The sequence below is a fragment of the Benincasa hispida genome, chromosome 1, assembly GCF_027475165.1.
Source record: "Benincasa hispida cultivar pf3 chromosome 1, pf3_genome.v1.1, whole genome shotgun sequence".
In the NCBI taxonomy this organism is placed as follows: Eukaryota; Viridiplantae; Streptophyta; class Magnoliopsida; order Cucurbitales; family Cucurbitaceae; genus Benincasa; species Benincasa hispida.
In genome coordinates, this window is record NC_143478.1 from 68,401,480 (window position 1) to 68,473,568 (window position 72,089).

Here is a 72,089-nt window from a genome sequence, read left to right on the forward strand (position 1 = left end):
CACCAGGGTCTATTGCATGGATTCATCTCCTATGTTGAAAGTCATTTAGGTTATTTACTAGATTTAACTAACTCCCTTCCTACTTTTCCCAGGGTCTCATGTACTCTTTTTCCTAAGCTTGCTATGGGCTAGCCAAACCTACCCTAATTTTCTTCTTTTCTGATACCGATTAAATATCGACTCAATCTTTACACTCAACCTTCTCAAGTTTTACGTAAACCTCGCTCACCCGTTCTTTCTTAGGTTTTATATAAACCTTTGCTCTGATACCAACTTTGAAATTAGCCACATGTGAAATTAGCTATACGAAAACTTGGAGGGCAAGGCTAAGTTGCTAACTCATCCGGATATGTAGCTAACTAAGGGGAGTAGCTAACTCACTCTTAGTTAGCCATATGTGGCTAATTTTCAGGGTGGCTAACTAACTCACCTTGGAAAACCAAGATACCCCTTAGCTAGCCATATGTGGCTAATTTCAAAGTTGGTATCAAAGAAAAAGTTTACGTAAAACCTGGGAAAGAATGGGTGAGCGAGGTTTACATAAAAACTAGAAAGGTTGTGTGTAAAGAATGAGTCGATACCTAGTTGAAATCAGGAAATAAAAAAATTAGGGTAGCTTTGGCTAACCTATAGCAAAACAAACTTAGAAAAAATGGTATAAGAGACCCTGGGAAAAATAGGAAGAGAATTAGCTAAATTTAGTAAATAACCTAAATGACTTTCAATGTAGGAGATGAATCCATGCAATAGGCCCTGGTGGTGGCAGGAATCTAGAACGCATGAGGCTATCCGTAACGTTGACTTTAGGGGAAACCTTGAATTAAATGATCTTTACTTTACTGATGATTTGGGATACCAAATCGTTAATCCTGAATTGAGTTTATTGGAATCCACTATAGACCCTGCATGTCCGAAATGTGGGAAAAATCATAAAGGTCTATGCTTGATGGGGACTGATATTTGCTTTGGTTGTGGAAAACGCGGCCACATTAGGAAAAATTGCATTTAATTTCAAAGGAAAAATAAAGAGAGACAGGAATAGGTTCTGAGAGAGAACCAATTACAACTAGCAGCTTCTGTAAGTAGTAGAAATAAGAGGTTCATGCCAGAATTGACGTATGATAGGGAGACAAAGAGGACCAACATATCTGGAGGTTTTTCTAAGTCAATAGGATCTCTGCAAAATGTCAGGACTGACGTGCCACGGAGAATAATAATAGAATTTGATGGTAGATCTTTATATGGTTTTTGTGTTGAAGATTCCCACAAATTTTGCTTATTCTGCCAGCAACTCGGGCATGTTCAGGAGGAATGTCCTTGGAGAGACGAAAGACCTACCCATGGAGTGGCTTTTAGGAACCTAACCTTTAGAGACTAGAAATTGGATTAAGAAAGTAAACAAAAATGTGAATAGTGCTAAAATGTGAATATACCTAGTGTGTAAATAACCCGTACTATTAATAAATAAGAAGTTGCGTGACTAATATGTAAACTAGTAGAATGTATACTTAACATGTATATGGTTATTTGTAGACAATAATGCTGAGAAATGGGAAACGCCAAACTCAGCGCAACAATAGTAAGTCGGGGGAAGGAAGTGAGAGTGCATCAAGTCATCCCCAAGTAAGAGCTAAAAATGAGAAGCAAATGGATAGATTTTCTTACAGGCTACAAGAGAGCCTGAGAACCATACAACTCTATCTTTAAAAAAAGTATGGGACAGAGCGTTTGAGGTCATTAGGTGTTATAGTGTTTAAAGGAACAAAAGATCTTACGGATGCGAATGTATGAATCATCCAAGTCGAAAAATGTTTTAATGTGATGAGGTGCCCCGAGGATAAGAAGGTAAATCTTGAAACCTTCTTATTACAAAAACGTGCAGAAGGTTGGTGGAAAGTGTTGGTAAGTAGGAGATGAGGAAAAAGGGGAACTTAGTTGGGAAGAATTTTGGGAAGACTTCTATGAAAAATTTTATCCTCGGTCGTTTCGTGATGTGAAACGAGCTGAATTCCTACAGCTCATAGAGGGAGATATGACTGTAGTGGAGTATGAGTTAAAGTATATTGAACTTTCGAGGTATGCTTTAAGTATTATCGAGGATGAGAAGGAGCATTGTAAAATTTTTAAGACTGGACTGAAGAATAAAATCAGAACCCCCGTGACAGCAAGTGTTGCATGGGTAGAGTTTACAAAGTTGGTATCAGAGAAAAAGTTTATGTAAAACCTGGGAAATAACGGGTGAGTAAGGTTTGTAAAACCTAGGAAGGTTGAGTGTAAAGATTGAGTCGATACCTAGTCAGTATCAAGAAATAAGAAAATTATGGTATGCTTGGCTAGCCCATAGCAAGCTTATGGAAAAGGGTACAAGAGACCCTGGGAAAAGTAGGAAGAGAGTTAGCTAAATCTAGTAAATAACCTAAATGACTTTCAATGTAGGAGATTAATCCACGCAATAAACCCTCGTGGTGGCAAGAATCTAGAACAGGAGGCTATCCACAACATTGACTTTAGGGGAAACCTTGAATTAACTGATCCTTACTTTACTGAGTGATTTGGGATACCAAATCGTTAATCCTGAATTGAGTTTATTGGAATCCACTATAGACCCTAGATGTCCAAAATGTGGGAAAAACCATAAAGGTCCATGCTTGATGGGGACTGGTATTTTCTTTGGTTGTGGAAAACACGACCACATTAAGAAAAAATTGGGTTTATTTTCAAAGGAAAAACAAAAAGAGACAAGAATAGGTTCTGAGAGAGAACCAGTTACAACTAGCTGCATCTGTAAGCAGTGGAAATAAGAGGTTCGTGCCAGAATTGACGTATGACAGGGAGACAAAGAGGACCAACATATCTAGAGGTTTGTCTTGGTCAGTAGAATCTATACGAAATGCAGGGACTGACGTGCCACGGAGAATAATAACCCCGAAGATTATTAATTAAGAAGCTTGTAGGGGAATAAAAGAGGAGGAAAATGTCTTATATGTTGGAAAAGTGAACCTTACGGACTAAACTGCGAAGTGGAAGTATGGAGTGATAAAATTTGATTGAGTGATGGAACATACAAACACTTGTGTTGATGTGTAGTATGCAACCAAGGTCAATCGAGGTTAAATTGTGGTGCTTGGGAAGGTTCATGTTAGACGCATGGAGTAGTTGGCTAAACCATTTGAGGTTAAGTGTTTTGTTGGCCGAGCCTAGCTATGCTTTGAGGAAGATTTAGTCATGTGTTGAGTAAGCTTGGATATGCGTTGATAGGCTTACTATGTGTTGATGTGAATGTTGAAGAGTGAAGGGCATGTGGTGAAGCTTGCCAAGGTTGTTTTGAAGTTCGTTGGTCGTATAAGGAGGCAAAGAAGCCCATACGTTAAGACTATGCATTGGCTAGTTCCTTTGAAGCTACATAGGCGCATAAGGCAAGGTTGGTTAGGAATGCGATGGAGGTATACATTGATCTTTGTCCAAGGGGACGTATGCACTAAGAGGTGTGCGACCAATTAAGGTGTCTATGGAAATTGAGGTTAGTATGGGCCCATAGGAGGTGTGCGATGGCCAAGCCCTGCGGCCATGTGGGCTGTTGTATGCGTTGACAAGGAAAACTTGAAGGGCAAGATTGAGTTGTTAATTCATTCGGACATGTGGCTAACTAAGGGGTGTCTTGGATTTCATGCAAGTTGTGCTGGATGCATGAGAGAACATTCAAAGTAAAGCAATGCATTGGCTAAGGGAGAGGAAGACACTTCAGGGTCAATGTGGCAAGGGGTTGGCATTGGCATCACGAGAAGAGGGCACATTGACATGCAACCAAGCTGGAGGTGTCAAGCTAGGAAGAGTTTTGGGCGCCTATAAATAGGGCATGTTGGGACGATCAACTCTCACAATCCACACATGCCATTTGAGTGAAATTAGTGAGAATGTGCTAAGAAATGAGTGTAGTGAGAAGTCCCGGGCTGCCGTTTTAATTGGACTTCTGAAGAAGGAGGAAATTACATTTTCGTAAGGTGGCCCAACTGGTTGCATAGGTCTGTCGCCCAGCGCTTACACGCTCCCAGCAGCTCCATCGCCCAGCACTCCTGTGCATCCTCGCCAGCACGAGCGCTCGCGCACATCTGGCCAGATGCATATTCGGAAGAACGCACTACAACGCGCATGGACGCATCCCAATGCACGCCTGTGCGTGCCTCATCGTCCAGCCTTGCATGCGATCAGTCAGGTGCACGCCTAGACACCCAACACTACGCTATGAGAGAACTGCTGCCCATCTATGTGCATCCCTGCCCACCTGCACACATGGACATGCCTACCCTGCAGCTCAGTGCCCATTAGGGGTGTACATAGTCCGGGTTGGGCCGTATTGGAAGATTTTTGTGGACCAACCCAAAAATTCGAGTTGGCTAATAATGAACCTTATTAGTTCTTTTTTCGAGGGTTAACCCAACCCAACCCAACCCAAAATTTTTGGGTTGGGCTGAGTTGGGTCACTGGTTCTGTTTTTTTCTTTTAATTTAACTATTTTTTTAAACTTTTATATATATATTCGGGTCGGGTCGGGTTGACATGACCCTGAAATGGGGTAACCCGAGACCCAACCCAAATTTAATATTTTTTAACATTTTAAACCCAACCCAACCCAACCCAACCCTTGCGGTTTGGGTTGGGAAGTTCGGGCTGGTTGGGTTACTGGGTTTTTTGAACCCCTTAGTACCCATTAACTTGTCAAAATAACCTCAAAAGTGCTATTTTAGAGAAGTTAAGCCTATTTTTTGTTATTTTAACGGGTGTAAGTTGGTCATTCTAATTTTTAAGGTTATTTGAAAATAATTTGGAATTATTGCAGGAATTATAGACTAATTTAGAATTTCTTTGGAAAGAGGAGGAATTCAAAGAAACAAGGCAAGGAGTTGGTTAAGGAATTTCCTGAGGAACTAATAAGAAGGAACTATGAGTGGTTACTTTACTATTTTCGTATGTTGATTTCTATATATTTATGTGTGATTATATATATAGGTTATATTTGAAATAATGGCATGATCGGGAAATGTATTTTGTCTGGACCTTGATTATTGTTGTGTTTGTTTTCATATTGCTTGTGTAACTACATTGGAAACTGGACTTGTACATGGGATATTGTTAACATGCTTTGTGGATGCCTGGCTGGAATTGTCAGCGTATTTGGCTGGGATTGTTAGTGTGCCTAAGCATGTCTAGCCGAAATTATCGACATGTGCATATTCGGTGGGTTATAGGGTGTTGGGATTGTTTCCACATTATTCATTGTGGGTTATTCACGGAAATACATGATCATGCTGGAGATATATCTTGATGACAGGCTAGAGAGGTTACATTCTATTATGTGATACTTGTTTGATTATGGAATTATTTTCCCAAAATGAGTTTCTGAAAAATCGAACTTATTTTCTTATAAAAGCACCACTCACTGGGCTTATAACTCACGTTTTTTGTTTTTTGTGTTTTGTTTTCTTCCCCCCCCCCCCAAGGTAGTGGAAGCAGATCGTTCTGGGAAAAGCCATCTGAGGTCTGAACTGGTACTCTTTCACAGGGTGGGACTTAGATTATGTTAACTGAAAGTCATTAGGATAGTTAGGCTAAAATTGTAAAATAGTATGAAGCTCTATAATCATTCATAAAATATTAACTAGTTGGTAAAGTTGGGTAGTTGATATTACAAAAGGGTGGTGTTAACTGTCTTCATATCCTCTTCGGGTTTAGGTGAAAAGGCTCGGGAGGGGGTGTGACAAGTTGGTATTAGGAAATCTGTGTGACAATCACATCTCCTAGTTGCATAATCTCCCTAATGAGATGATACTTGCACGCTATATGCTTTCCACGTCTATGACTATGAGGCTCCTTGGAGTTTGCCACTGCATCACTATTATCATAATAAAGGGTGACGGGTAAAGTCATGTTTGAAACATCTTCCAAATCTGCCATAAAATTTATGAGCCACACAATTTCCCTAGCAACTTCACAAGCAGCTAGATATTTTGCCTCCATTGTGGAATCTGTTATGCATCCTTGCTTGATGCTTCGCCATATTATAGCTCCTCCATTCAGAATGAACACTAATCCAGATGTGGATTTCCTGGAATCCTTATCAATCTGAAAATCAGAGTTAGTGTATCTTGTAAGGATCAAATCCTTGGCACCATACACAAACATATGGTTTCCCGCTCTCCTGAGATACTTGAGAATGACTTTGACTGCTGTCTAGTGATCAAATCCTGGATTGGATTGCTATCTACTAGCCACCCTACTACATGGCAGATATTGGTCTTAGTACACAACATGGCATACATAAGACTACTTACTGCAGATGCATAAGGAATCAGTCTCATCTTCTCAATCTCTTGAGGTGTCTTAGGACATTGTTCCTTAGAAAGAACAATTCCATGCCTAAAAGGTAATAAACCTTTCTTGGAATTCTGCATCGAATACATGATAAGAATTTTGTTAATATACAATGTCTGAGACAAGATTAGTATTTTATTCTTACGATCCCTTATAATTTGGATCCCTAGAACATATTGAACTTCACCTAAATCTTTCATTTGGAATGGAACAGCTAACCATTCCTTAATTTTGGTCAGAAAATCTACATTATTCCCAATAAGTAGGACATCATCTACATGCAACATCAAGAAAGCTACTAAACCGTTAATGATCTTCTTGTAAACTTGAGTTCATCAACATTTTAATTAAAGTCATAAGTTTTGACCGCAATGTCAAACCTCATGTTCCAAGATCTAGATGCCCGTTTCAATCTATAGATGGACTGACTGAGATTGCAAACTTCTTTCTCTTGACCATGTACTTTGAATCCTTCTGGTTGAGTCAGTAGATTATCTCTTCAAAATTACCATTAAAAAAAAGGAAATCTTGACGTCCATTTGCCATATCTCATAGTCATAATATGTGGTAATAGACAAGAGAATTCGGATAGATTTTATCATAGCAACAGGAGAGAATGTTTCTTCATAGTCCACCCTTTCAACCTGGGTATAACCCTTTGTTACTAATCTAGCCTTGAAGGTTTGCACATTTCCATCTACACCTTTTTTCTTCTTGTAGATTCACTTAGAACCTATAGGTTTTACCCTATCAGATTGGTCTACAAGTTCCCAAAGAAAATTGAAGTCCATTTCTTGATTCATGACCCTAATCCATTCATCTTTGTCAACATCTTCTATTGCCTTCTTGTAAGACAACGGATCCTCAACATCATTATTAATGATATTTTGGACTTCTATTAAACCTACGTAGTGAATAGGTGGATTCACAATCCTCCCACTACATCGAAGCAATCTCAACTCTTGAGATGAATTAGATTGACTAGACGAACCGACATCAACAACTCTTGTTGATGTACTAGCCTCTTCATCAACTCTTGTTGAAGTTTCAGTAATATTTTCAAAATTTTTTCTTAAAACTATTTTGCTTCATGGTATCTGGTGCCTCATGTGGTCTTCCTTCAAGAATGTGGTGTTTGTCGATACAAAAACTTTATTTTCATTTAGATCAAAGAAATACCCACCTTTTGTTTTCTTGCGGTAGCCTACAAATAGGCATACTTTCCAACGAGGTTCCAACTTTTTGGGATTTATCATAAACACATGGGTTTGACATCCCCAAATTCTGAAGTGGCATAAACTATCTTTACAACCTCTCCACAACTCCAAAGATGTTTCAAAAATACTCTTTGATGGAACGTTGTTCAAAATGTAAACATCAATCTCCATTGTAGATCCCCATAACGAGTCAGGAAGTTAAGAATAACTCATAATAGACCAAACCATGTCCAATAGGGTTCTATTTCTCCTTTGCAATACACCATTCTGCTGAGGTCTACTAGGGGCTGAGAGTTGGGACGTTATTCCATGTTCTATCATACAATTTTGAATTCTTAAGCCCATATACTCTCCACCACGATCATATTGTAGTGTTTTTATCTTTTTACTTAACAAATTTTCAACCTCAGTCATATATTTCTTAAACTTTTCAAGTGCTTCAGACTTGTGATGCATTATGTATAGATACCTGTATCCTAAATAATCATCTATAAAAGAGATGAAATATTCATACTCTTCTCTTGCTTTTATATTTATCAGACCAGAGAGGTCTGGATGTATAAGTTCGAAGACTTCTTTGGCTGTATAACCTTTTCTAGTAAAAAGTCATTTTGTCATATTGCCTTCAAGGCATGACTCACATACAGGTAAAGAATTTTCTTATAAACTATTTAGAAGTCAAATTTCACCAATCTCTCAATCCTATTGAAATTAATGTGACCTAACCTTAGATGCCAAAGGTGGAAATTTTCTCTAGGAGAAATCCTTGGTCTCTTAGCAGTTATTGCCATTATGAACATTTCAGTATTTAAGATAACATTTGTAACTAATGGCCTTAGTACATATAAGTTACTTTCTTTTGAAGCAAATCCTATCTCCATTTCGTTTTTGAAAATAAACACTTTACTTCTAGAGAAGGAAAGAGAATAATTTTGCTCAATCAAACAAGAAACAAAGATTAAATTCCTTTTCATATCAGGAACTACGTATACGTCATCTAATAACATATATCGTTTCTTGTCCAAAAGTAACTTAAGCCTGTGTAGGCAATAGCTGAAACGACCTTACCAGTACTAATTCAAAGAGTCATCTCCCCAACTTCCAATTGTCTTCAGGAATTAAATCCCTGATAAGAAGAACATACAAGATTAGTAGCCCCTGAATTTACTATCCATTCAAAATCATTAATCTCTACTAAGCACGACTCCAGGACAAGTAAATCAGATTTACTGTCATTGGATCTCTTCCTATTCTGGAGAGTAGTTGGATCAACTTGAACACCCTTATTATGAACTCGAAGTTTTTCCTCCGAGGTCAAACCTATTTGGTTAACTTCGCTAAAGTTAGCAACTTTTGCTTCCTCTATTTGTCCCTTGACATTCAATACAGACCAAAGTTTAAGCAGAGAGCTGACATTACTGGTTTCGTCTATATCAACCTCATCCTGCTTGGATTGCAAGGACACTCGCTCAAATAACTCTTGTATTGATTGCATGATCTAAAGTGCAGTGACCATGCTCTCAAATATTTTGGCCAAAACATCAAGTATGCTAGCCAAAATGTGAACTCGAGCTCAAGATTGGCCTTCGTGCAGCTTTTGTATGCATCACGAGCATTTCATGTTGCATCAAGAGTTGGAACTGGAAGGCATTCCTCAGTCAAGACGAAGTTAAGGTTGTTAACTATAAACGTAGTTTTAATTGATCGATTCTTTCCAAGTTGTGTAATTGAATTCAGTCAATATTTCAACATTAAGAAGGTTCATTGAAGCACTAGTCATTTTTGCTGATACAAAACAAATTACTTATTTTAGACACTTATGCAAAAATTCATATTAATCCAACCAGTTTAGCAAAAACTAATAATGAACCTAACATTATTCCATTTTGCAATGATGTTTCAGTGATTTAGAACAAAAGCCACCGAAGGATGATCAGTCATCCCTTCCCTAAATTGAGACACTTCTCAACTAATAGTTATACTAGAATAACTCTTATTTCTATAATGATTAGTTAACATTTATTTGGTCAAGAAATCATTAACTTGCTTAACAATTTTTTTTTAAGTGTGACCCTTTATTTTAGACCCTAGAATTCCGTCCCAATGAGCCAATCAAAGGAAAAAATCGATTGGGGCAAAAACTAAAGCGATTCTATCCAGAAACCATTTCTAAAATTTTCCTTTGATGTTAACCTAATATAAAAACCATCCGAAGGGGGACACTCGCAGAGCGTCGAGGCCATGCAAGAAGGTCTCACGATACAAACCGATGAAGGAGATCGTAGGACATGTTGACACATATCCCTCTTTCAGTTATTATAAACACTCTTTCCATTCACCTTGATACTTACCCAATGCAAACACCATCTGAATGAGGATGCACTTTAATTATGTATTCACGGTTCCCTCGTTCCCATCGTCTCTCGATTAATGGTTAGGTCTTAATTCTACAATGGAGCCCTTAATAAAATAAAATTTGTTTCGAGTCAATCTTCTCTGTCTTTATTGTCTCGGGGCCTTTGGCTTTTTTATTAATGAACAGATTCATCTAATTAAGAATCCATCAGTCTTAATGCTTTATTATACTACCTTTCATGAGGTGACCCATAGACCTTACATATTACATATTGAAATCATATATCATTTAGATTCTTTTTCTCTCTTTCTTTCATCCTTCCATTTATCTGCATACTTTTATTGCTTCAAAATTCTTTTACGATGTGAACTTTTAGAGAGAACGTGAGTGGAAAAAATTGACATATTGTATGTATCTTTTTCTTCCCACTGAGTATTTTAACAAAAATGAGTTTATTAACTTAGTAAAAACCAGCTAATTAATTTTAACTAAGTCTTATACTCCACTTATTCATTGTATTGTATTTGATACGGTACATCCCATTTTTGTATTTGATACTTTATACTCTACTTATTCATTGTATTGTATTTAATACGATACATCCCACTCGGTTTAGGATAAGTGGGAGATTGTTGGAGTTAGTATCCTAAATTGAGTGTATCTTGTAGTTTGTAAAGACAAATGATATATCCAATAAAATAAGAGGTATTTTATTCATGTTTAGACTGCATTAATTCAATCCAATAAACTAAGATCCAAGGTTATTTTATGAAACTTAAACATATATGTAGAGACATATAGGTAGATCATGTTTAAGTAATAACCTAAATAGTCTGTAGTAGATGGATAAGGCTGGGTACCTTATCCTGGTGACACTATGAATATGGCATGCTTTATAGATGTTACAATTATTGTGAAGTGCTACAAATGATTTGATCCTGATAGTTCATATGGAGATATGTGAACGTAGATATTCTATATAAAAAGTTTGTATAAGACCGAACCGCAAAATGAATAGTCTCTCTATATAACACTGTTGCTAGAAAAGACTTACATTTGACTAGGATAACCATAAGTGACTTAACCTGAATCCTGAGTGAGTTGTGAACTACTTCTGTCTATGAGGGATATTCTTTGATTTGTATGGGTAAAAGTGGCTTGTTAGCCAACTCAACAAGCCTACCATTTTGGGGACTTATTCGAGTAGGGAGCTGGAAACACAACTACACAAGATAGAATTCACTCATTTCATGACTTTAGGGTAAGTAGATAAATGACTCCCTTAAGAGCTGATTCCGAGTCTTGAACATAGAGGCCTAAACCTCTCACGGGCTCGAGAGGTGTTAGTTTATAGTTGGACTATAAAATGTTTGTTCATTAGAAAGATTAGTGGTATTTAAGGAGTTAGATGTAACTACATAGGTAAAACGATATTTTGACCAAACTATAGTTATGAGCAATTTGTGAAGGGTCGACTCACTGTTGATTGGTTATATCCATTGACACAGAAATAAATCTACAGTGCGAAGAGTACAGCTATCGGTCTTTAGTGGAGTGACTAGTAGTTAATGAAAACTGATTAATTTAACTAAAGAATTTAATTAATTAATCTTATATCATTGAAGCTTCTAATCTATAGGTCTATAAGGTCCACTTATTAGCTCACTAGAGAATATATAAGTGGAATGGTTTGAGTTGTTCAAATCAATTGCATGAGAATAATATAATATGGTTAATTATAGATGTGATCTATAATTAAGAGAGAAAAAAATATTTGAATAAGATTAAAATATTAAATAGATGTATACATATAAATATGTGATAATTATATGTTGATTAATTTTATATTAAATATGATTTATTATAGTCATTTAGTTGATTAATTGATAGTTAATTAATTAATTTTTTAGAAGTAGAGATAAATAAACATGTGATGTTTATTTATTTATTATATATATTAAATTGGTTATTTAATTAATGGACTAATTAATTAAATAAAAGTTATTTAATTAAATTAAAACTAGAGCAGGACTAGGAAAGACTAGGAGAAAAGGGTCACCCCTCCTCTCTATAAATAAGTCTTCATGGCCCATCTTTGACACAGTTGAATTAGGAATTCTGAATTCTAGTCTCCTACTACTTCTCTCAAAATCTCTCTTTTTTTCTCTACTACTTCTTCTTCCTCTTCTAAGTCTTGGAGACCACACATCCAATTCTTGTGATCCTAGAGAATAATGAGTTTTCACTTATGGCGATGTCCCTTGATCATTGAAGAGACGTTCTGGAAAAGATGTGAAAGGAATCGTGAAGAATTTGGAAATATACAAAGATAAGTTTTAGCTCTTCCTTCTTTTCTACTCTTAAATGCATGCTAATCTTGATTGTTTATCCATTATGTTATTATTTTTATATCGTATTTTGTTTATGTAAAATCGAAAACAAAATTGGAAGGCGATCATATGCTTCTGCTTGGGATTAGATCCCTTCGACAACCAAACTTAGAGGGAACCTAAATACATTTGAGAGGGAGTCCCACATCTAGGGGGAGCCTAGATGATCAATGAGTTGAGCTCTACGTAAGTTGTTGTAGTAGGTGTATATTGCAAATAAGTACCGCATTGTAAACTGCTTAACTTTTTAATATTAGTAGATTATCTTTCCCGAATACATTGTCCAACAGACGTAGGTGGATCTCACCGAACTAGGTTACCAATTTCTGTGTCTTTTTAATTGCTTACTTCTTGGTATTTTGTTGTTACATTTGTCGTCAGTGCTTTCCTTTTAACATTTATGTTTGTGTGACGAGTCATCTCGACGCTTTTTCAGTTTTTTACTTGAATGTACAAGTCAATGAACAAAATACAATTATAACTATATCTAAAGTTGATGGTTTGATCCTCCACCCCACAAAATTACCATCCATGAAATATATATACTTTAGGTTGTAGGTGGATGCTGGTATCTCCTTGCAACCCAACGACTAATCTCGTGCCTCGAACAAAAATGCGAGAGACGAAAAACGTGCAAAATGGTATTGTCTTGCTCCATATCTGGCTACAAGGGGGCTGGCAATTTTGGAGCTTCCCATGGTAATAACTTGACAAAGATCAAGTCCTTATGCTTGGAGGTCAATGGACCCTTTAGCTATGGAATTTATGAGCCTATTCTTTTGGTATTCTCTAGCAACTCTCTAGCTGTTAGAATTCTTTATCCTGTCTTCTGGGGTTTATTGAACCTAAGGTAATTTTCAACCCCATGTAGCTTTTTTGCTCTCACAAGAATTTCATCAAACACAGTGTAAGCATTAGTAAACTATGGTGTTATATTATGTTCATACAGTTCCTTTGGCAATGAACTTGATCCCACATGTGATTTGGTCGAAGTGATATTCAGTAGCTGCATCACACTTGGGGGATTGATGCTGTTTGTTACCTTAATTGGAAATATACAGGTAATGCGTATTACTTGTTTGATTAAATGTCAATGAAATGTTATATAGATCGACTCAGAATTTGGTTAGAAAAAAAGGATCTTAGAGTGTGTCGGAATATATTACAAGAGTTTCTTTATAATGATATATTACAAGTACTTAAAAATGAAAGTCCATGCAAGAATTATATGCATGACCGGGCATTTTCTTTCTTTTCCCCTTATTGTAATGTAGATTTTCTTGCAAACTGTTATGGCAAGTAAGGAGAATATGCAAATACGGTTTCGAGATATGAAATGGTGGATGAAGAGGAGACAATTGCCAGTTCATTTGAGGGAAAGGGTTCGTAATTTTGAATATCAAAGGTGGGTAACCATGGGAGGGTTAGACGAGACCGAACTCATCAGGGGGTTGCCCGATGGCCTTCGTCGAGACATCAAACGTTACCTTTGTTTAGACCTTGTTAAGAAGGTATGTATTTTGTGGTATACTATTAAGAAGTTAATTTATATATATCTAATTATAATCGTTTATTGAGGTACCTTTCTTTCACATGCTCGATGATCTCATACTCGATAATATTTGTGATCGCGTTAAACCTCTCCTATATGCGGAAGGTGAAAAGGTAAAATCTTCCCTACACTTAGAAGTAGAGCTAAAAGAACATGTTTGGGAATGATTCTAAAATGGTTGAAATAATTTTTGTTCTTTTAAACATACACTGAGTTAGAATTTTGGACTTCCAAAGATTCAAATTTTAATATTTTTTTTTTGAATTTGATGAACAATTAGATAGTAAGGGAGGGAGACCCTGTACAAAAGATGGTGTTCATTATTGAAGGATGCGTGGAGCGTAGCCAGGGATGGCTAAGCAAAGGCTTTGTAGGCACCAGTTGGCTCAACTCCGGTGGGTTTTTCGGCGAGGAGCTACTGTCGTGGTGTCTCCGATTTCGACGCCATCCATATTTCGACAAGCTTCCATCCTCATTGGCAACATTTACATGCTTACAACCAGTCGAAGCATACGGCCTCGATGCACCCGATCTTAAGTACATTACCAAACACTTTCATTACATGTTTGCAAGTGAAAAGCTCAAGCAAACTATGCGTTATTACTCTTCAAATTGGCGAACATGGGGAGCTGTGATCATTCAGTTTTCATGGCGTCGTCATCGGATACGAACTCGAGGTTACACGGCACAAAACCGAACCACGGTAGACAATCGATTAAGGCAGTATGCTGCAGTTTTCTTGTCGCTGAAGCCAAACGATCATCTCGAGTAGAGGCTAGGTGCAATCCATATTTCAAGTGAGACAGCAAACTAGCTTCAAACTAAATTTTTCTTTGATAAATATTAAACTTAAGACAAATATCTCTAAGTAAAAGAAAGAAATCAATAGAAAGTATATAATCGGTTAAGTTCTTCGAATAATATAGTTGCTTGTACTTTTATCAAAATGAAATGTAAACTAGCTAGAACACGGCCAGACTGAATCCTAAATTACATTTATATATAAAGGTTCAATACTATTACTATAGGGTAATATGGCATATCTAGAATATATTATGGTATGAGATTGCTAATATTGTTGAAATATAAACTTGATTTTGAGTTAGAAGTTTTGGGCCTAGTTCCAAAACAAAAGTCCAATTTCTAGAAGTATTAAGTATTGGGATATTAGGCTAACGAGAGAAATAACAGATGTTAACTTTTCATTTGAAAAAAATAATAAACCAAACTTTTCTTTTGTAAAAATGGCAAAATGAATTAAACTAATAATAAATTTGAAATTGAAAAAGTTCAAAGTACCTTAAGCATGCAAATGAGAGATGTTACAAACCCTTATTAAGAAAAATCCTTAATTACATTTCAGTTAAAGTCATCCAAAATTAACAACCTACCTTTTGAAAGGGTTGAGAAATGTAAAACTCCAAATTCATTTTCTCCAAAAGTAGAAACTCTTTTTTACATCAGTCATTTCTAACCTTGAACGACGTGAGAAACGACAATACATGATGATAACAATATAATCGGCAAGCCGATGTTTTAGAGACCATTGTCGGAAGCAGCATCAATCGATGAAATTTGAGAGGGAGAGAGAGATGGTGTGCAACTTACATATAATGGCTAGCGGTTGTCGTTGATGGCAAGCGGTGGTCATCGGTGGGTAGCAATTGACGAAGGCTGCTTGTAGGTTAGACTATATGGGTCTCACATGAAGAAGGAAAAGATGAGGTTTGTGCTCTAGGTGGTTTGCGTGAAGGAGAAGATGAGAGGGGAGAAGGGGGCGGTGAAGTGCTTTTAGGCTAAAATAACTTGTTTTTTTAAACACACACGAACACCTTAAGGTAAATTTGACTTTGACTTAGTCAAAGTCAAAGTTTTATTCATCCCTTTCTTGAATTCAAATCTTTCAATAAATTTCTCAAAACAAAATCAAAGCGAAATTAAAAAGTCGAATTTAGGAAAAGTAATATAATATGAGATTTAAAAATTCAAATCAACATTTGGAGATTGAAGATATTTTAAATACAAATTTAAAGAATTTTCAAATTAAGAACTAAGATTTATGCCAATATATTCATGTGGAAAGAGGAAGTTAATTCACGTTCCATATCTAAATGGAAATAAATAGAGCTCAAGTTGTGAATTTGTTGAATTAATCATAGTGTAATTCACGGAGTTGTTGAATTAATAATGGTGCAAATAAAGGAGCTATTTAGGAAATTCCTAGGAAAATTAAATACATCTTTGTCCTCCAAAATCTTAACAATGTTAGAATTGTTGCAACCATCACGATACATAGTTAAACGAAAAATACTATATTCAGAAGTAGAAAAAAGCTTAAGTTGATCAAATCGATAAAATGATTAAAAGATATTTTTGTAGTGACAAAAATTTCAATGGTCCAAAATTCATGATAGTTGTTTCTTTCATCTCACATATCGTTGAACAAAACCCTTATTAGTTGATTAGCCATAGCAATGGGAGAGATTAAGAACAATGAAAAGAACTAAGAGACAGTTAATTGAGAGTTGACTATGGTCATTTTGTAGTTTGATTTAATTTTAATGAGATATTGTTGATAAGGACAAGTAATTATGAACTAAACACTATGTTTCATGTTTAAAATGAAATTATAATAAATATAATGATGAAGCAAAATTTAAAAATAATAAGTTTGGTTAGAAACGAGATAGATCTACCTTCTTGTTTAGAACGATATTCTATTAAGGATAATGACAAAAACAATTTATAAATTGTTTAAAAGAAAATTATAATAAAGATATAGATAAAAACAATCTTAAAATCATATGATTTAGTTAGCATTAACAGAAAAGAGATTTATGAAAAGTAATATAATATGAGATTTCAAAATTCAAATCAAATTTTAAAGATAGAAGATTCTTTTGATATGAATTTGGAAGATTTTCAAATCAAAAATCGAAATTGATGCCAAAATATCTCCATTGAAGGAGAGAATCTATCCACATTAAATTTCTGAAAGCAAAACAAAATAACCAGAATTGTGTATTTGAGGAATTAATTATAGTATAATTAATAAAGCTATTAGATTAATTATAGTGTAATTAGAGGAGTTGTTAAGAGCACTTTTGGGTTAACGAAATATGAATACATGTGCATCTCATGCATTTTGCTATAATTCAAAATAATTTTGCCTTTTGTTATTTTTCCAGTAAAAATGTACTTAGTGAAAATGTGATGGGTCTGTAGTAGAGAGGTTAGGCAAACCTAAAAGGTTTCTTTGGAAAAATATCACCTACCTCTCTCTCTTGCTCTCACGTTTACAGAGAAAAGTTCTCTAATACAAAAAGTTCTTCCCTTCCTTTGATTTTCAATTGGATCTCACCATTCAGCTTGTTCCAAAGAAAATAGCAAAGAAGACCGGTGGTCGTGTCTCTTCTTTGACTGTGCTATTTTTCAAGACCGAGAGAAGATACATAGAAGAAGTTCTTCAAAGATAATTGTTACTCTTCTCCTTTTAATTATGTTCTTACAACATGCTTAACCTCATAGTTGTATATTGTTTTCTAAAACTTTCCTGTAACAAAATTGGGCAAAAATGATTAAACGCTTCTGTTTCAAGATTCTATCCATTCAATGGCATGGTCTCATTTCAAGTTCCAATGATCAATAAGAGCAACTACGATAATTAGAGTATCAAGATGAAGGCTCGCCTTGGCTCACAAGATGTGTGGGAGATCGTAGAGAAATAATACGTCAAACTGAGAAAACCAGATAATGATGGTGGTCTTTCTCAAGTATATAGGGACAGTTGTAGAGATAAAAGAAAGAGAGACAAGAAGGCTATCTGTCTAATCTATCAAGGATTAGATGACGATGCTTTTCAGAATATTTTGGAAACAAAGACGTGGAAAAAACATGGGAGAAGCTTCAAACACATACAAGGGAGAAAATCTCGTAAGGAAGGTATGTCTTCAAACTCTAAGAGCTGAGTTGGAAAATTTGCATATGAAAGAAGAGGAAGCCACCTCAGACTATTTGTCTAAAGTTTTAACTATCACCAATCAACTTAAGAGAAATGATAAAATGATTGGTGACGTGGAGAAAATATTAAGATCATTAGATTCAAAGTTTGAACATATTAATATTATTGCCATAATTTAAGAAACAAACGACTTGGAGATCATGACCCTTGAGCAACTCATGGGTTCATTACAAGCATATGAAGAAAAGAAAAAGAAAGAAAGAATAATTGACCAATTGCTCTAGTTGCAGGTTGATTCGACTAGTGGAGGAGTTAGTCCCAATAATAGAAGTGAACAAGGATGAAAACATGATGAACATCGATGATGAGGAAGTGGTCATGGACAAGGACAAGAATGTAGTTGGAGGTCCAATGAAGACGACAACAACAATAATAACAACTCCTAAAAAAAATTTGGAACGTCAACAAAAGGTCATGGACAATAGAAGGTCGTGGACAAGACAATTCAAGATCAAGGTACGATAAATCAAATATTAAATGTTACAATTGTGAGAAGTTTTATTGTTATGCATTCGAATGTAGAGCTCCTTGCAATAAAAGAGTTGAAGAGAAGGCAAACGACATTAAAGAAAATTTAAAATTTGGTATCTTGTTGATGACTTGCACGGATAATGAATGAAGCAAAGATAATAGATGGTACATGGATAATGAGACAAGCAACCATAAGTGTGTAAAAAGAAGCATGTTCGTGGAACTCAATGAATCGAGGAGCGTCAATGTAGCCTTTGGAGATGAATCCATGGTAAAAGTAGAAGGAAGAGGTAACATTCTCATTCAATTCAAGAATGGTGAACACAAACTTATGTCACATGTTTATTATGTGCCATATATGAAGAGTAATATTTTAAGTCTAGGCCAACTCTTAGAGAAATGATGTCACAATGTGCCTCATAATTTGTTATAAAGATGCATCTTGGTAACATCTTCAACTTTAGAGGGGGGGAGAAGAAGGATTAGAGTTACTCTCCAAGAAGATCATGGTGAGAGGATTATCTTCCATAAACTACTCGAATCACGTGTGTGAAGAATGTCTACTTAGAAAATAGTCCACGAAAAGCTTCCCAAAGGAGTTGAACTTGAAAGCTTAAAACCCTCTATAACTCATATATACAAATATTGTGGACCGATCAATCCAAGCTCACTTAATAAAAGTAACTATTTCCTTCTCTTCATTAATAATTTTTTTTTAAGAAAACATGGGTATATTTCTTGAAGCACAAATCAGAAGTGTTCAAGAATTTTAAGTAGTTCAAATATCTTGTTGAGAAAGAAAGTGGCTTGGTGATTAAGACCATGAGATCTGATTGTAGAGAAGAATTCACATCAAATGAATTATGAAAGTATTGTGAAGACAATGGAATTTATCAACCCTTGATTGTGCCAAGATCCCATCAACAAAATGGAGTGGCAGAAAGAAAGAATATAATAATTTTGAGCATGGATAGAAGTATGCTAAGACGTAAGAAACTACCAAAAGATTTTTTGGTAGAAGCAATAACGTGGGTAGTCTACCTATCCAATCAATCTCCAATAATTGCGTAGGTGGGAAAATGTCACAAGAAGCATGGAGTAGAAGGAAACTTGAGATTATTTCCCATCTTAAAGTCTTTGAAAGCATTGCTCATGTGCATATACCACATGAAAGAGAAGTAAGTTGGATGATAAAAGTGAGAAGCACATCTTCATCCGTTTTGACTCAAATACAAAACGTTACAAGCTCTACCATCTAGATACAGGAAAGACAATGTTGAACCGATGTAGTATTTGATGAAGAAGAAGAATGAAATTAGGGATGACATGATGAAGGCTAAAACTTCTTGTTGTAATTCGAAGAAACGGACATTGTGCAAACAAAAGCAGAGTGAACAAGAAAGAAGTCTTCTATGCCACCAACATCACTAAATACAAGTTCTCAAGAAGACAAAACTCAAGTGCAAGTGTTCAATGCTTCAGAAGCTTATAAGAACTTTATGAGATAACTGAAAATCAAGATAATCTTAATAATTTTTTTTGTCGTTTTGCTGTTTGTGAGCCCATAAACTTCAAGAAGTTGTGGAGAATCTAAATTAGAAAAGCACTATGGATGAAAAGAATAATGTGATCAAGAATAATAACACATTGAAGCTAGTTTCACTTCCAAAAAGACATAAGGCGATTTGTATGAAATGAGTTTACAAAGCCAAGAAGAATTCAAGAGGAGAAGTTGAAAGATACATGGCAACACTAGTGGCAAAAGGTTATTGTCAAAGATTCGACAATGACTATAAAGAGATATTTTCTCCTGTTGCTCGACTTGAACTGTTAGATTAATAAGTTCATTAGCAGCTCAAAACAATTGGAGAATTTATCAAATGAATGTGAAATTTGCTTTCCTCAATAGAGTCGTAGAGGAAGCAGTCTATGTAGAGCAACCTCAAGACTATAAAGTTAAGGAAAAAGAAGAGAAGAGTCCTGAGGCTAAATAACACACTCTATGGGTTGAAGTAAGCTCCAAAATCCTGGAATGATCGAATAGACAAATATCTACATAAAATAATTTCATCAAATGTTCATATGAGCATGCACTTTACATTAAAGTCCAAAATAATGATGTATTGATCTTGTACTTGTATGTAGAGGACTTGATCTTTATAGGTAGTAATTCGAGCATGTTCAACCATAAAGAAGAGATGACTAACGAGTTTGAGATGATGAGATCAGGCCCATGTCTTACTCTTAGCATTGAAGTAAAATAAGAAGATAAAGGTATTTCTATCATACAGAAAGAATATGTTAAGGAAGTGATCAAGAAGTTGAAGATGGATGATTCTAGTCCAATCAACACACCTATGGAATGTGGATTCAAACTATAACGTTGCGAGAAAGGAGAAAGACTGGATCCAACACTCTTTAAAAACTTGGTCGAATGTTTGTGGTATTTAACATGCAAAAGACCTAACATTCTCTATGCAGTTGGAGTTATCAGCTACTTCAAGAGAAAACCAACAACTATGCATTTGAAGGCAGAAAAGAGAATTTTTCGGTACATCAAAGGTACGATTATGAAGGGAATTGAATCCCGGTGGAAGCATGTGGTCGCATTCATTGATTTCTTGAACGAGAAAAGTTTAAGCACCATACCTTTGCCAACTCACAATTGCAACAAAAATCTTCTCCTCAAACTGGTAGTCTTCTCCTTAAAGTCTTCTTTTTCCATAGATCCTCGCTATGACTCTAGCAAGGAATCGACTGAACCGCTTTTGAAAGATGAGAGGGAATAGGAAAGAATAATTTTTAGTGAACCATTCTCTAAAACTTGGGAGAATTTTCTTGGGAGAGAAATCTCTGCAAAATGAATGTAGAGATTATGTTGTAGAGAGTAAGAGTGTAGAAGTCAGTTCCATGAGAACTCCATAGGGCTTTATTTACAAATCTCTATTGGGTTAGGATCAAACATTATCAATCATGTATAAAAAATAAAAGTTAAATATCATTGATATATAGTATATTTAATTTATTGATAAGTTATACCAATAATAAAGTAACATCATGTCTAATAGAGTAAAGTAACATCAACCCATTTTAACATTACAAAGTAATAACTAAATTGAAAAAAAAAACTTAAATTAAGAGAAATAAGAAAAAATATCGAGGAAAATTAATCTAACATAGAAATCCCAAATCATCAAATACTTTCAAGACCCATAAATAGGATTCCCAAATCATCAAACACTTTTCAACATCCAACTCTTTTTTCCCAAAAGATTAAAAATTAAAAATATAAAATATAAATCATAAATCACAACTCTATCCATTGTGAGTTCATAAAAATAAAAACAGAATTCATAATTCATAAAAATTAAAACAGAAATCATAGTTCGTAAAAATTAAACAAATCTACATCTCATCTATGAAAACAAAGAGATATGAAAAATTCAAAAGGAATAGGGAGATTACCGGAGTAATTTGTGTTAGAAGATGGTGAAGCATTTGACGAAGAGAGGTAGATCGAAGAGTACTTGGAAGACGGCATAGCTGGCAGACGATTTTTTATGACGGAGCAGTGCTAACGGATGTCGTTCGACAGGAAGACGGTGAGGCGGCGCTGTTGGAAGATGGTGATGTTCGATGGGGAGAGGCGTTCGACAGAGCAGCTAACAGATGCCAGACGATCTTCAACGACGGATGACGCTCACCTACCTATTTTCTTCGATGAACGACACTTCAACGAACGAAAAAACACTTCAATGGATCGCGCTTCCTCTTCTCTTCAATGGATGAGTAGTGGGCTAGGGTTAGAAGATTAGAAGAAGATTGATCGAATTGGGGATTTTTTAAATGAACTCCCAACGCAACAACATATATCGTCGGGAGTTATAAAGGAAATGTCGACAAATAAAATAGTTCGTCAAGAGTTATGTAAGAACTCCTGGCGATTATGTCTGTCCGGAGTTCCCACATAAGGTGTTGGGAGTTCTTACCAATTTCTGATGCTCTCACTTACGTAGTTGGAAGAGATCTTATCTCTCGACGATCAATCTCCCGATGGTCGTTTTAGATATTAGGAGAGTCTCTTTTTCTTGTAGTGCATGACTAACATGATTAATGGTACACTTTATTGGTTGGAGCTTTGAAACGAGAGAGTTTGTTTATGCTTTTTTGTGTGAAAACGAGGAAGAAGGGGAGATGGAGAAAGAAGAAGAGAAGAAAGGAGATGAAGGAAGAATTAAATGGAAAAAAAATCCAATTGTTGGGGACTGAAAGTGGACAGTGGTGGCTGATGTATATCTGATAATCCAAGGCTAGCACAATAAATGTCACACTTCAGCATTGAAGATCCTACAACAAGGAAGTTCGATTTTTTATTATTAAAATTGAGAATGGGGAACAAAGGAGAAATTCAAGGGTAGGGGAGAGGAAGAAAGTGAAATGTATGAATGAGGGAAAAGGAAAACAATAAATAAGTCACCGATAGTTGACGGTCAAGAGCGAACAACTGACAGTTATAAGCATTTTGTCGGTAACAACATCGCAGCCAGCCAATCGACAGAAGTCGCTAACGATAGCAGAAAATTGTCGATGATTACCAACAGCCAATTGCTAGAAATAGCAGCAATTGCGACATTCAGAGTAGTCAATCCCCAATGATTGTGACAATTAGGACGATTAGCATGTGGTAGTTGGCTTCCAATGATCATGGTTGTCAATCAGTGAGAGTAGCTGGTAATGGTGGCTGATGACGATCCTTAACGATGATCACGATAGTTGGTCGTTGACGGTTGCCGATGATGATTATGGTGGTCCCCCAATGACATTCATATAGATTGGCTAGTGACAATTGTTAATGGTCATCGACGACTATTATAAGAGGTAGAAGATTAAACCCTATTTCCAAACCCATGAGTTTTGTTCATTATTCTCAGGAATTTGATTCCATGTGACCAAACATGGTTTTGCCTTCAAAAGCTAAGCCCCCTAATTTTAAACCCATGAGCCAACAACCTCGCTGGAGGAAGGCTTGCCGGAGTTGGTCGCGATGGTCGCCGAAGGTGGTATCCAAAGGTTGGTCGACGTGCTTCCTAGATTCAATTATAAATTAAAAAAAAAAATGAGGAGGTGGGTAACCCATGAGTTTGAATAGTGTTCACTATTCTAACCCATGAGAAAAATATTTATATATATAATACTTTGGATTATATATAGAGTTGTTTTCAAATATAAGAAAATGAACACAAATATTTACAAATATAGCAAAATTTCACTATTTATTTATGGTAGACCGCGATAGACTACTATTTGTGTCATGCAGATAGTAGTCTATCGCGGTCTATCACGGTCTATCACAAATAGACTGTGATATTTTGCTATTATTTGTAAATATTTGTGTTCATATATGATATTGATGCTCTGCATTTATTTGTAATTAATTCCAAAAATTGTTATTATTTGTAATCATATTTGTAAAAATACTCAAATATTGAGTATTACAATATTTGTAATACTCATTTATATTGATGCTCTGCATTTATTTTTTCATTTATTTGTAATCATCTTGTTATTATTTTTAATTACTTCTAAAAATTGTTTGCTATTATTTTTTCGCAGATAGACTGTGATATTATAGCATTTAAAGGAACTCAATTTTATGTGCATAAGAGGTAAATAATCGAGAATGGACCAAGATGATTAGCATAGATCTTAAGCATTTTAGACTACCTCATAACAAGGGGAACCTTTCTAGTCTTTTTTTTTTTTTAAAAAAAAAAAACTCAAATTGGGGCTGTTAAAATTTGTCAAATTTTGGTACAATCATCCAAGCATTCCTTGAAAACAACTAGAAAATGAAATTAAGTAGACTTAAAATCAAGTTGAACTGAAATATTTGTCTGGATAATCATTTATAATAGTGGGATTGAGCTTTAGTGTAGTGATTCCTGAAAATACATCAACTAAATTGGTTAACCAATCATGATCCCATCTTGATCAATTTCACATTTATCAAGGTCTTACTTCGAATCTCCAGACGGCTTTCTTCAACCGCCTCTATTCCAACAACTAGAGATAATCAAAGTTCAGGTTGTTCAATCAGTCATTCCCTGTATCAGATGAAATTCCTTAACTTCAGAAAGAGAATGGCTTTCTTGAAATTTGGTCGGTTGGTTGGTACCGGTTTGATTTGAGTTCCTTTGTATGTCAGGCTTCCCTTCCCGATTGTTCTGTCATGTTCAATCCGTTGTTCTTCTATCCAATCAAATATCCTGGTTGAGCTGACTTGGCTGGTATGTTTTCGATTTTCTATTCACTCATGATCTGGCCTGATATTCATTCTCATTCAATCACGGCGGGGGAGCAAGTCAAAATATAAAAACTCACATTGGGTTTAGGGATAAGCAGACTCGAACTGATGACTTCCGCCACATCAAGGCGACACTCTACTTCTCCGTCTTTTTTGTGGAATGGAGAAATGGGGCTTGACTTTAGGCCCAGCTGACCTTGAAAAACTCAAGAAGTAGTTCGACTGAATCTCCAAGTGGGACCCCTTGTTCGATCAACTCTATTCATAGCTTAATAAAGAACATTAGAAGCAAAAATTTAGCGCTGACCAGTATTTTATTGGCTTAGAAAACACCAAATAAACTAACTTATCTAACAAAATTGAAGCAGATTTGCAATTCATGAACCCTACCTTTCCAGTCTACTTATGTTTCAAAAAACTTAAAAGTACCTGTAGAGGGATGCCATTATTGTAGAGCGGTTGTCAGGGTGGGCTAGCGGTGGCGCCAAAGGAGCTGCTCGTCAATGCAAATTCATAGATCTATCGGGGAAAGAGAGACACGAGAGAGGAAGAAAACACACGAGTCGCGTGCATCATGTAGAGAGAAGTAGAAAGCGAAACTGTTTTGTGTGTGGGCTACTGCAGGTACTCGTCGAACACTTGAAGTTCGTTGATTTGTAGATGTCAGCATGGAAGTCAGACGAGAGAGGTGTGATGATCGTGAATAAAGCGTGGAGACATTGAGAAGGAGCCGTCGAAAGTGGGTTTTTGGTGTGGTTTTGGGGGTTTAGGGTGATTTAAGGGTTTGGGGGCGCCTTCCCCGATTTTTCATCTCTTTAATATATGAAACCTTAAAAAATAATAATAATAATAAACCACAAGCTACTTGATTTTATAAAGCGTTAAGTAAAAATAGAATGAAAAAAATCCAAAAATTTCTGCCAACCTCCACTTATTTTCATTATTCTTGATGTTTTTCATCAAATTTACATGTTACTTGACATTTTTTCTAATAAAAACGTCAAATACTCAAAAGTTTCAAGCATAAAGAAACGTGGTTTTTTGTAGTAGTGCATGAGTAATGCAAATAATGTGAAATAACAACCACCAATAAAAGAAAAATATTACTAGGTACAATGGCCAAGCAAGTAAAACGAGTTACATACAAAATAATGTATTATATTGAATTAACAAAAAAGCAAAAAGAACTTCAAATAATGGAAAACGACCATGAAAGAAGAATAGTATTCTTTCCACGAACGATCAAACCTACATGTCATAAAATGAAAGAATGAAATGATAAATTTATAATGCAAGATAATTGTAAAAGCATAAAAAAAATAGTAAAAAAAGATATTACATACCTTAACAAGGTTAACCATAAACCGTCACAATTTAACTTGATAAACTAACAAAAGAAGTGAAGTTGTAGAAGTGAGTCAAAATTAGGCCTATCACATGAAAAGAAGAATAAAGAATTTAGTACAAAAAAAAAAAGAAAAAAGAAAAAAAGAAAGATCTATAAAGTCTTTGATTACTTCTTAGAGTGGGCCCCTCGGATAGTTTCAATTTCGAAGAGGAAGAGGTGGTGTGAAGGATTGTGAGGAGGGATAATTATATATAGGACTTGAGTTCATGGAACAATTAAAACTCAACTACCCTTCAAACACTCTTCAATTAATGGAAGTGACATATCGATTAATCTACTCCAACCACCAACTCAACCATAATGATAATAATAAATTAATACATTTATGGATCATAAGACAAGTAATTGACTATGAATAGTTGGATCATTAGTTTGATTATCTTTAATTTGGCTAGAATCAAACTAATGATCTTAACCATTCAAAGTCAAGATAGGAAATAGGTTTGAAATAGTCAAAACAATGATAAAATGAAAACTTAGAATAGTGGCCTCAGGTTTTGGAATTTTTGGTTTGCTCACAATAACAAAACATACAAAAGGATGAAAGAACTATGAATAGAGTCAACATAAGTATACACCATCAATTATAATAAAATAATCCAAAAAACAAAAGTGAGTTATAATCACACCAAAACATAATATATAAAATATAAAAGACAAAAAATTCTATAACTAAAGAGGCCTCAGGTACAAAATTAAATGGACCGATAAATATATTATTAAACATATTTTAATTGGAAAACATAAACATATTTAACAAAGAAAGAGAATAGTAATGGAAATACATATTTAAGTTTTTAAAAAGTATTTAGGCGAAGAAAAAAATAAAACATATGCAATTAAAAACAATTTTCTTTTTCATGAAAGAAAATCATGTTGTAACTAGTGAAAAACAACTCTATAAAGGTAAAAATATCATTTAATTATATATTTGGAAAAAAAAAAGAATTTCCATCATCGGCCTAAAAAATGATGACTAGTACGAACAAATCCAAAAAATGCAAACCAAAACCAAGAGGAACATACTAAGAATTATATATATATAAACATACTAGTTCGGAAACATGCAACCCAAAAAATAGGAACAAATCCATCACATTCCAAGGAATGGAAAATAAGAACAAATCCAAAGAATGGACAAAATTCCCACACAATTCTACACCCGAAAAGTAGGATAAACCTCCAAATCTCTGCCGAAATGAAAGAATCAAAGGTTAGTAAGTGGAAAACCAACAACTTCAAAAATATCAAAAAAATCACAAAAGCAGATTGGATTCAAAACATGCAAAACAAAATAAGAATAGGAACAAATCCACTACATTTGAGGGAAGGAAAAAATAAGAACAAATCCAAAAAATGCAAACTAGAACCGAGAAGAACGGATTTAAAAGTATCAAAAAATCACCAAAGCAAATTAAATATGAAACATGCAAACCAAAATCAAGTTAAGAATAGATTCAACACATTCAAAAAAAAAGACGAAATAAGAAAGAACATATCCGAAAAATCAAAATCAAAATAAGAATAGATCTGAAGTAGCAAGTGAATATAGAATAGATCCAACATATTTTTTTAAAAAAATAACGAAATACGAACATATCTGAAGCACGTGAAACAAACAAAAGTTAGATCTAATTAAAATCATCATCATCGGCTTCAAAGGTAAGCAATTGGCCTTTTTGTGAAAAGGAGCCCTCCCCTACTAAACTCCCAATGTCAGAAGACCCCATCCTATCAAGCTATTAATGGCAGTAAGAGAAGTAATTTTTTGTCGTTGGAGCAGCAAGGGAGAGCTTTGACATTTCCTTTACATTAGAGGTACCACATATTAGGTTCAGAGTCAGAATGAACGTAAAATCAGGGAGAAAGACGAAGATCAGAAGAGCATTGAAGAGAAAACTTAAAGAACGTAAAATCAGGGAGAAAGACGAAGATCAGAAGAGCATTGAAGAGAAAACTTAAAGAACGAATGATTTCAGAGAAAATAAAATGCATGCCTTGGAAACCGGGGGAGTTTACCATTGGATTTCAAACAGTTGGGATGCAAAATCAGGTATAATGGCATGGAAACCAAACCGATGTTTAAATCCTAGCCAACCAAATATGGGTTTTCAAGTCCAATCCATTCCAAACAGACCTTTATGTGTATTGGTAGTTTGGATATTCGCTACTTAGTAATTTTTTTTATTTTAAAAAATCATTTTTTCTATTTTTACAAATTTCAAAAAATTTTGCTAATTTTCTGAATAAAATTTAAAATTTTCTGTTTGTCTCATAAATTTATGAAGTCCGTTTAAAATTATGGGCTTACTTTTCTTAAATATAATAAGAAAGTTGGAAAAATAAAAGAAATAACAATACATAAAGCCTTAATAAAGATGCTGTATTATATTTATGTCAAAATAAAAAATGTCTAAGTGAACTTCTTAATTATATAAATATTAGGATGCAATTACTTTTTTATCGCCAACTTATAATCAATCACACATATTTTCAAAAAGAAAATAAAACATTTCCTTAATTCACGCGTATTTTTTATTTTAACTAAAATTCTTTTTCAAAAACCCCATGCACTCTCTCTATCCCTAGACCACCTTCATAGTAGCCCATCGACGACCACACCGGCGAGCGAAGGATGATGCACGAGTCGCAGGCAACGATTAGAATTGGACGACAAATGATAGGCGGTGAGCAAACCTAAACAATGAATGGAGGACTTAAAGTGTGGACAACAAATGGTGGACTTAGAATGGAACTAGACAAAAAATGGTGAACTCAGACTGTATTTATGAGCTAATAATCAGGTCATCATTCAAGATCGAATCTTCTGGATCGTGTGGAAGAAGAAGTACACACGTTGCTATTTTTAGTAAGCATTAAGTTAGTGGTTTGTGGTTATTTTGTTGTTATTAGACTATAAATGTAAGTCCATCAATTGAATAAAATATAGGAGTTCCATTACTTTTCTTTCTCTCGCTAATATATTTTGCTTCCAGAATATTTTGTTTGTCTGTTTCTTCAAATATATATCAGAGTGCGTGAGATTTTTTTTGGTGTAGATCCCTGTTTTTTAAACCAACATTTGGTATCAGAGCCAGGTTGTCTTCTCATCGCAGTTTCCACCGTCCAACGAAGATGTCGAGCGTCTCGCAGCAAGCGAAGAAGAACGGCGGAGTGCCAATTCTCTACCCAATGTTGATCCTCACAACTACATGGTGTGGGCGATAAAGGCGGAAGCAATCCTCGACGCTCAAGGAGTTTGGGAGGCGATAAAGCTGGCGAGAGGAGCCAAAGTGGATGTGAAGAAGGTCAAGAAGGCGCACGTGTACATTCTCCAATGCATCCCGGAAGACGTGCTTCTACAAATCGCGAAGAAAAAGACCGCAAAGGAAATATGGGATAGTCTCAAGATGAGGTACTTGGGTAGCGAGCGGGTGAAGATGGCACAAGTTCAAACCTTGAAGAGTGAGTTTGATGTTCTTCGGATGAAGGAGACCGAGACAATCGATGAGTTTGCGGGAAAAATCAGCGGATTAGCAAGCAAGTTCTCCACCCTCAGTGTTGCACTTGAGGATTCATCATTGGTCAAGAAGCTCCTGAACTCCGTCCCCGACAAATATTTCCCCGTCGTCGTCGGAATCGAGAAATTCCTAGAGCTTGAAACCATGTTGTTTGAAGAGGCGATCAGACGAATGAAGGCATACGAGGAACGGACGGCGTGGCTCTGAGGAAACAACAACTCTGATGGACAACTCCTACTTACCCATGCGGAGTGGAAAGCAAGACAGAAAGAGAATAGCGGTGAAAACTCTTCGGTAAACAAAGGGTGCGGATCCGGTGGTAGCGATCGCGGAAGATGGCAAGGACGAGGACGAGGTCGTGGTCGTGGCGCGGAGTGTCAAAATAGTGCGGGAGGCACTAGCAACCCGGAAATGGCACTCGTGACAAAAGTCACATAAAGTGCTTCACTCGCAACAAGATGGGACATTACGCGTCGGAGTGCCACGGAAAAGGTCGTGACGACGAAGCTCATCTAACTTGCGCCACCAATGAAGAACCGGATTTGAAGATGGCCGTGTCCCAGGAGGGGACACGCACTAGACGTGATTAGGAGGATGCCGTACTACTCAGCAAAAGCGGCTGTTTTCGAAGATGCATCGCAACGACAAGAATGGAGAAAATAATGACGTCTGGTACCTTGACAACGGTGCCAGCAACCACATGACTGGCCATCGCGAGAAGTTCCAAGAATTGGATGAAAGCGTCATCAGGAAGGTGAAGTTCGGTGATGGATCAACCATTCAAATCATGGGAAAAGGAACGATCGTGTTCGAGTGCAAAAACGGTGATCAGAAGACTCTCCAAGAGGTGGACTACATTCCAAAGCTAGTAACATCATAAGCCTCGGGCAAATGACAGAAGATGGGAACAAGGTGCAAATGGCGGGAGATGCCATGAAAGTGTCTGACAGGAGCGGGAAGCTCTTGATGTCGGTGAAGCAAACACAAAATCGCTTGTACAAGATAACCTTGAAGACGTTCAAGAAAGTCTGCCTTCTAACGAGCCTAGAAGATCCAGCATGGTTGTGGCATGCGAGACTTGGCCATGTCAACTTTCATGACTTGAAGCTCATGGGCAAAAAGAAATTGGCAGTTGGAGTACCACCAGTGACTCAACCGAACAAGTTATGCGAAACGTGCGTGATTACCAAACAAGCAAGGTTGTCGTTCCTGCGTCAATCAACCTATAGAGCAGAAAAGCCGTTAGAACTCCTCCATGCCGATATTCGCGGACCGATTTCACCGTGTACTCTCGCTGGCAACAAGTATTTTCTGCTGATCGTTGACGATTCCACAAGATGGATGTGGCTGTACATGTTGGAGGCAAAAAGTGACGCACTCGAAGCATTCAAGAAATTCAAACTCTTGATGGAGAACAAGACGGAGTACAAGATCAGAACACTCCGAACGGATCGAGGTGGCGAGTTTTTATCTGCGGAGTTCACTCAATTTTGCGAAAAAGAAGGAATCGAGCGACACCTCACTGGTCCATATTCACTGCAACAGATGGCGTCGTAGAGCGTTGTAACTGCATCGTAATGGCGATGACGAGATCACTCCTCAAAAGCATGCACATGCCAACAAGGTTTTGGGGAGAGATGGTGAGACACGCGGTTTATGTGTTAAACCGTCTTCCAACGAAGGCCCTTAGAGAACACACACCATTTGAAGCTTGGATGGCGAGAAAGCCACATCTTGCACACTTGAGAGTGTTTGGTTGTGTGGCATATGTAAAAAACACAACCCCTCACCTCAAGAAACTTGATGACCGAAGCTCGCCGATGGTATATTTTGGTGTCGAAGAAGGATGCAAAGCTCATCGCTTATATGACCCGAGCCGTGGAAAACTACAAATTAGTAGAGATGTCGTTTTTCAAGCGAATCTTGAATGGACTTGGAATGAAGGCGTTAATGACGGCAAGGAGATTTCGGAGTTTCAGATGATGGACCAATTTTATTCTAACGAGGCCGATAATATGGAGGATACAAAAATCGAGGTCGAAAATGCCGCACCACAAGTAGTCGAGATACCCAAAATTAAAGAGAATAGTCCATCTACTCTATCGATGAACACACCAATCCGTCTAAGATCTCTCGCTGACATCTACGCCAACACAGAGGAAGTTGTAGGCAGTGAAGAACAAGAAAATGAGGTGATGATGGTGGTGTCCGAAGAACCGACTTGCTACCAAGAAGCTGCGACCGAGGCCTGCTGGTACGAAGCAATGGAGAACGAGCTGAAATCCATTGAGAAGAACAGCATATGGAGTCTAATCGAGCTTCCACCAGGACACAAACCCATTGGTCTAAAATGGGTGTTCAAATTGAAGAAAGACTCTAATGGATAAGTTGTCAAGCACAAAGCAAGATTGGTTGGTAAAGGCTATGTACAAAGACAAGGCATTGACTTTGAAGAAGTTTTTGCACCGGTTGCTAGACTTGACACCGTTTGAGTCATTCTTGCACTCGCTGCAAACCGAAATTGGGAGGTACACCATCTAGATGTGAAGTCGGCGTTTCTCAACGGGGAATTGGAAGAGGAAGTATATGTTACTCAATTGGAAGGATTTGAGATTCCAAACCAGAAACACAAGGTGTATAGGTTGTCGAAGGCTTTCTACGGTTTGAGACAAGCTCCACGAGCTTGGAACATTCGACTTGATAAGAGTCTCAAAGAGCTTGGCTTTGGGAATGCACTCAAGAGTAAGCAGTCTACACAAGAAGAGAATGAGAAGAAATTGTTCTTGTTGGAGTGTATGTTGACAATCTCGTTGTAACGAAAAGTAGCACCGAAAAAGTCAACAAGTTCAAGCAACAAATGATGGCAAAATTTGAAATGAGCGATTTGGGTCTTCTCTCTTACTTCTTAGGGATTGAAGTGGAACAACAGAAGAGTCGAATCTTGCTCAAACAACCAATTTATGCCAAAAGAATCTTGTCCCAGTTTGGAATGGCTGGCTGCAATACCACGAAGTACCCGATGAAACCCAAGGCACAACTTCACAAAGACATGGAAGGAGCACCAATTGATGCTACGGAGTATAGAAGCATCATTGGTTGTCTTAGATACTTGCTGAACACAAGACCGGATCTCTCATATGCTGTTGGGATGGCGAGCAGGTATATAGAAAGGCCTACGACCATGCATCACAAGGTGGTCAAGCAAATACTTAGGTATTTGAGAGGGATAATTCACTTTGGGCTCACTTATGTGAAAGCTCCCCAAGAAGTCAATATATTTGGCTACTTTGACAGTGATTTAGCCGGTGATCTCGACGGGAGGAAAAGCACAAGTGGAATGACGTTCTACTTAAATGAAAGTTTGGTTTCATGGAATTCGCAAAAGCAAAAGACGGTGGCACTCTCATCTTGCGAAGCTGAGTTCTTGGCAGCCACTACAGCGGCTTGCCAAGCAAGATTGGTAACATTGTTCGTGGACAACAAATCCGCGATAGCTCTCATGAAGAATCCTGTTTTTCAGTAAGCACATAGATCCTGTTTTTCAGTAAACACATAGATACACGCTTTCATTTCGAGAGTGTGTTGAGAAGGGAAAAATTGTTGTTAAATTTGTCAACACCAGAGAACAACGAATTGACCAAAGCATTGACAGGAGTGAAGTTAGCTGCTATGCATCAGCTACTTGGTGTGCGTGATTTAGAATCATGTCAAGATTAGGGGGAATAGTATGAACTAATAATCCGATCATGATTCAAGACCGAATCTTTCGGATCGTGTGGAAGAAGAAGTCCACTTGCTATTTTTAGTAAGCATTAAATTAGTGGTTTGTGATTATTTTATTATTAGACTATCAATGTAAGTTTGCTTTGTCTGTTTCTTCAAATATATAAGAGTGCGTTTTGATTTTTTTTTGATGCAGATCCCTGTTTTTTAAACCAACAGTATTAGATGTTCGATAGACTCGCACTGGGTGATGCTACAGACTCAGACAGTGCACTGGGTGATGGACAATGCACAACCCGGCTTGACAACAGACAGTGGCATGACTCATATGGATGGTGAACACATACACTTATATGGATGATGAACATGTGATGTACAGTCGAACGATGATAAATGGAGATGAACGATAATAGTAATGACTTCCTTTATAAATATTTTAGTTCATTTTCATGAACTTTTCAAACTCCCTTTTCTCCCTCTCAAATTCCAAATATCCTAATATTATTTTCTTTGTATCTTTTAATACAAAAATTTAAATGATGTTGAAAACTCAACTTCACATTACAAGTATACTTACCATTATATTGTATATAAGTATATAATTATACTTACTATTATATTATATGTATAAATGTATATTAATTCATCATCAAAAAATACAAATATTGTATTATAATCTACTATCACAAAATAGATGGTTAAAACCTTAGGACTTCATAATAGATGGTTAAAACCTCATAAATAAATGTGAAGTAGTTAAATCTTACCGTTATTATTTAGTTACAGCCGACAATGGTGAATCCAAAAGTTTTCCAATCATCCTTGCCCTTAAAAGGAATCCTCCACATGTGAAGTAGAAAATCATAGTTACACCTAAGTCCGTACACCCTCTCTCTTCAGAAACAATATTTTATTTTTTCATTTCTCCACAAAAAAATCGAGTTTTCATTAATTTTAATGACAATTTTTCATTGAGTGCAATGAAGACAGAACAATAGATAGTTACAACCCAAAGATATTTCAACCTTACTATAATTTCCTTCTTTAGCTTTTTCTTTTAGAGCGCTGCACCATCTCATACTCCTCGCCAGTACACACAAAAATATGAAATTTCTTATACTACTAGGATGAAAAACTCTATTTATTACTTATAAAAGTTTACGGAAATATCATTTTATACAAAGATCCATGAAAATATGGATACGATAGAAGTTTATTGACTATTGAATAATATCTTGAGAATTAATTATAAAGGTTCTAAATTAAAGAACTATGACCTTCGAATCTAAAAAAAAATCAAAAGAAAAGGATTGAAAATGATGGAAAAAGGGGTTTGAATGAAGTATGTATGTATGTATATTCAATTTTGGTTTCTTGAGAATAACTTTAAATATTTTTTTAAAAAGACCCCTATTATTTTTCTCAATTCCAGTTTCTTGAGAATAGCTTTGAAAAAAAAAAAAAGACCAAACCTTTTATATGAATTCAAAATGTAATCCAATTTTGGGATGAAATGATACAAAAATTCAAGTAGAAAAAATTTCGAATGAAATTAAAATAAAAATAGTTGAAAACCCAATAAATATTTTAATAAATTAATAAACCATTTAATAAAAAAAATCCCATAAAAAATAAATAAAATCATCTAGAAAAAGAGAAAAACAGAAGTACCACGTGCCTCAAGTCTTTTCCTTTCTTTTATGCCTAAGACGTCTCCGAGTACCAAACCCAATAAACAGTAATTATAACACCTTGGAAATATGTATTACCTTCTATTCCAAGTGATAAAACTCACATTTAATATGGAGAAAATATCTCATCAGCTTACAATTACAAAATGTAAAAATGTAAAAATGAAACCTAAAAAGCCCAAATCAAAACTAAACTCAAATCAAAATTTTAAGGTAAAAATTGTAATTAACATCTTCACGAACAAACTGAAAACTGTACACAAGACCCAAAAAATATATATTTTTCCCTATCAAATAAATTATATTAAAAATAACTTAAAATGCCAAAACTCCAGTGATCTGTGTCGTCTAACTACCATCCCAAATATTGTTGACAATAGGGCATGCAATAACATAATATAATAGTGATATACAGTCGAATAATTAAAAGCCAATACACATATTATTCAAACTCAAATCCAGTAGTACGGTTCTTCGATCATTAGAAAAAGATTTAAAAAAAAAAAAACCAAAATGATAAATACGTACAGAGAGAGAGAGAGAGAGAGGAAGAGGAAGAGAGAAGATCCCTTACAAGAGACATTTGACATAGAAGTTAACGTACGACAAACTCAAAAAACACACAAACAAAAGAAAGGAAGACAAACCCATTTGTCTTTTGTCTTTGTTTTCTTTAAGAAGTCTGAGGGCCAGAAGTGTGTTGCTGTCCGAATTGCTCGGCTCGGTCCTTCATTTCTCTAGCTTTACTGGCTAGCTTGTGTCGGGCTAGGTCTAGTTGGTCTGCTCCTGGTGGGTGTTTCCCTGTCACATACCTATTCCAAAATTTCACACATTCGTTAATACTTCCAGATCCATCGAGCAATGATTAATGCACCTTAACTCTTGTGCTCCCACATTTCTACCATAATTTTTTTTTATTGAAATATATTTGGGATGCAATGGTGCTCCAGGAAGCACCCAACTTCTTCTTATTACCATCTGAGTTTACATTTGGACTATAGGATTATCATTTGAGTTTTGGTTTAAAATATCAGTAAAATGACAATTTCGATGGATATTATTAAAAAAAACAAAAAATTCAAAAGATATATTTAAATTAGTAAATTAAAATGTTTATCATTCATACATTATGATCATGCTTATTTTTATGTGTTTATCTAGGATATAATTAGAAAACCAATTATTTCCTTGCATTTTACCGATCACATTACAATAGATATAAATATAAGATGCCCTAAAATAAAAAAATGGGCTTTTGATTCATCATCCTAGTTTCTTTTTTCATCCTCAAGGAAAAAAGTATTCAATTTCTAAGTCAAATTTGAACGACAAGGATAAATTTTCAAAACTAAACTAATACAGTGTTTTAAGATACCCGGGTGCACTACTGATCTGCCCGCCTTTAGTATTTTCTTCAAAGAAAAAAAAAAAAAGATAAACTCAGATAACACGTTTGAAAGACGAAAACATGTTTTCCAAAAGTATTTTTGGATTTCTAAATAACATAATGAATAAACTCATAAATGAAACTAATGTTCATAAGCTCAATTCTTCTTTTTTTTCAAAAAGAAAACAATTTACATTATTATCGCTAATGTCGCATCTCTATCCACTTTATTTAAGCCTAAACATTAAAATTCCCCAACATGCACTACAATTTAGTTAAATATCATTAATAATGTGATTTATGAGGATTAACAATATTCACAATAATTACTATCTTAAAATAGAAGATAAAAAAACAAATTATATTGTAATCCTTTAAGTTACCTGTAGATCCATGAAAAGACAGTAATGCCAGCGACCCCGAACCCACCGGAGGCCAAGAAGCCCATTATGAGAAGCGAAACGGTGATCACGGCCGGGACGAGAACCGGGCTGAAAATGACGAGAAGCGGCGTCGCAATGGTCAGAGCGATGACGGTTCCGGCAAGGATGAGACCGGAGAGGACAAGCAGAGATCCACCGGCGGTGGCTGCGGTGGCGGCCTTGACAACCTGGTAGCGCGGCTGAGAACCGGGCTGCTGGTGCGACGGCTGGTACGTCTGAAGTTCGGCCATCGGAACCAAAAAGAAGGAAAAAAGCGTCGAAATTCTTATAAATATATATTGAAAAGAAAATGAAAATATGTGATATAGAGAAAGAAAAAAGAAGGTGGTGTAAATATAGAGAGAATTGGAGGGTGGCGAAGTAGCACGTGTTAAAGAGTACTTTGGCACGTGTCGAGAAGGTTCTTATGCATGATTTGCATGTAACCCAAGTGCCTTCTTTGGGGACACGTCAAAATTTGTCCTTTTCTGGAATTGGGTTTTTGGTCCTTTTAGCGGTCTGCAAATTGGTTGGATTGTTATGATTTTAAAATGGGTTATTTTTACAAATAAACCAAATAAAATATTTTTAATAATTTATATATCATTTAAGAGAAAATAATTTCTTTTCAAGTGGAAAATATCCTGAATTTGATGATTAGATTCTATTTAGTCTTTATATTTTAAAATGTTACACTTTAGTCTTTAAATTTTGAACTTGATTTTAATTTATTCCTTAAATTTTAAAATACTACAATTTTATCTTTGACATTCGTTAAAATAATTATATTTATTTAAGTTTTACTATTTTTATCACTTTTTAAATTAAATTTAAAATTTATTTTCATAATTATTTTTAATTAATTAACAAAAGTTGATGTCAATGATGGAAAATGAACATTTAATGAAAAATTTAGGTTAATCTTGAAATCTAAGAACCAAATTGAGACAACTCAAATCTTAATAATAAATTTGTAACATTTTGAAATTTAGGTGCTAAATTGAAACGAGACATGGAATTTAAGAATTATAATATTTTAAAATTTAGGTAACCAGAGCTAAAATCTAGAGAAAAAAAGTATTATTATTATTATTATTATTATTTTAACTGGTCCATGTCAAATTTTGATGGTATTATTATGATCCAGAGTCCTTGTCAGGTGGGAATTAATTACTAAAAAGTCACTTTTCTTTCTCCAATCTCGATGCTAATTGGTCTAAAGATGTAACGCAAGTATTGATTTAAACTAACAAGAAGATAGATGGATTTGTTTGGTTTATTTTGTGGATAGATCTCAAGATGGATATACATTTATATATATTTATATATATAATTCCTTATTAGAGATGTGTAATTTTAGTTGTATTGAATTGTCTTATTGTTACTTTGAGATTTTACATATCATGTTGCTGCACAGATTGTTCATAATTTTTTTTTTAAAGAAGTTGATTTGAATTTATCTACATAAAACGAATTTGGAATTTCTAAAGAAATTTTAATGCGAAAGGAAATGCTGGGATGGCCAATGTGAAAATATGAGCTTTTGGGCCTTTAGATAATTGGTCTTCTAAGCCCATCATGATTCAACTTCCCATCTATATAGATATATATGTCAATTTTAAAGAAAATTTTGAGTTTTAGCATGTTTCAAAATTCTCTAGATTCTTAGTTCCATCTTTACCATTTTAATTGTTGCTTTTTTTATTTATATATATTTTAATGATGTAATTGGACATGATTTTTTTTTCATGATTAGATATCCATTCATATTATTTTATCCAAAAATCGCTATAGACATAATACTTGTATCGAGAATCCTACTTTGAAAAAATCAAGGGACACTACAAAGACCTATTTCAACCATCTTTTATCAAAAGTTTATAAAACCTTCGAAAAATGTTACATTAATATAGGGAATTTAAAAGCCTTTGAAAAATATTTACTTTTTATCCAAGGTTATTGAAAACCTTTTGAAAAAAATATTGTATTTATTAAAGGACATTAAAAAAAACCTTTGAAAATTATTACTCTTTATCAAATGTTATTGAAAAAAAAAAAACCTTTGAAAATTATCTACTTTTTTATCGAAGATTATTGAAAACCTTTGAAAAAATTATTATATTTATCAAAGGCATTAAAAAACTTTTGAAAGATATCTACTTTTTATCGGAACTTATTCATTATGTTCATCAAAGGACATTAAAATTCTTTGAAAACTATCTACTCTCTATCGAAGATTACTGAAAACCTTTGAAAATTATATTATATTTATCAAAGGATATTGCAAATCTTTGAAAAATATATTATTTTTTATCAAAAGAATTTTAAAAAAACTTTGAAAATATCTACTTTTATCAAAGCTTATAAAAAATCAAAGGGATTAAAAACCTTTGAAATATATGTTACCCTTTGTCAAAGGTAATTAAAAATATTTGAAGCATATCTATTTTATCGAAGAACATGATTTTTTTAAAAAAAAATATAATATATTTATTAAAAACATTAAAACCCTTTTAGAAAGTTACATTTTTTTTTAAAGATCTATATTTATTGAAATGGTCAAATATCTATTTTATCAATGGAAACCAAAATCTTTTAATATATATATATATTATTTATTTATTTATAAATACTATTACCCTTCTATTTGTTTAAAAAAATAAAAATAATATATATTTTATCGAAGGTTATTTAAATATCGTCGAAAAAGATCTATATAATAAAAATATATATATTAAAAGTGTCGCATTTTTTCTCTTTAGTTGCATGCAGAGACAGAATACCCCCCAACTTCTCTCTTTCACGCAAGACCTAGCAGCTGTTGCTCCTCTTCTCCAGTCGCCGTCGGACGCCGCGCCACCAGCCCTTCACCTAGCCGCAACATAATTCGTCTTCGACCAGTCACCGTCTGGATTGTGCTGCGGGAAAATTGAAATTGAATGATTTCATTAGGGTTTTCTATTGGAATGGAAAGAGAAGAGGATATGGTTAGATTTTTTTAATATAAATTTTGTTTTGTTTTTGTTTTTTTTTGGCAGATTGGAGTGTGGGATACAATTCGAGGCATCGATATGAATTGGATGTTGTGATGTCGCTTTGATGACGAATTGTGAGGAGGTGGCGACAAACTTTCATCTGCAGTAGGAAGAGAAGTGAATCGGAGGCCAACAACGATGTTATCCGCTATGCGACGATGCTTTCTCTCTCCAATTTATCGTCTCTATATCCTCTAGAAGCTTGAGAAGGTGACACCGATTCTTGTGCATCCATTCACTTGGTTTTCTCTTTTCCATTGATCTATGGTTTCTTTTGTGCATTTTTTAGGATAATTTTGTTTGGTTCGGTTAATTAATGCTTCATTGGGCTGCTCTGTTTTGTCGTTTCTTTGGCATTTTATGAGTTTGTGTTTTTATAGTATAACACAGTTAAGGACAATGAAGAAGCTGTCAAAGCTTATAGAATTCACCTCAAAACTGAGATGTGCAAGAAGATTTTGGCTCATGGAATCAAGACTCTACATATTTATACGTTTAATATGGAGAAATCAGCATTGACTATACTAATGATATATTCCAGTATCTCAATCAATGGCATTCTAGTTTTACTTCCAATTGTTGTTTCTATAAGTAATTTTGTGTGTGGATGCTCTAGTATGAGGGAATTTTCTGAAGCTTTTGTTGACGTCATATTCTGGTGTATTGGTGGAGGATTGTCATTTATTGAATTTAGCTTCCTTTCTTTTCTAACTCTTCGTTCATGTTTTATTTGGACAACTAAGAACCTGCATCTACCTTTTGAAGTAAACTTGTAAGAAGCCATAAAGTAATTTTAACAATTAAAGCTTCTGAATATAAACTGTTGACAAGCCCATTAGAAGTATATTTTAAAACACTGGGACAATTATCTTATACTATGAGGAACATGACACTCATACATTCATGCACTTTTTAATAGAGGAAAATAATACTATAACATGAGATAGTTTTTTTGTTGATTGGATACCTTTAGGCTTCTTTTTTCTATTATAAAGGAATTTATACTTTGATGTTCTTTTACTTTTTTCATACACTATTATTATTATTATTATTTTGAAGGCAAATGTTTATGTTCTCTCATCTATGGTTCTTGTGTTGATTGTATTTATATCTCTGTCCCAAATCTTGAATATTTAGAATTAGAAACTCTATCTTGTCATGACGATAGGTTCAGTCCTAAGATTTTTGTGTACTCTTAAGTTGGCACTTGTCAATTTAGATGATGTTATACTGTATTTGTGAAGGAACTCTAAACATAGAGGATCTATGAGTGGAAGTGGATCGTTTCAAACTCCATTGTGAAAGAACTCAAACATTACAATCATACAAAACAGATTATGCATTAAACAATACATTTTCAAATCAAATACAAAGGATAAGAGAGACAATACCTTTGAATAACTCTTTCTTCACGTATTTCCCTCGAGCAAACTCGAAAGCAACGAGCAACTGGAACTTCCTCAAACACCAGCGAGTAAAACTCGATCCCAGAACAAAACTAGACACCACCACAAGATTACCTTGGTATTTTCGGTCTGAGAATTCAGGAATTGTGGGCTCTGACTAATTTTGGATTGAAAGAAGAATTGGAGTGAAGGAGGAAGAATGATCGAGTATTGGACAAAAGTATCGTGTAGAAGATATAAGTCTATCACATAGACTCGACGCTCAATCGTTTAGACTCTCTAAGGCTATCGTGTAGTAAAACTCCTTTTACTCGATAGAGTATATGATCAGTCGTGTTGTTGTAGAATTATGAGGAAAACCATTTTTTCTTCTTTATCCCACTTAGCCATAGAACCGTCTAACCACCCACTAAGGTTGGTTATTAAGAAAAAGAAATATTAATTATCATATAATTAATAAATTATAAATAAATACAATAACTAACTTATCATATTATATTTATAACCTATAATTTTAATATTGCATCATATGCAACATATAAACTATAGTTCTTTTTCTATTTATATTAATTCGACAACCCAATCATATTTATATTAATTCCTCCAATCAAATAATAATGTATCAAATACATCATATCAATTATATCATATATAATTTAATTATATTATATATAATCAAATTTTCTTTTGTTAATTTGAACATTTCAAATAAACCCAAAAATTGATTCTCAACTTGAATCCATTAACTGCCAAATACTTCGCACTATAGGTATATTTCTATGTCTATTGGATATAACCAATCAACAGTATAGTGACCCTTCACAAATCACTCTGGATCAAATTACCGTTTTGCCTCTATAGTTACATCTAACTCCTTAAGTACCACTGGTTTCTCTAATGAACAATAGATCATAGTCTCACTATGATTAAACCCTTTTCGAGCCAAGAGAAGGTGTGGCGCCAATTGTTCAAGCCCCGGAATCAACCCTTAAGGGAACAATTTATCTACTTACCCCTGCTTTAAGGAAAGAGTGAAATTCATCTTACGTAGCTGAGTTTCCAGCTCCCCAATCAGACGAATCTCCAAAATGGTAGGTTTGTTGAGTCGGTGATCTTGCCACTCTCACCGATGCAAATCAAAGGATCGCCTTCATAGGTAGGAGTTCACAACTCACTCAGGATTAAGGTCATGTTATCTATGGTCATCCTAGTGAAATGAAAGTCTCAATTATGAACGGTGTTATATAACGAGACTAAACATTTCGTGGTTCGATCTTATACAAACTCCTTTGTATAGAATATCCCCGCTCGCATGTCTAATATAAGGTATCCCTCCTTATCCATATACTACAGACTATTTAGGTTAGCACTTAAAACACGATCCATTTGTATGTTTCTCCACATATATGTTTAAGTTACAACAATAACCATGATGGCCTGACAATGATTTGAACATTAATTAAGACCTTATGAGCAACTTCTTGTTTAACCTAGTTCATTATGCCACTGAAGCCAAGTATATTGGGAGTTAAGACCTACCATATTAACATTTCTGCTGCACTTGAAGCTGATAAATCATATTTGTGTTAAGCTACTAAAATGTGAGAACAAGAGGCCCTTGAATTATTACTTTATGTATCTATGAATATGTACAATTAGCTAGAATTTCTTCACGGTATAGTATAAAATATATGATAAGTATCAAATTTATAATCTTGATTGATTGTAGCAGTTGGATGTTCTAAATTTTTTTGTACTCATTTTATCTATATAAACTACTTGTGAGATCATATCAACATTACTAGCCTTTCTTTGTTTCATCTTTCGTGCTTGAAAATTCAAGACACTAGGTAGGATTAGTAGAGAACCTTGCGAGGTTTCCCAATAATGAGTTGAAAATTATTTAATTTGATTTTTATGCTATTGTATTAAATTATTAAGATTTTCCCAGGAGGGTTTTTAGAAGGATCTACCAATTTTGATAAACAATTATTTTCAAAGGTTTAAAAATGGTTGAAAATAACATTATAGCTTTAGAAAATAATCAAAACGTTTGAAAAACCATTTGACAATAAATTATTATCGATAAATAATTTGACAATTATTGAAGAAATGTGACCATAGAAAATAATAATTATCAAAAGGTTAATAAACCTTTGAAAAATAATAATTTTTAAGGTTTGTAAATCTTTGAAAAAGTTTTCGACGGGATCTATTTCGACACTTTTCAAAGGTTTAGAGAATCTTTGAAAAATGATGTATTTAAGGCCTATTAAATGCTTAACCTTCGAAAATGGTCAACTTCCATGTAGTGGGATATCACACTAAAGATAGATGGGTTACTCCTCCCATTGTAAATTGGTTTTGAGATGAAGGGGTTTCAACATAGAAGACCTAAAAACAAGGGTTATATTACATTAATGTCTTGAATATTTCATTCTTTTTTTACAAGAATTGCCTATTGGACTTTGTTTTTCCACTAATATTAGTGGCTATTCATAATTTAGGTCTTGGTCCTATACATACAAATATATTTTATATATATACACACACACATAATGGCTGAGCAGATTTGACGACGATGAGAGACGACCAGGCGAATTGATGGCACAACACGAGACGACACAAACAACTTGGGACAAATTGACGGCACAGACGACATGGGGTGAATCGACGCCTACGAGGCAAGTAGATTTGGTCGATGACACGGCGGGGTGCACAAATTCGATCGACAGCAACGGGATGAGTAGATCTAAACGATGACACGGGAAGAGAGATCCGTGGCGGCCATGGCTAAAGAAGAAGAAGAGATGAAGATGGAGGGTTATGTGTTATAAACCCACATAAAAGATGGAGAGATGAAGATGAACTTTGTTCGTGTCGCCTATATAGATCCGTTGCACCAAGACTGAGGATAACTTTTCTTTTTATTTTAAACCCTAAATATATATGTTATAAACCCCAAAGCCAATATGCATTTCTTTATTTGATATATGTGAATTATATACTGTGGTATATACCTTTGGTTATTTGATATATACTATGATTTATATTGAACATTAAGTTAATATGTGATTTATATACCGTGTGATAACTGATAAAGAAATTCAATTAAATAATATATACTCTTAATTTTGTATATTGTAATATCTACTCTTAATCTTGTATATGGTAATATCTACTCTTAATTTTGTACATATTCTAAGGTAAATTGACAATGTTCCAAGGTATATTGACATACATATTAGAACAACAAGGGAATATATTACCATCACAAGTGATATCTAAGTGTATGCATAAAAAACTGATATATAAATCAAATAAATAATGAAATATATTACATTAAAACAAATAATACTCAAAACAAACAAAGATATATATCATAGAATATTAAAAACCAAAAATGAAAAATGAAGAGATGCTAGAAACCATGAAATAGAAAATAAAATAATGCATTTTCTCTTTCCATTTGAAAATGGAAAAAAATATATTAAATGTGTTTTCTCGATCAAAATAAAAATGAAAAAATAATCATATTAAACTCATTTTTTCTCTCCATGATAAATGTATCTCTCTCTCCATCGTTAAGGGAACTTCGAAAATAGAGAAATGAATGTGACTCATTAATGAAAAAGTATAATTATGCAATTAAATAGGATGAAACATGAAAATAGAAAAAAAAAAAAAAAAGAAAAAAAAAAAAGAAAAGAAAATGACAATTTTGTCCAAAAGTAATACTAAAAGCCTTTATTGAAAAAATTCAAATTAAAGACATTTTTGAAAATATATGACCAAAGATGATTTCTTATGTAAATATTCATGAGATGAAACTCATACTGTCAAATATGGTATCAAAATCCATATGTCCAAACGGGTATTCGATTCAATAAAAAGAAATTGAGATCAAATCAATTGATTTTGAGATGAAACTTCATAGTATCAAATAATTTGTATTAACAATTTCGAAGTTAGAGATACGATTAAAATACCTTAAATTTTTGGAATATAAACATAGAATGGAACAAGTATATAAAAACATAAAATATAAACCTAAAAATTATGGGAAAAAAATGAAAACAAATAAACCTACTCTAATTTCATTCCTCTCTCTCGTTTCCCCTCTCTCCCTCACACTCAACCTGTCCTTGTGGTCATTTTTGCAATCATCATTTCTTATATTACATTGAAGAAAATAATCAAACTTTGAATATGGAAAAAAAATTATGGCGTTCTCCCTTGCATTATGTCGGAGAGAAATGAGCAGCTGTCATCGACATTGATTGGAGATGCAATTGTCGTTCGTGGGAGTTGTAGCCAATTATAGGAGTATACGTGGATTGAGTTGAGTTGGGTTGAGGATATTTTTTTAGACTAACTCAAAAATTCGGATTGGACGTATTGACAATCCAAAAGACCCAAATAAAATTTTCAACCCAACCCAACACAACCCTTAAAATTCGGGCTTGGTTAGGTTGGGTTGTCAGATTATAACTTATTTTTCTTATTAATTTTAAATAGCTAATTTTATCTACAATACGTGACTAATAACTAAAATCTCATAAAATTTAAATGTTAAAAACTAAATATCTATGATATTTATTATAAACTTTAAACAAATACAAACATCATAACAATTTTGAAACAAAAATATTAAAAGTTCATAAATTCATTAATTCAAAGTAGCCAAACTATATATATATATATATATATATACCTGTGTTGGGATTGGTCAACTTAAATTTTTATTTAGCCAACCTGAGACCCAACTCAACCCAACAAAAATAGAAAAATGTTCAATCTAACCCAATGTAGGATTGTATCAGCAACAACGGAAGCACAAGGATCATCTAAGCACTCTAATTCACTAATTTTGGCAAAATATTAAGCATGTTTTTGCAGAAAACAAGTAAGTTTCAAGACATACCTCTTGTAGAACTTCTTCAAAGCTTGTTCTCTAACTGCAATCTTCTCCAAATCTTGTTGTAGACCACCTCAAGATCTTCCCCACTATTCTCTTGGTGCTCTAGATTGAGTTGTGGGTCTCAGAACAAGCTTGAATCAAGGGATGAAGGAGAAAAGCTCACAGCAGCAATCTTGACGAAAAAACCTTTCTTCAAGCCGAATTTTCTCTAAAATTCTCTCTTGATTGCATCCCCGAAATTCACTCCAAACTCTTCAATATATTACAAATCAACATGTAAGGGAGAGAGTTGCATGAGTTGCAACTCAGGCTTGGATAAAGACAAGGCAAAGAAAATTCTATTTGTGTGAGCAAGTTAGGTGATGGATAATGGAAAACCAACTTTTTCCATTTGTGTTTTGGATTTTCTATTTTCCAATTTTATCAAAAATCAAAACTTGATTTCTTAAAATCTATTTTTATTTAAAACTAAAAAATTTAATTAATTTCATAAATTAATTTTTAAATAAAACTTAATTAATTTAATATCAAATATTAAATTCATTTTTACATATATCCTTCTTTATATATTTAAATATATAAATTCTTCTATTTCGTTTAATTCTCAAATTAAACATGTAATTATATCTCATATAATTACTAATTCCCTTAATTCTAATTTGAACGATTCAAATTAACTTATCATGCTATTCTAGAGCTAGTCCGTTACGAGCTAGTAGAGGGACCTCGTGGACCTATAGATCATGGGCTCCAACGATCCGAGATTAATTGGCTAAATTCATTAGACCAGATTAATCCCCATTCGTTAACTAATGGGTCACTCCACTACAGTCCATAATTGCACTCCCTTCACTGTAGATATATCATGTTCACATGATTTAACCATAATCAGCAAGTCGACCCTTCACAGGTTGTTCGTAATAACGGCTGGGTCAAATATCTGTTTGATCCCCGAGATTACGTCTTATTCCTCAAGTACCTACTAATCTTCTAATGAACAACTAGTTTGTGATCCAATCACTAAACCAAACTCTTTCAACCTAGTGAGAGGGTGGGACCATTTGTTCAAGACCTAGATTCAATACTTGAGAGAACCTTTCTCTTATCCCTAAATCGGGTAGGCGTGAACTCCGTCTTGCACCCTATGTCCCCAGCTATCTATTAGGTCTTACCCCTGAAATGGGAGTCTTATTGAGCCGGTGCTGTTGAGCCAACCCTCACCTATGCAAATCTAAGGGTAATCTCGAATAAACAGTAGTTCATAATTAGCTCAGAAGTAAGATCGAGTTACCTTAGCTCAGGATTAAGATTGAGTTACCTAAGTCATCTAGGTAAAATAGTCAGTCTTATACAGTAAACAACGTTATAAAGTAAGAGTGACTTATTTCTTGGTCCAATCTTATGCAAACTCATTGCTAGAATGCCCCCACTCCTCATGTCATAACATGTACGAATTAGGATCACATCGTATGTAATACTTTACAACTCTTTGTAATAAATACAGAGTAGGCCGCATCAATGGTGTTACCAGAATAAGATACCGAATCTTATTCATGTGTCATAAATCATTTTGACTATTTACTCAAACTTGATCCACTCTTATTTCTCCACATAAAGTTCAAGTACTCATACAATAGTCATGAGTCTTAGTTTATTGGACTTAGACTTTCATATAATTTATGAAATCAATAATAAGTTTATTGATTATAGAAAATATTTATCATTTTACAAACTGCGAGCTTTAGGTCATAAAACCCAACACTCAACTCAAAAACAAAACTAATCCAACTCACCTTTGTAGTTTGATTTATTTAGATTGTCGGATTTTTTGAACACTCTTAGTCAATTGGAGAGTTACCAAAGAATTTTACAATTGATTGGAGTATCCTAAACTCTTGCCGTTGTCATCATTTGATTATTATATAAAACCATAGGAAACCTCTTTTTTCCATTTATTAATAGCGATACATGGGAACATGGAGAGCATTAGAGTGAAAAAGTCAACCATTATGGAAAATAGAACAATTTTCCCCCTTTTTCAATTGTCAAATTTTTATTACAAAAATACCACAATGTGCACAAAATCACAATGGGCACAAAATAGTAAATTGAAAGATGATTTGGCTTCAAATAGATTTAGACATTGATAAAGCTGCTATCTTTTAAGATTTTTAACATTTTTTAAAATAGCGGTGGATCTAGAAATTTTAATGATGTAGCTGCTTTATATAATTTAATAAAAATAAATGTAATGAGTGAGCCTTGAACTGAGATCAACATTGATTGGAGACGTAATTGTCGTTCGTGAGAGTTGCCATCAGTTGGGGAATTACCGGAAAATCTTACAATTAATTCCCTAAACTCCTGTAGTTGTCGTCATTTGGTTATTATATAAAAACTATAGGAAACCTTTTTTTTATAGTGATACATGGCATTAGAGTGAAAAGTCAATTGCTATGGAAACAGAACAATTTTTTTCTTTTTCAATTGCTGAATTTTTATTACAGAAATACCACAATGGGCACAAAATAGTAAATTGAAAAATGATTTGAAGACCTTGAACCTAAATCTAAAAGGAGTTCAAAGACAAATTTACCACTAGGCTAACTAGTAGTATTGATAGTATGTGAATATATATATTATAAAGAGCATAAAGTTAAGGGGTGCACGAGCCCCCTAGGCCCATACTCAATTCGCATTTGTTGGAAAATATAGGCTCCAAATGGTATATTCGCGTAGCATATGTGCTATTTGAAGACAAGGAAGGAGAAATAATAAGAGAAATTATGTAGGATGACCAAATTATTATGTGTATGGATCCATCTCTCCATTTAATTTTTCAATCCTGTTCCTATAAGACCTCCATCAAGTAGTTATATCTTCTCACAATTTTAACAAATCTACATGTAAAAGATCATTTATCTTTCTCTTTCAATTTGCTTTCAATTTCAAGAACCAGGCTCTTCATCTTCCCTCCTTTATTCAAAACTCTTTCTTTACTCGAATAATTGGAAAAACAACAATTAGCCTTCTTCTTCTCTCAGTCTGAAGTTATCTACTATTCAACTCAACTCTTAAATATTCTCTTCGAGCTTCTTCTCCAGTAATAAGGCTTCTTCTCCGGTGCGCTACAACTCAAAAAATGGTTTTTTTAATCAATAAATTGGATCTTTTCGATTTAGAACAGTATCTTAAATCGTCTGATAAATGAAATTTATGATTTAAATCTACAATTTGACCTATTTTTCATTAATTTGGATAAATATCGTCGTGAATCGTCTCTTTTTTATAACATTGATTATGAGTTCTAAAAGGTCTGCGATATAGAGGTGTTTCAGAGGACTAAATGAAATATTGGAAGGTTGGGGATGAAAGGTGGTTGGTGGGAGGGTTTTCGTTTGTTATGGAAATTGGAAGGTTGGAGATGAAAGATTGGGGGTATGGGAGAGTTTTTGTTGAATATGGAAGGTTGATGATTATGGTGTATCGAAGATTTCTGGTTGGAATCTGGAAGCTTTTTTGTGGGGAGATGTGTTGGTTTTTGCAGATATTAAATGCCACTATTGATTTGATTTTAAGTTGATTTGATTGTTGTTTTCAGTTGTATGATATAATTATTGGATTATGATTTATTCATCCAAGTACATTATATTTACATTTTAATGCTGTTAGATCTTAATAATTTTTTAAAAAAATAATCAGATTTTTATTGTTTTCCGTTATCATTATCCTAGATTTTAGGAAGATTTCTGATTGTGAATTTTGAATACAAGATATTTGCATATTATACTATGACTCACTTTAATTGTTTTTTAGCTTTTTTTTTAGTTATTACAAGGTATAAGATTTAAATTGAAGTTTTTTGTGTTACTAGAAGACTAATAAAAGTTTTAGCTAGTTTTAGTATAAGGTATTTATGTGGCAAAACTATAAAGAAAAATCTTACATTTTTTAATAGGAAATATACGTAGAATGTTATGAATATGAAGTAAAAGGAATTAGGAACATACCACAAAACACAAAATACACCATACTTTTGTATTCCAAATTAGATATATGCTTCTTTTGACACAATTTTTGAAATTTTTATAGTATTCACGAATTTTGTATTAGGTGGTATATTTATTAATTTGTTGTTAATAACCATTTTAGAGTTGTTTTTTCATAGTTGGTTCAATAAAATAAAGCATCAACATTCCTTAATTTAAGGGATTTTTTTTTTATTTAAAAATTATTAGTATTTTAATTAGATATTTTGTAAGGGATATTTTTTATATTTGATAAATTCTCCTAAAAATTCTATAAAAATCGTTTGACCATTTATTCAAAGAAAAAGTTTGGTGGCCATATTAGATTTAGGTTTTGGCCATTTGTCCAAATGGCCCAAATAATAACTTTCTCAAAGTCCATTATTTACTAACATTACATTAAACACAATTCAATATCATGTGCAATGTATAGTTACATTGTATATTATATACAAATTATAATATATGGTAACTCGATGTATTCTCAAGACATATATCATGTCATTATTAAAATTCTTCCACGGCTGACATAGCCACAATTCTAGCTTTGAGATACAAAACATCATTTTGCAAATGAGGAGTCATGTCTTTTCGAGATAAGAACTCATGAAAACCATTGCCAGTGCCTGTGGTTGCAAACCAAACTTCTTCTGCAAAATCCAATGTCACATAACATATAAGGTAAATTTGCAAAATCATCCTAGAATTACTGTGATAGTTGCGATTACATCCTCAATAAATCTAAAAATCCAGTTTTAGCATTTAAATAAGTTCGAAGGCTCAAACTTTTTCATCGAAAGTTTGAGTGTATAACCACAAACTACTATGATATATTTTAAGGACGATTTTTACCATTTGTCCACAAAAAATTGAAAGATAATTTTCAACTGAAAACTTACTTGATTTGTCGATATATTTTTTGGCTACAAAGTTGTAAACACCTAGAAGGAATTTTGCATAGATTTTTTTCCCCAATGGAATGGTCTCTGAACTATCCAACCTCAAGTAAAGAGAGATATGTGAGGTCTTTCCCCGAGAATGACCATTTGGGTATATCACCATTCTCCTAAATAGTAATAAATCAAAACAAGATAATGACTTGTTAGACAACCTGTTTGATAACGATTATGTTTATCATTTAAATAAAAAAAAAATAATAGATAAGTATTAATGTATATCTCTAAACTTTGGAATTGTATCAATTAAAATTATGAACTAATAATTGTATCAATTTAAATCTTTAAGTGTATCGATTTACACCCTCCTCCAAATTTCGTTTGATCAGTACTATTGTGTGAAACTTATAATTTGAGTCAATTGAACTCCAAAAATTTCATCAGTCAATCAATTTAGACCCTTTTATTATGACTACCTTTGAAAATCATCTATACATTAATTCTCAAACACATTTATGCTTCTTAAAATGTTAGTTTTACAAAATGGACGATTCTCAAAGAATTTTTTTTTACTAAGAAACTAAATTGATTCATTTATGAAAGGTCGGAGGTTTAATTGACAATAATTATAAGTTTTACTTAAGGTTCTCCTAAACGGTAAGTAAATTGAAGGTGTAAATTGATATACTTACAAAAGTTTAAAGTTTTAAATTGATACAATTATTAGTTCAGGGTTTAATTTGATATAAGTTTTAAAGTTTTTAAGAATATAAATTGATATTTTCCTTAAAAAAAAAAAAACAAAAACAAAAAAGTTTTTATATGAGTTTTTCTACTAACCATTGTCTTCCTTTGACATTGAAGGGTTCTGAGATATAGAATTCATTAATTTTAACAGAAAATGAATAGATGCTCCAAAAAAATGTGTCCTGTTGAGGCTCTTTATAAATGGTTAAAATCTCTCCTTTGTTTGAGGCTTTAAGTACAGAAATTTCAACTCCAAATGTACAAGAATTATCCACAAGGAAGCCATTGGAGGCTTTATTGAAAATATTATGAGAAAGCAATTGGGTAAATCCATGTTCACTCTTCATTTTAGAATACCTCCTCATTTTCCCATCTGCAAAACCAAAACCAATATATATCTCTAAGGTTTAGGTTTTCATTTCGACAATAATTTCGTTCGCCCCAGATCCTGTTTGACAACCATTTTCTAGAATTTCGACGATGTTTATCTAATTACATTATATTAATAAGATCATTTTTGTGAATTTTGCATTATGGATAATGATATATTTGATTTTAGAAAATCACAAATAATTAGAAAAGGGATTTCAAATTACCTTGGATTGTTAAATAGTTGTCTCTGATTTGATCAAATATAAAGAATCTTAAAATTACCCTCACTTCCCAGCCAAGAGGAAGATTATCTTTAGCTGATATAGCCAAGTAGAGAGAAATATGATCTTGCACTTCTTCATCCCCATTTGGATATAAAATTAATTTCCTAAGACAATGTGAGAAATGGAGTGATTAATTATAATCCATAACCCTAGTTTATGATATTTAAATGATGTTTAATTTCAAAATTAAGCTCAGTTGCCAAACCACTTGTAGCCATCGACTTCAAAGTCTCCTGATTCACATTTCTTCATCTCTATTTCTGAAAACACTGAGTAAGAATCAATTTTGAATGCATAATGAGATGGTGGGTCAACCCTTCTTGATCTTGTAATAATTTCTGCATTAAAAAAAAAAAACATTCATGAACATTAGTAACCCAAAATAATTCGGGTTATTGAACTTGTTTATATCTATATTTTGAATAGATTTTGTCATTAAATCTTTTTTAAAATACCCGATTCCATCCGTGTTCTCATAAACTTTTACGTTGTGTTTAGCAAAAATCGGAGTGAAAATGTATTAAAAAGTATATAAATTATTACGAAATTGATAATTAAATACTACCAAAAATATAAAAAGAATAGAGAATCGACACATAGATTTACGTGATTAACTAAATGTGTGTTAACTATATGTCCATGGAGTAGAGGAAGAACAATTTTATTAGAGAAAATGTTTACTGAATAAATGACACCTCTAGAGTTAGAGAGTTTATATAGTGCATTTTTCTAAACCATAATCATAAATAATTAAATAAGATCAAATACGAATGGAAGGTCCAACCTAAATAAAACATGAAGGGAAGTTTACGAAGAATTAATATAAAATTAAGAATAAAACAATAATTAGAAAATAATTTTAAATACTATACCATGTTGTTGTTCATCATTTATAGTATCATCGTATGACATATTATCATCCATGAATAATCTCAATGTTGGGTTTTTTTCCTTCTTCATTTTAGCTGTTATATAGATGGAGAATATTTATGTTCCTTAATTTTGTACATGATAGTATGACAAAAAACCAGAACAAGAAAGGAAGATTCAAAGGTGGTAATGGTGATCAAAGACATGATTCTTTTCTTTCTTTTTTGTTGACAAAAGGAAAAAAATAATTAAAAATAGAAAAAGAAATTATAAAAAGAGGTTGTCTCAAAAGGGACTCTTCAAGCCAAGGCCTTTCTTGCACTCTTATCTAATGAATCTAAGATAAGAATAATGCAAGATCCTTGAGCACAAATTATGGATCCTTTCTTCCAAAATTTACTGATGCTTAGTATTCGCTTGATAACATTTTTTTTAAAAAAAACAATCTTATTGTGTATGTACCTTTATTTTGTTAACCATCTTGAAATAATACTTTTTAATGTATTCAAATTTTGAAAATTGTTGAGATAGTTGTGGCTGGAATTTCAAAGATTTGTGTTCTTAAACTTGGAAAAATTAAATAATAGAAACAAAAAGTTTTCACAAAGCTTGGTTTTTCAAAATAGAAAATAGAAAGTAAAGAAATTAGGGTAATTAAGTAAAATAAATATTTTTTCAGCGAGATATTAAAAAAAATCCAGAGATATATCAGTATATCTCAACTAGCTACGTTGGAACATAGATAACACACGCATGATCATAACCTAAATCTGAAAGTAGATTTCATTACCATAAAAGAATAACTAAAAGTATAATATATGAAGAGATTGAGTTAGAGGAAAGAAATATCATAATTAAAAGAAAAAAAAAAAGTTGATTTAGAGCCAGAGGTACGGTAAACAAAACCGTAACTTGTTTTTTTTTTAAAAAAAAAAAATGTCAAACATTTTGGCTAAATTTATTTAATTCAAAACAAATTTGTAAAATCTACATTTTCTTTAATTCATAAGATGTGGTAAATATTAAAGGGAAAAAAATAAGTAAACAAGCATAAAATTAAAATTCGCTACTCGACTAAACTAAGTTAAGTAATGCAGTCTTTAAACGGGTAAATGGGCATAGTTGAATAGTAATTTGCATGAGTACTCCTTTCAAATAGTAGTAGTAATGATAAATTGCAAAAACCAACACTAAAATATGGTGTTAGTTACAATTATATCTTAAATTTTCAATAGGTCCTTAAATTCTAAGAGTGTTAAATTGGGCCTTCACACTTGATGATTGTAAAATTTGAATCCTCAAATTTAATTATATAAGTTTAAGAATCTAATTTTAGCATTTGAATAAGGTTGGGGACTCAATTTTTAGATATGAAAGTTTAAAGGTATAATTGTAACTACCATCATATTTTAGGGATTATTTTTGTAATTTAATAATAACAATAATAATAAGCTAATTAATTTTCAAGTTAAAATTGAATATTTTGTTAATTGATGTTGCAAAAATGACTAATTAAGGGTTATTTTCAAATATAATAAAATAAACTAAAATATTTACAAATGAAATAAAATATCACTATCTATCAATGATAGACATTCATAATATATCGATAGTAACATCTTGATATTTAAAAACATTTTCGTTTAAAACAATTCCTCTAATTAATACTTTATAGGTATCCTTAATTAATTTACTATAGCCAATAGCCATGCTTTAATAATACTTTATAATTTAGTCTAAAACCAAAAATTATTATTATTATTATTGTTATTGTTATTCTTACAACAACTCTCTCTCTATGCAGGGATAACTATTTAAAATTTTGGCATGATATTCGAAGTGTTGGGCACTGTAGCATGTTAGAAAACAGAGTACTCTCTCATACTTCACTTTCCTAATAATCGTTACTTAATTTGACTAAAACCAAAAATTTAATTAATTGCTCCAAAATAATTTGAAAGAAGAGACTAATTAAGCCTCACCCAACCTAATCCTCAAGGGCAGGGCAGAAAAATGTTTTATTTTAGCTTTAATATGCATTTACATTTTTTGTTCTCTCCATAGCCTATAATGGAAGAAAAATAAAATTATTGAATCTATTTAAACTTACAATTTCAAATTCAAACAATATTTATAATAATCATCAATATATAGAAAGGGAATATTGTTTTATTTTACATTTTTTGAATTTAATATATGTAACGATATACCCGTAACTTAACTAATTGAATTAGACGATTGTGAAGAGATTAACTAACCATATCGTGTTAGTACAACTATAATATTAATTCAATAGTTAAAGCTTTCTAATAAAAAATTTATCATATTAAACACTAAACCCAAATGAATGGAAATTTTCCTAAAGCATTATTGGCAAGATTACACATGAACAAGGTGTATTATGACTTAAAAATCATGGTGGATATGATTTTCTTATGTCACTTTACTACTGAAATTAAGTTTTAGGGTTTGGTGGGGGTGGAAATCACTCTTGAATAAAAAATTTCGATCAATTAAAATTCATCACGTCATCACAATGAAAATTTGAATCCTAGATCGGACCGAGTAATTAAAGTTGCTTGGGTTCAACCCAATTCAAGTAATGGTGAAAAATTTTGGATCAAATTAAAGATTGGCTCATGCTCAATATTTAGGTCTAACAACAACTGGGTCAAGACAATATAAAGGCCCACGAGAAACTTCTATAAATAGAGACTTATCTCTTCATTGAAAAGAGGTTGAAAAATTGGTACGAAAGTGTGAAGCTCTGGAGATCAAAACTAAAACTCTAAAGCTCTAAAAATTTTGAAGATAAAAAATAAAGCTCTAAAGATTTTGAAGTTCTGATTAATCTCAAGATTGTAATCTTCTGAAGATTCAGGATTTGGAAGATTAAAACCTCCTTGAATTTCAGAAGATTGAAGTTTAAATCGATCTCAATATTACAATCTTTTGAAGATTGAAGACTTAAAAATTTCAAATTGAAGATTTAAAAATTTTAAATTTTATCCCATGTGTTAGAAAAGACTTCAAAAGATCGAACATTAGAGATTGTATCAAAATCTACGAAATAAATTTCATCGAAATCTCGTGTCAACAATCACTATCAAAAATTTGTTTAATCTGGACATTTGGTGCATGTTGTATCATATATTAAATTTTTTAAAAAAGAGTAAATAAAAGATTTCTAACCAATACTATTTATTTAAGTCAAGTCAGGTCAAATTTATTAATTGTGTTTGCCATCATCAGAGAGACTCTTGCTTCTTTTTTTTTAGATAATTAGTTTTTTTTTTTTTTTTTTTCTGTTTTCATGGAGAAATATCCCAATTTAATTGAAATATTCCAGTACCCTTACTAATACTTCGGATTTTTAGTATATCTCTAAAAAAAAATATGAATAAAAAGTATCTTCAAACTTTTTTACAATAAATTAAGTAGAAGGGTAAGGATGTACATATGTTGAATGGAGTTGAGTTATGGCATATTTTTGGACCAACTCGAAAATTCAGGTTGATCAAATTGGTAATCCAAATTATCCAAATATGGTCTTTAGCCCAACCCAACCCATCCTCAAAATTTGGATTGGTTGGGTTGTCGGATTATTATTATTTTTTTCTTCTTAATTTAAAATACTTAAATTTATCGAGAAAACATATTTAATAACTAAAATCTCATAAAACTAAATTCTTACGCACCAATTATAATAATATCTATTACAAACTTTATATAAAAACGAAATTCTTAAAAGAAAAACATAAGAATTCATAAATTTATCAATTCTAAAAGAAATATATAATTTTTTTTTATTAATATATAGTAGTTCGAGTTGAGTTAAGTCAACCCAAATTTCATTTTATTCAACCCTAGATCCAATCCAACCTAAAAACAAAATGAACCCAACCCAACTCTTATAGTTTGAGTTGGGTAGTTTGGGTTGTTCAAATTGTCGGATCACTTGAATATTCCTAATAGAAGGGATTCGAGCGTCCAACCTTTAAAGAGGAAGTATATACCTATTAGATATATCATATTAGTTACTAATTGTTATGTATAAATACACTGAGAATATTATCTCATTAATAAGAGATGGATTATTTACCTCTCTATTTATAAAATGGTATCATAACATTAAAATTTTATCTCTTCACATGCTTTCTCCTCTTGTTTTCCCAACGACTATCGTGGAGACTACCAATGAAGAAACTCAACATACTCTCAATGGCGATGAAGCTTCAATCACCTAGGAGTAGGTGAGCAATGTTAATGATACTTTTTGGCAAAAACAAAGATGGATTCGTAGATGGAACCATCAAGAAACCTAAGGTACAATTTTGCCCGGGTGAAAATACAACAAAGATACTATTACATCTTGGATTCTCAATTTTGTTTCTAAAGAGATAACTACAAACATTGTCTACGTTCGATCAGCAAAATTAGTTTGAGATGATTTGCACGATCGATTCAAACAAACCAACATACTACAAATTTATCAATTATACAAAAAATTGGTAAGATTTGCTAGTTAATTAATTGGGATTCCAAATAAAATATTTTTCCACAAGGCAAAAACACTGGTAAAAGATTTGAGATTAAGGAAAAATTTACACAAATGTTCAAAAGACTTCCTTTGTCCCTTAAATTTAGAAATATGTATTAATTTAGTTTCTATAGAAATTTTTTTATGAGACATTTTATGATAGAAATTAAATTGTCATAAACTTAAAAGTGTAGGACTATAAACTCAAAACAAAATTAAATTTCCATGACATAAGATGTGTCATAGCCAAATGATGTGAGAGAGAGAAAACTATTAACAAAACCAGAATGAGCATTTTTTTAAGAGAGAAAGTGGAGATTGAAAATATGTATATCAATTTAGGACAATTTTAAATGCCTCATATCTATTACATTTATTACCCATTATTATATAACTTAATTACTATTATCTTTTTAAATAAAAGAAAACCAATAATTTTTTAGGTTAATATAACATAAAATCGAAAAAAAAATAATACTTTTGAATACATCTCAAGATGTACTCATCTTTATGTATATTTTCTCATCACTCACATAAAAAAAATTAAAATATTTAAAAAAAAAAAAATCACCATATCAAATCATAATTAGACAATTTAGTAAGATACATGATCACACTTAAATATTTTTAATATAAAAATGTTTTTTTAAAAAAAAAGGAGAGAGAAAAGAAATTGTGAATCCACTTGTTCAAGTCATTATTGCTCTCTTCCCCCACATCTCTCTCTAAAAAAAATGGTGATGAGAGAGAGAGTGCGTATTTAGATATTATAGCCCAAACTTACCAAAAACTCCACTATAAATATCCATACCCACAACATGAAGACCTTAACCTTATGTTTATCTTCAAAAATATTACCCACAAAAATATTTCAATAAAATGGAGGTCCAAAAAAAGGATATATTTGGCGACCCATTAATCTATTCCAATCTCTTCTCTTCTTTAACTGATGAATGGAGCGATTTTCCCCTCAAACTCAACGACATGATTCTCTTCAATTCCCTTCACGATGCCGTCGTTTTCGGTCTTTCCCCTCTCCATCATTATTCCATCCCTCCGCCGGACCACCCCTCTTCCGCCACCGCCCCCGCCCCCACCCGGCCAAAGCGCTACCGTGGGGTTCGCCGCCGCCCCTGGGGGAAATACGCCTCCGAGATTCGGGATCCTGCTAAGAGTGGCGCACGTGTGTGGCTTGGCACGTACGAGACTGCTGAGGACGCCGCTTTGGCTTACGATCGAGCCGCTTTCAGGATGCGCGGCTCCAAGGCCCTTCTTAACTTCCCTAACCGCATTGGCTCTGGCGACCCCCCGCCGCTTAGAGTCTCTCCTCGGCGCCGGGAACATGATAATCATAATCATAATCATACCCTTGTGCCTTTGGCTCACGGCTCGGCTAAGAGAAGAAAAGGCGCGGCTAATAAAGATGCTCAGCCGGAGTCGAGTGTGTTTCAAGTGGGGCCCACCCAGATGACTATTTTGCCACTTGGCGAGCAGCTATTGGTTAGCTAGTTCGTGTACTTGAATGAGTGCTTGTACCGTTACTTCGGTACAAGTATTAATTGATAACGTAGAAAATTAGAAACTAAAAACAATTTTATTTTTCCCGTTGGTGTATATATATATTATAATATCTAGTAAATAATCGAAATTAAAAGTTAATATATTTCCATTTTATAATATGTACAAGTAAATATATTATCTAGTTATTTATTTGTAGAAAGTATTTATTTGTTGGACTTTCTACATTTTTTAATTACGTTACTAAATAAGTTAGAAGTAGACTTTCTTTATATTCATATTAAAGGAGTTCAAATTTTCAAACGGTAAACAAGAGTTGTTAGAAAAATATAGATTAAGGTATAAAAATATAAGTCAGTCGGCTATTTCACTCTTTGTTCTATTCAATAATATACTTTTTGGTGTTATTTTATCAATTATATATTCACTTGTTAAAAATAAATAAATATATACATACAAAATAGAAATGTGTGATTAATTAATTTAAATCAAATTGAGGTTCTGAGCTTAATTTCATGCTTATATTAACCCTCTAATTCAACTATATAAAGAAATTCATTCTTATTGTTGAACTTCATGTAACTTATGTATTAGGTTTCACAAAAGTTGGACTACATGTGTACCAAGTTAAGTATATTAATCTCAGATATTGACACTCCATAGTTTGATTAGGAAAGTAAATTGAACTAATCTCCCATGTTTTTATGTTTACATTAACATTATATATACAACAATTATAATTAAATGAAGTAAATCACTCTCACTACGACATAAGATATTAAGTATAAGTATTTTTTTCCTATTATATATATAATCTAAAACATATATAATAGGTTTAAAAATACTTTTGATCCCTAAACTTTCATGGAAATAATAATTTAGTTCTTGAACTTTAGTTTGTAATATTTTAGTCTCTCAGTTTTGTAACAATTTAGTCCATAAACTTTAATATGTAATAATTGAATCTCTATACTTTCAATTTTGTAACACTTTAGTCTCTAACATTAAAAAAATCATCAAAATTTGATGTCAATTTTTATTATTTTACAATGTAGACTTTGTATTTAATAAAAGATATTGAATTTCTAATCAATTTATCAGTTTACTTATATAAAAGCTCTCATTGAATCTTCACATTAATTTTTCTACGATAGGGATTGAACGGTTACAAAGTTGAAATTACATGATTAAATTGTTACATGTTAAAGTTTAGGGACTAAATTGTTACAAAACTGACCGTACAAGGACTAAATCATTATAAATCAAGATTCAGTTTAGGAACTAAAAATGAATTTTAATCTATATATTCCAATTGCACTCACATCGTGAAAAAAAAGTCATTACTTAAAATTAGAAAAAGAAAATAATTTGTTAAAAATATTTTTGTAATATAATAATGTGGGTAAGCAATTCAACCTTCAACCTTGAAAAGAATTAATAGTTTAGATTTATTCTCTCAACTAATATTTCGATTGGCTTGTTCCATCTTTAATCTTCCTAGTTTCAATAAAATAAAATTAACTTTTCACAAACATCTAAAGCTAATATCATACGGGAGATTATTAAATTAATTTAATATTACCTTCAGCCATTTTTTTTTTTTTTTAAAGAGATCTCGTTTAGTAATCATTTTATTTTTTATTTTTTAGTTTTTGAAAAATTAAACCAATTAACTCTATTTTTCTTACAATGATTTGTATTTTTTTAAAAAATATAATGATTGAATTCTTAATCAAATTTTTAGCCAAATTCCATAGACAAAACACGAGTTTTTAAAAGCTACTTAGTTTTCAAAATTTAGCTTGGTTTTTTGAACCATTGGTAAAAAATAGATAAAAAAAAAGAACAAATTTAGATGTCGAAATAGAATTAATAGACTTAGTTTTCAAAAACTAAATTTCAAAAACTAAATGTCAAACATGGTCATAATTGTTAGTTTAAAAAATACTAATTACATTGATTTTTATTTTTATTAAATTATTATATAAATTTTGTTTCCTTGACATCCAAATATTATAGAATCAGACAAGTTATCTCGTGAGATTAGTCAAAATATGTCTAATTAACTTAGACACAGAAGAAAAGACAATTGGCATGATGTGGTTAAACAGTTAAACAAATTAGTAGATATACCATTAGCATTTTATTAATAAAGTCAAGCAATAAAGACTCAAAAGAAACATCAGAATTTTAATTTAATTAAAAGTTTTGGGGACGAAGTAACTATTATTTATTTTTCTCTTTTTATGTTAAGTTTATTCATATTTTTTAATAAATAGCTTTTCATAAAAGGATTTATTTTTAATGACACTGTCACATTGAATTTACATCATTTTTTTATTTGTAAAATCAAACAAACAAATTTGATTCTCTCTTATTTACAACTGCGATTTAACCTTTTTTTTTTTAAATAAAAATAAAATGTAAATTAGAATGACTAAAAAATTAATGTTTAATAATATGTAGTGACGCAATTTGATGACATAAGCAATATGTAAGCTGGGCCTCCCTAGGAGGAGGAGACAGTGATGCCCCTCTCAATTTCTCAATTCAATTATTTCAATCAATTTCAATAATTCATTGAAGAGTCAATTTTCGAATTATTTTCCAATTAACAATTCATTGGAGGTGTCACAATTCTTCCCAAGTTATTTGTCTTTAGAAATAAATATAGTATTTATGTTTACGATATGTCGACTGATATATATATAAATGGGATTTGGACTTGATGACACTTTTTTAGTTTTCATTTTGAAAAATAGAAAATAAAAAAGAAAAAAGAAAATAGCATCTCATGCCCAACTCACAAGTATACATTCCTTAATATACCTGAGAATACCCTCAAAATTAAGATCTCCCCTTTATCTGTAACTATATCTTTGGTTTTCTTTTTTAATTAAAACTATCTAAATATCCATACCCATGTGTTTCAAATATACAATACATTATCCATCTATTATTTTAAATTTTTTAAGTTTCAAATCAATGATTAAGATCATATCCATTTAGCAACAAGAGAAGGGGATGAAGGAAAGAGATGACGTTACAAAAAATAGAGCTTTTAAGGTCTTTCAGTGATAGAATGGTGCATTTATCCTTATCATTTATGGGTCTATTCCTTTGATTTATGTCATATATTTTCTATTATACTTTCATTATATACCTAATGTACATATGATATGATTTGCCTCTTTATATTATCTATTTGTTGACAGAGCATAATTGTACTGATTGATTACAATCAATAAAATTATTATAATTTTCGTCCCTCGACCTTATTATAGTGGAGAATAAGTCAATGTTGGAAATGGTAAACAAATCCCTATCTCTCACATTGGCTCATCTCTAACTCATTCGTTCACTAAACCTATTACTTCTAACTATCTTGTATACACCTTTTATCTCTTGACGTTTAATCAGTATAGCTCATCTTTGTCATGACAATAAAATATTTGTTGAGTTTCAATCTACTTTCTTTCTTGTTAAAGGTTATTCTTCTAGGTAAGCTTGACGATGGTTTATACAAGTTGTCTTCCATTTTGGCTCCATCTAACCTTCCTTCAAAGACTTATTTTTTTGTTTTTCTTTCTGTTGTTCAATCTGATCCATATTGGCACATTTGTCTAAGACATTGAAGGAATAAAATTCCATAGTCGAAGTGTGTGAACGTACGTGCCAATGTAATTCAATTTGAAAAACTCGAAAAAACAGAGAAATTATAGAACAAGATAAATATTTATAAATTACAGCATGCTAACGCCTCTCACAAACAAACAAGTCATGAACAAGGGGACACCACCACTTGGTTTCCTTGCTATTAGTCACGAATAGAGGACATCACCACTTGGTTTCCTTGCTATTCTCCAGATAAATAATCAAGGATCTGTGGGCTCCTTAATTTGGTAGGGAGAAGTGATTTTGTATGAGAGATGTTTCTCAAGAAAGAAGATGAAGAATATAGAGAAAACTTTTTCTCTTCTGAGTGATCTATGTATTGGATTGAGAACTTCTCAAGATGAATCTGTCGAGGTTGATGCCCTAAATCTCGTGGGTCCTGTAGTTTGTAATTATAATGTACAAACGATTTATTTATTTAATAAAATCTGAGGAATTTTATTTGACATTTAGTTGCATTAACTCACAAAACCAATAAACTAATATCTGAGGTTATCTTCTGTAGCTTAAACATGTATGTAGAGACATACAAGTGGATTATGTTTAAGTGATAACCTAAATGGTATGTAGAAGATGAATAAGGCTAGATACCTTATCCTAGTGACACTACGAATACAACCCGCTTTATAGATGTTACAATTGTTGTAAAGTGCTACAAATGATTTGATATTGATGATTCATGTAGAGACATGTGAGCAGGAGTGTTCTATACAAAAGGGTTTGTATAAGACCGAACCATGAAATAAATAGTCTCATTATATAACACCATTGACAATAGAGACTTACATTTCACCTGGATGACCATAAGTGACATGACCTGAATCCTGAGTGAGTTGTAAACTCCTGCCTATGAAGGTGGTTCTTTGATTTGTATGCACTCATGTTATGATCTTCTACATCCTAGGTCTTCCCGTTCCTTCGTGAGAATCGCCAGATTACCGACTCAATAAGCCTACCATTTTGATGATTCATCTGATTAGGGAGTTAGGAACACAGTTACACAAGACGAAATTCACTCATTCTTTAATGTCGAGGTAAGTAGATAGATTGCTCCCTTAAGGGCTGATTCCAGGGCTTTAACAACGTAGTGCCACACCCTCTCTTTGTCCGAGAGGGGTTTGGTCATAGTTGAACTATGACTTATTGTTCATTAGAGGGATCAGTGGTACTTAAGGAGTTAGATGTAATTACAAGGGCAAAATGGTACTTTTGGCTCAACTGTACTTGCGAGCAATTTGTGAAGGGTCATCACATTGTTGACTAGTTATATCCAATGGACACAGAAATATAACTGTAGTGCGAAGAGTGCAGCTGCTGGTTTTTAGTGGAGTGATCGACAGTTAATGGATATTCTATAATTTAATTAAAGAAGTTTAATTAATTATTCAAGTACCATTGGAGCTTCAATCTACAGGTCCATAAGGTCTCCCCTGTAGCTCAATTAGGATTATTGAGAAATATTTGATACATTATAATATAAGTTTATTTGAGCTTTATTTGAATATGATTCAAATGTTAATTATTTGAATTGGATTCATATAATTAAATTTAATATAAATTTAATTTATATTAAATACCATATATTATCGAGAGAATTCAAACTATAATTATATTGTATTTGATACAATATAAAAACTATAAGTTACGTGTTATATTTGATATAACACAAACACACACACACACACATATATATATAATTAGTTATTATATAATTTTATTTTATTTAAAAACTATATATTTTATTCATTTTAAACTAAGGGGGGAAGTTACAACTTCCCTCCCCTTAATTCTCTCTATAAAAAGATCATGGGAGTGGAGTTGGAGAAGTTAAGTTGTCCTCATCCAAATTCAAAGAAAGTCTGTGATTCTCATAAGGATAATCCCCAAGAATTTTTTTTCCTCTCATCTCTAAATTCTCCCTCTCCCCAATTTGTCAAAGAAGCCCACAACTCTTTTTGTAATTCTCAACCCCTTAAGAGAATACAGAAGGTTCTATTGTGGTGGTGTTCATTATTAAACTTGGTTGATTATTGTGTTCATGATCCTAAGGAGTGATCCAAGGCGAGTTCATAACCAGTTGGAGAGGAAATTCGTGAGGATAGTGTCTTCAAGAGGTTAGTACAAATAAAACCTTAATTCTTTCTCTAATGTTTTTAAGAAGCATGCTGTAAAATTAAGTAATCTTATCTTAGAATGCATGATTTAGGTTGTTCTGTATTTTTTAGCTTTATGTAAGATTGAGAATTGGGATGATCCGACTTCTGTTGCGGACCTCACGGTTCCTTTAGAATCTCCTCCTTCCCATTTTACTTGAGAGTGAGTTGGTTGGAAAATGAGTTAAAACTCCCCTCCACTGACTCACAATAACTCCCAGTGGGAGTTATTATTTTGAATTTAAATAAATTATATATTAAATAAAATTTAATATATAATTAAATAAATATTAATTAATTAACTACTAAATTAAATATCATATATTTAATTTAATTCGAATCATATCCAAATAACAACCTCTCACATAACCTATTATTTTAATATGAATCTTATTCATATTAATTATAACCTATAGTTTTAATATGAATCTCATTCGTATTAATTTTAACCTACAGTATTATATAAATCTTATTCATATAATTAATATTTGAATCTTATCTCTCATACATTATAAAGTATAATTTTAAATCTTATTTAAAATTAACTTTATGTTATAATGTATCTATATACATTATATTAATTGTATAAGATACAATTAATTCTTGTTTTACCCTTAGTGAACTAGCAAAAGGATCTTGTGGACCTACAGATTAGAAGCCTCAATGATACAAGATTAATTAATTAAACATTTTAATTAAATTAATTAATATTCATTAACTGTAAGTCACTTCAATAAAAACCTATAGCTATAATCTTCGCACTATAGATATATTTACAACTCTTGTAACAATTATATGTAACAATTACAAAGTGGGTTGTATCCTTAGTAGCACCAGGATAAGACACTCAACTTTATCCATATACTACAGAGCATTTAGGTTATTATTTAAACATGATCCACTTGTAGTAACAATCACATACATGTTTAAGTTACATAAAATAACCATAGATCATAGTTTATTGGATTGAATGCAATTTAAATGTCGAATAAAATAATACTTTATTTTATTAAAATAATTCATATAAAAAATTTATAAACTACGAGAACCACGAAATTTAGGCCACTAACCTTAACAATCTGGTTGCTGCTATTTTGAAGCAAGTTTTAAGTCATTTGTCTACTTCTGTGCCTTTAGTGAATGAATTTTGTAACTCCTATCAGTTATCTAAAAGTCATAGACTTCCTTTTTTCATTACAAGAAACTAAAACTTATGAATTTTTTCAATTAGTGACTTCCTTTTTTCATTACAAGAAACTAAAACTTATGAATTTTTTCAATTAGTGCACTCTGATGTGTGGGGTCCTTCCCCTCAAAATTCAATAAACTAAACTTAGTGTTTTCTTTTGCTTGTTGATGACTTTACTCGTTTCTCATGACTTTGTCTTCTTAAAACTAAAGATGAAGCATTCTCTTGCATTCTTCAATTTCAAAAACTAGTTGAAACTCAATTCAATAAGAAACTTAAGGGTCTCTGAACTGATTAGGATGAGGAATTTCATCGTATTTTCTTATTTAACTGCAAATGATATTATTCATCAATTTTCTTGTTCTTACACTCCTCAACAAGATGGAGTAGAAAGGGAAAATAGACATATTATTGAAATTGGCTTGTTTTTGCTTGCACACTCTCTTTTACCTTTGAATTTTTTTTATCTTTACTTTTCAAGCTATCGTTTATCTGATTAATTGTCTTTCTACTCCAATTCTTAGATATGCAAGCCCCTATGGAATGTTATATGACAAATTTCCTGATTATCATCTTCTTCGGTGCCTTAGTGTTTCCTATTTTCCATTACTCCATCCATACAACTCTTATAAACTTCTTTTTTCGTTCCAAAAGTGTATTTTTTTCAACTATAGTGTTAATCACAAGGAATATCTTTGTCTCGGTCCTTTATATGGGCATTTATATGTTTCTCGTCATGTTGTCTTAAATGAATTTGTGTTTCCTTATGCTAATGCCAATTTTTCCTTTGGTCCACTTAAACAATCTTTCCCTGATCACTCATTTTATTCCTTGGTTCCCTTTCCCATTTTACCTCCTCCAATATCATTTGAATCTTATTCTCCTATTTCTTCTTCTTCTCAATATCTTTTCCCATTTTCTCCTTCACTAGTACAGGCCCCTAGATTTACTCCACCTTCTCCAATAGTGACTACTTCTCCCTCCATCTCTATTCTAAATTAGATTTATTTATGGGTTTATTTCTTTGATTTATATCATATATTTTCTTTTATGCTTTCAACCTATACCTGAAGTACATGTGGTGTGATTTGGCTTTTTATATTCTCTATTTGTTGGTTGATCATAATTTTATTGATTATTACAAGCAATAAAATTAGTACAATCTTCTTCTCTATTCTTTCTCAATTTATGATTCAGAAGCTTAGAGATGAAAAACCACAAAGTATTGACTATGTTAAGTTTTACACTTGCCAACAAGCTGCACACCGTTAGATATTGTAACTAAATTTACCTTCACCTTCACCATTAACTTAAGCTTTTGAGTCAATTGGTGATTTAAGATGGAATCAGAACAGGTTGGTTCAGGATGTCCTGTGTTCAAGCCCCTTGCATTATTGTTTCTTCCCCAATTAATATTCATCTCTATTTGTTGGGCATTCTTCATATTTCATGCCCACAAGTGAGAGGGAACATTAGATGATATAATTAAATTTATGTTCACCCATTAGCTTAAGCTTTTGGGTCAATTGGTGATTTAACTTGGTATCAGAATACGAGGTCCTATGTTCAAGCCACTGCAGTGTTATTTCTGAAGGATGCGTGAACACCCGTGCGGGAGTGGATTGTAGCCCAATTTTATTTTTATATAGAAACGGGGAATTCAGATGAGGAAAACCAATCATACGCATTTTAAATTACACGCATGCTAAACATAGAAATTAGATAAAATAAATGTTGGGATTGGTATCCTAATTCTCCTAGTAGTCTCATAGTTTGTAAACACTTTGTAAACACATTGTTATTAATAAAATAAGTGTTATTTTTTAAGCTTTTACTCAATCCAATAAACTAAAATCTGTGGTTATTTCATATAACTTAAGCATGTATGTGGAGACATACAAGTGGATCATGCCTTAAGTAATAACCTAAATGGTCTGTAGTATAATGATAAAGGAGAGATACCTTATCCTGGTGACACTATGGATATGACCCGCTTTGTAGATGTTACAAGTGTTCTAAAGTGCTACAAATGGTTTGATCTTGACCATTCATGTAGAGACATACGAGTGGAGGCATCCTATAAAATTTTTTTGTATAAGACTAGACCACGAAATGATTAGTCCATTTATATAACGTCGTTCATAATTGAGACTTACATTTCACTAGGATGACCATAAGTGACATGACCTTAATCCTAAGTGAGTTGTGAACTCCTGCTCATGAAGGCGGCCTCTTTGATTTGTATAGGTGAGAGTGGCCAGATTGCCAACTCAACGAGCCTATCATGTTAGGATTCGTCTGATTGGGGAGTTGGGAATTCAGCTACACAAGATGAAATTCACTCCTTCCTCGAAGTAGAGGTTAGTAGATAAATTGCTCACTTAAGGGCTGATTTCGGATCTTGAACATAGTGATCACACCCTCTTTTGGGAAGAGAGAACTCAGTCATAGTAGGACTATGATTTATTATTCATTAGAGGAATCAGTGGTACTTAAGGAGTTAGATGTAACTACAGGGACAAAACGGTAAATTGGCCCAGTTGTACTTATGAACGATTTGTGAAGGGTCATCGCACTGTTGATTGGTTATATCTAATGGACATAGAAATATATCTGTAGTATGAAGAGTGCAACTGTCGGTTTTTAGTGGAGTTACCAATAGTTAACGTGTTGGGTTTTATGTCCTAAAACACACAGTTTGTAAAATGATAAATATTTTCTATAGTCAATAAACTTATTATTGATTTTATAAATTGTATACATGAAAGTCTAAATCCAATAAACTAAGACCCATGACTATTACATGAGTACTTGAACTTTATGTGGAGACATAAGAGTGGATCAGGTTCGAGTAAATAGTCAAAATGATCTATAGTATATGAATAAGGTTAGGTACCTCATTATGGTAACACTATTGGATGCGGCTGCGACCTACTCTGTAGTTGTTACAAAGAGTTGTAAAGTACTATATACGAAGTGATCCTAATTCGTACATATTATGACATGAGGAGTGAGAGTGTCCTTATGCAAAAGATCAGACCAAGAAATAAATCACTCTTACTTTATAACGTTGTTTACTGTATAAGACTGACTATTTCACTTAGATGACTTAGGTAACTCAATCTTAATCCTAAGCTAACTATGAACTCCTGTTTATTTGGGATTATCCTTAGATTTGCATAGGTGAGGGTTGGCTCAACAGTGCCGGCTCAATCAGCCTCCCATTTTAGGGGTAAGACTGAATAGAAAGCTGGGAACATAGGGTGTAAGATGGATATCATGCCTACCCGATTTAGGGATAGAAGAAAGATTGTTATCTCAAGTACTGAATTCAGGTCTTGAATAAGAGGTCGCACCCTCTCACTAGGCTAAAAGAGTTTTGGTTTAGTGATTGGATCACAAACCAATTGTTCATTAGAGGATCAGTAGGAACTTGAGGAACAAGAAGTAATCTCGGGGGTAAAACAGATATTTGAGCAAGTCGTTATTACGAACAACTTGTGAAGGGTCGACGTACTAATTATGGTTAAATCACGTGGACATAATATATCTACAGTGAGGGAAATGCAACTATGGGCTTTAGTAGGGTGACTCATTAGTTAACGAATGAGGGTTAATTTGGTTTAATGAGTTTAGCTAATTAATCTCGGATTGTTGGAGCCCATGATCTGTAGGTCCACGAGGTCCCCCTACTAGCTCATAAATGGATTAGCTCTAGAGTAGCGTGCTAAGTTAATTTGAAATGTTCAAATTATAATTAAGGGAATTAGTAATTATATGAGATATAATTACGTGTTTAATTTTGAGAATTAAATGAAATAGGAGAATTTATATTTAAATGAAGGTGGATTTGTGTAAAAATTAATTTAATATTTGATATTAAATTAACTAGAATTATTTAAATTGTTTAAATAATTATTTATTAATTTTATTAGAAAAATTAATTTTGTAAAATTAATAATTTTTTTTAATTGCATAAATGAAATTGTTTTTTGAAATCAATTTGAAAAGTTGGAAAAATGAAAAACACATAAATGGAATTTTTTGTTATTCCATTATCACCTTCATTAGTAGCTCACACGAAATCCATTAATTTGCCTTCAATTACTCCAAGCATGAGCTGCACCTCATGCAACTATCTTCCTTGCATGATGATCTGCAATATATTGAAGAGATTAAAGTGATATTGAGGCATGCAATCCATAGAATTTTAGTTGGAAATTCGTGGTGAAGAAGGTGTTCTTCAACCAGATTGCTACTGTGAGTACTTCTAAAAAAATCCTTAATTCAAGCTTGTTTTGATTCCTACAACTCAATCCAGAACACCAAGAGAATAGTGAGGAAGATCTTGAGGTGGTTTGCAATAAGTTTTGGAGAAGATTGCAGCTGGAGATAGAGCTTTGAAGTAGTTCTACAAAGGTATGTCATGAAACTCACTTGTTTCTGCAAGAACATGCTTTATATTTTGCCAAAATTAATGATTTAGAGTGCTTAATGATCCTTGTTGCTTCCGCTGTTTCTGATACAATCTTTCAATTGGTATCAGAGCATAATATAAGCATTCAATTCGGTTTAATTTTGGTGTGGTGGGTGTTTTTTCATGAGGTATATGAAACTGATGCACTGATATAGTTTTTTGAGATTTGGCATTTAATTTCTCTTTGATTTCTCAATTAAATTTGTAATTGGCTCTTGTTTAATGAGCTTATATGTGTTCTCAAGAGTCTGTAATTTATTTGGAGTCATTAGAGTTGAAATTAAGTTGTAATTAAAGAAATAAGTGAAGATGGCCGAGCTTCTGTTTCCAATATTTCAGCTTCTGCTCAAAATCTTCATTGAGGTTCAGATACTAAATGATCGTTTAGTTCCAGGTGTTACACGATGTGAAGAAAAGCTAAACAATCATATAGCAATGGGTATTGGTCATTGTGATGTTGGACGCTAAACAATCATGTACCCATGGGAACTAAACGATGCGTTGAAATGCTATACAATAGCACTACGCGATCGTTTAGCTTTCCGTGGGAACTAAACAACGCTTTGGAGGTGCTATACGATGACACTACATGATCGTGTAGCTGCGGTGATGAAGTACTATGAGATGTCAATAAGCGATTGTCTAGCTACGGTGCTAAGTGATGCATTGAATTTCTATGCGATGGAACTAAACAATCGTGTAGCTACGCACTGAATGATGTGATGAAGTTCTATGCGATGGAACTAAGCAATAGTGTAGCTGCGGCGGATACTGAACGACAAGAAGCACTGGGTGATGGTGTTAAACAATCGTGTAGTTCTACCCGAGAGCTAAACGATTGAACTATGCGATAGACAAAAGTCACTAAGCGATCGTGTACCTCTACCCAACACAAGGCGATGGCGTTAGACGATAGCCTTCAGCGTTACACGATCGACTTTAGCAAGATTTTGAGTTTGGACTGAGAGCAGTCAGTTCGACCGGTTTTCTCGAGGTCCAATCTGGTTCAGCCTCAGAGGGTTTTTGGCTGGTCCTGTTCTGACTTTGTTGGTCCGATTCAGACTTATTCAGCCTAGTTCAAGATGCTTGGGTTTCGTTTGGAGTGGTTCGAGCGGTTCAAAGACGGTTTTGAAGCTGTTTGTAATA

At 33.1% G+C, this 72,089-nt stretch overlaps 4 protein-coding genes, 1 long non-coding RNA gene and 1 pseudogene across 5 annotated transcripts; 3 read left to right on the forward strand and 3 right to left on the reverse strand.

Moving 5' to 3' along the window:
• Window positions 1-12,226: 12,226 nt before the first annotated feature.
• LOC120078505 (cyclic nucleotide-gated ion channel 2-like) lies at window positions 12,227-14,782 on the forward strand. Its single transcript, XM_090311688.1, has 4 exons — window positions 12,227-13,182; window positions 13,282-13,393; window positions 13,607-13,997; window positions 14,165-14,782. The coding sequence occupies exons 1-3, from the start codon at window positions 12,971-12,973 to the stop codon at window positions 13,907-13,909; spliced, it is 627 nt and encodes a 208-aa protein (XP_090167814.1). The 5' UTR covers window positions 12,227-12,970; the 3' UTR covers window positions 13,910-13,997; window positions 14,165-14,782.
• Window positions 14,195-14,656, forward strand: LOC150038662 (cyclic nucleotide-gated ion channel 2 pseudogene; annotated as a pseudogene).
• Window positions 14,783-24,252: 9,470 nt separating the features above from the next.
• Window positions 24,253-26,251, reverse strand: LOC120088600 (uncharacterized). The gene is made up of 2 exons (XR_016528099.1): window positions 26,198-26,251; window positions 24,253-26,110 (listed from the first exon to the last, which is right to left on the reverse strand). It is a non-coding gene; the product is annotated as an uncharacterized LOC120088600 (long non-coding RNA).
• A 9,192-nt stretch (window positions 26,252-35,443) lies between these two features.
• On the reverse strand, window positions 35,444-37,144 carry LOC120068658 (oleosin Cor a 13-like). Its single transcript, XM_039020423.2, has 2 exons — window positions 36,794-37,144; window positions 35,444-35,835 (listed from the first exon to the last, which is right to left on the reverse strand). Exons 1-2 carry the CDS (start codon window positions 37,081-37,083, stop codon window positions 35,697-35,699), a joined length of 429 nt encoding a protein of 142 aa, XP_038876351.1. The 5' UTR covers window positions 37,084-37,144; the 3' UTR covers window positions 35,444-35,696.
• A 13,445-nt stretch (window positions 37,145-50,589) lies between these two features.
• Window positions 50,590-53,472, reverse strand: LOC120089452 (uncharacterized). The gene is made up of 6 exons (XM_039046929.2): window positions 53,394-53,472; window positions 52,727-52,859; window positions 52,462-52,625; window positions 51,959-52,238; window positions 51,122-51,288; window positions 50,590-50,872 (listed from the first exon to the last, which is right to left on the reverse strand). Exons 1-6 carry the CDS (start codon window positions 53,443-53,445, stop codon window positions 50,730-50,732), a joined length of 939 nt encoding a protein of 312 aa, XP_038902857.2. The 5' UTR covers window positions 53,446-53,472; the 3' UTR covers window positions 50,590-50,729.
• A 5,259-nt stretch (window positions 53,473-58,731) lies between these two features.
• LOC120088723 (ethylene-responsive transcription factor 2-like) lies at window positions 58,732-59,651 on the forward strand. Its single transcript, XM_039046157.2, has one exon. The coding sequence runs from the start codon at window positions 58,811-58,813 to the stop codon at window positions 59,438-59,440; it is 630 nt and encodes a 209-aa protein (XP_038902085.2). The 5' UTR covers window positions 58,732-58,810; the 3' UTR covers window positions 59,441-59,651.
• Window positions 59,652-72,089: the final 12,438 nt, after the last annotated feature.

Bases quoted from the DNA above. Each gene is read 5' to 3' on its own strand.
- LOC120078505 (XM_090311688.1), top strand. From the start codon at position 12,971: ATGGTATTGTCTTGCTCCATATCTGGCTACAAGGGGGCTGGCAATTTT. The intron at 13,183-13,281 runs GTAATTTTCAAC...ATGTTCATACAG, and splicing joins TGGGGTTTATTGAACCTAAG to TTCCTTTGGCAATGAACTTG. The intron at 13,394-13,606 runs GTAATGCGTATT...ATTGTAATGTAG, and splicing joins CCTTAATTGGAAATATACAG to ATTTTCTTGCAAACTGTTAT.
- LOC120068658 (XM_039020423.2), bottom strand. From the start codon at position 37,083: ATGGCCGAACTTCAGACGTACCAGCCGTCGCACCAGCAGCCCGGTTCT. The intron at 35,836-36,793 runs GTAACTTAAAGG...ATTTTGGAATAG, and splicing joins GTCTTTTCATGGATCTACAG to GTATGTGACAGGGAAACACC.
- LOC120089452 (XM_039046929.2), bottom strand. From the start codon at position 53,445: ATGGATGATAATATGTCATACGATGATACTATAAATGATGAACAACAA. The intron at 52,860-53,393 runs GTATAGTATTTA...TTTTTAATGCAG, and splicing joins AAATGATGAACAACAACATG to AAATTATTACAAGATCAAGA. The intron at 51,289-51,958 runs GTTAGTAGAAAA...ATTACTATTTAG, and splicing joins AATGTCAAAGGAAGACAATG to GAGAATGGTGATATACCCAA.
- LOC120088723 (XM_039046157.2), top strand. From the start codon at position 58,811: ATGGAGGTCCAAAAAAAGGATATATTTGGCGACCCATTAATCTATTCC.